Here is a 71,163-nt window from a genome sequence, read left to right as displayed (position 1 = left end):
TCTGGGGCCGGGAGAGCTGGGCACTGTGGGCCCACAGCATCCACGCCCGGGGCCCAGGGACGGAGCCCCTGGCAGGACCCGGGAGAGCGCTGTGGAGAGAGGGGAAGGAGGCGAGGCTGTGAGAAGCATCAGAGGAAGAAAGGGAAGAGCTGCGCACGAGAAACAAAGATCGCCCCCGACGTGGCCAAAAGCCAGATCCACGCGTGATGACCTCAGAAGGAAGTCAGCGTTCTCGGACCTCAAGCCTGGACGGTCACGAGGCCAGGGCTGGGTCGGCGGCTCCAGAGTACACGTGTGTGCACACGTGTGTGTGTGCACACACGTGTGGTTGCCGGCAGCCCCACGAGAAGTCCCGGAGGGAGCGGGAGGAGGAGAGGACGCACCCCCAGGGGCAGGCCTGTTTCCTATCCTGCCCTGACTCACCGTGGAGACAGACTGTGTCTTTTCAGACAGACCTCGTCTGCCTCTTGTCAGAGCGCATGAAGGGTGGCGCGGTGTGCCTGACGCTCGCATCCCTCTGCTTCCCCACGCTCACTAGAGCCTCAGCGCATCGGGCTTCTATGAACAGACACACTGTGTGTCCTCTTTCGGCAGCTCTCAGGACATCTAAAAATAACACAGGCATAAACCTCCCAGACAGAGGGGACTGGGGGGCAAAGCCTCACCGGGCGGGCCGGGGTGACTTGAAGTTGGAGGAAAATGGTCCAGGGGGCTGACGGACTGGAGTTCGATGGTGGGTTGGGGACCCCAGGAGCTCGGAGCCTGCAGGAAGGTCTGGATTTGGGACCGTGGGCCTGGGTGGAGAGCGGGGCTGGGGGCCTTGCACCTGACACAGAGCGGGGGCTGCAAAGACCCCTCCCCACCCCCACCTCACACGCCCCCAGGAGCCAGAGGCTCACGGTGGCGGGGGCGGGGGGGGGGGGTTCCCCGAGATGGGCCGCGTCCCTGATGGGCCGCGTCCCTGGGGCGCCTGCTTGGCTGAGGATGTGAGGGTCCTGTGGGCGTTCCAGCCCCGCCCCCTCCAGGTCCCGGGTTTGCTGAGGCTGGAGCACTTTTTACGGAAAGACCGCCCTCGCCAGGACCCCTGACTCTGCGATGGTTTCCGGATGGGGCTTTTTCGGCCGGGACAGCACTCACACAGGCACAGCCGTCCAGTTGCTTCAGTGCACTCCCCGAGCTTCGAGTGTGCGAGAGGACTTCAAAGCTGCCTGCAGACGTTCGAAGTCTTGTTTGCTGATCTCTCATACGGCCTTTACCCCGGAAGCTCTCCAGAGGGCGAGCCGGGATCCAGAGGGCGAGCCGGGATCCAGAGGGCGAGCCGGGATCCAGAGGGCGAGCCGGGATCCAGAGCGCGCACGGACAGCAGGAGCGCCCGGCCTGGCAGGGAGCGGGAGCCGGCCCGGGACACTCCGCCCGACGGGCCTGCGACGGGGCCCTCCCTGTGGGCCGTCGGGGGGTGAAGTCTCACTCCACAGAGAGGGACTTTCTAGCTCCGACAGAAAGTCTGGGTGCAGGTGGGTGACGGGTGAGAGGAAACTATGAAAGCCAGGGAAAGCAAAACAGGAGCGAAAGTCCGTGCAAGAGGGGAAACCGCAGGCCGCGGCGCGCGGGAAGGTGCGCGCGCGCCAGGGCGCAGGTTCGGCCACGGGCGGAAGCGGGGACTCAGTGCACAGGTTCTAAGCCTAGAGAATTGGGGCGCAGCGGGGTAAGTGGCTTATCTGGGGAAAAGTGGAGCTAAACGCCGCCGGAAACACCTAGAAGAATCAAGGCTCATTCTCGGGCCGGGAGGGCGGGTGTCGGGGGCCAGTGGAGGCGGTGGGGTTGCTCTCTGTTCAGCCGGCAGCAGGACCTGACGCCTGCAATCCCGGCAGGTGCGGGTCTGACTTCACGTCGGTAGCAGATGGGCCCGGTGGGGCGGCGGGCGGCTGGGCGCTGGGCGCCAGATCTCCTCCGCCACCCAGGCACCCAGCAGCAGGCGGATCCTCAGCATGGCGGGCAGCCTGGCACCTTCTTTCTAATTGCATTGCCGTAGCAGCTACCAGGCTGGATTAATGACGGCTGCCTTCCACCGCCTAGACTCCCGGGCAGACGAGGAGCTTTGTCCATCATTTATCTGAGGATCCCCTGGTGTTTTGTCAGGAAGACGCAGCAGAAGAGTAAATTACATTGGTTGCCAGTAAGATCAGAGAGAGGGGAAGCACTCGATGGAGGGAGTCGGTGGTTTTCGGCGTAAAGGGAGCTGGATGAATGCAAAGCGGGGCTGTCTCTGCCGCCGCCGTGTCACCAGACCTCTGCCGAGGTGTCCAGGGCCCCCTGCACACTCCATGAGACGGACAGCTGCAGCCGCTGGCTCTCTGCACCGCACACCCGCGCCAGCCCCTGCGCGCTGAGTGGCGCGTTTCCCCAGCATCGTTGCTGATGGTGCCTGAGTGTCTTCTGGAAGATCTCACTGACCCAATGTTACTCACAAGATAAAACACGAGTCGGAATAATAGCGAGCTGTTTCTGTGGAGTCAAAGTTCAGTGCAACTAATGAATTGCTTGAGAAGTTCTTGTCTTTAAAGAAAGCAAGGCAGGAGATGTTGGGTGAACTTGGTCTGGGATGCAGGAAAGACATCAGGAATTACTGTCGGTAACCATGGAGAGGTCTCCACAGGCTGACTGCTGAGACAGTCGTCCCAGGGACACAAGCTGGATGCAGCCGGGCAGGCAGACCAGAGGCTGGGGTGCCAGGTGGGGCTGAGCTTCTGAAGGCTCTCCCTGCTCCTCTTGGGGGAGAAGCGATTGACTCACTGGCCCTTGCTCTCTTTATCTTTGTTCACTGATGCATTGATCAGATGTGAAAACTCCTCCTGAAAGATAACTATTTGGTTCTAGTGGAAAAACAAGTGTTCCTAAGAGGAAAATTCTCAGGAAGCTGCGCACTGCTTAATATGTGTGTATTTTTTTTTTTGTCTGCACTGGGTCTTCCTTGTGGTGTGTGCGCTTCTCTCGCTATGGTGTACGGGCTCTAGAGAGCGTAGGCTTAGCTGCCCAGTGGTGTGTGGGACCTTAGTTGGCTGACCAGGAGTCAAAGTCCCATCCCCTACATTGGGAGCACGGATTCTGAACCAGTGGACAACTGGGGAAGTCCCAACACACTATTCAAACAGTGGGACAGAGCACAGCCAAGCATGAGCATGCCCTCCCGAAAAAGAGTGCTTCCCCAGGTCGCTGTTCGGAAGACAAGAGTAGGAAAGTAAGACAGAGAAGAAGCCTGCAGAGTCAGAGGTGTGAGAGCCGCTGCAATGGGGTCAGTGTGAAGGCTTGAGTCCTTATCTGATAGTTCGGCAAAAACCCATCAATACGAACTTGAGTTAAGACTGAGGTCTACATGGAAGAATCTGAGGGGAATATTCCAAAGATCCTCTTTTGCAAAACAGTTTTATCTGGATTGTAATTCTGAACCATCACATTTGCTGTTCAGTCACAAGTCATGTCCATCTCCTTGTGACCCCATGGACTGCAGCACTCCAGGCTTCCCTGTCCTTCACTGTCTCCCGGAGTTTGCTGAGACTCATGTCCATCGAGTCAGTGATGCCATCCAACCATCTCATCCTCTGTCGTCCCTTTCTCTTGCCCGCAATCTTCCCCAGGATCAGGGTCTTTTCCAAACCATTACGTACTGTATCATTAACACTGATTTTTAAATTGCTTACTGTACCATACACTGGGCAGTGCTTTTAATGGTTGCTACTCATGTTGCAGAATAAGATTAGCCTCTGAGCCACAGACGAGAACCAGGGCCCCTGGACCCCCGGGAAGTCCCTACACACTCTGTGAAAGGTGGAGCATGACCAAGAATGTTCATGCCTTCCCCAGTTTATTCACCGTCATCCTCAGCCTCTCTCTCTACCTCTCTATCCACTCATCACCTCCTCTCTTCCTTTCTCTTTTATCTATGTACCTACTGTCTATCTGTCTATCTCCTTTTGAGGTGGCCTCAGGAACCAGACATCAAATTGCCAGTTTGCTGGGTCATAGAGTAAGCTAGGGAACTCCAGAAAAATGTCTACCTCTATTTCATCGACTATGCTAAAACCTTTGATTGTGTGGATCATAATAAACCGTGGAAAGCTCTCAAAGAGATGGGAATACCAGACCATCTTACCTGTCTCCTGGGGAACCTGTATGTGGGTCAAGAAGCAACAGTTAGAACCCTGTATGGAACAACCGATTGGTTCAAGATTGAGAAAGGAGTACGGCAGGGCTGCCTGCGGTCGCCCTGCTTACTCAATCTATGCGCTGAGCACATCATGAGAAATGCCGGGCTGGATGAGCTATAAGCTGGAATCAAGATAGGCAGGGAAAACACCAGCAACCTCAGATATGTGGATGACGCCACTCTAACGGCAGAAAGTGAAGGGAAACTGAAGCCTCTCGAGGGTGAAGGAGAAGAGTGAAGCAGCTGGCTTAAAACTAAATGTTGAGAAAATTGAGGTCATGCCCTCCGGCCCCATTACTTCATGGCAAACAGACGGAGAAAATGTGGGAGTAGTGATAGACTTCCTCTTCCTGGGCTCCAGAATCACTGCAGATGGTGACTGCTAGCCGTGAAATCAGAAGACGCTTGCTTCTTGGCCGGAAAGCGGTGACAGTACGTTGAGAAGAGACATCACTCTGCTGACAAAGGTCCACGTGTCAGACTGTGGTCTCCCCAGTGATTATGTGGAGAACTGGTGCCTTCCAATGCGGTGCTGGAGAGGACTCCCGAGAGCCCCTTGGGCAGCAAGGAGACCCAACCAGGCAATCTTAAGGGAAATCAACCCTGAATATTCATTGGAAGGACTGATGCTGATGCTGAAGCTCCAGTATTGTGGTCATCTGTTGTGAACAACTGACTTATTAGAGAGGTCCCTGACGCTGGGGAAGATTGGGGGCAGAAGGAGAAGAGGGAGTCCGAGGTTGAGAAGGCTGGATGGCATCACCGATGCAACGGGTGGGAACTCGGGCAAACTTCAGGAGTTGGTGAGGGACATGAAGGCCTGGCATGCTGCGGTCCATGAGATCGCAACCAGTCAGACGCGACTGGGCTACTGAACAACAGTCTTGAAGACCGAGTGATGGGCAAAGCAAACCTGTCTTTACCCTCAGGGAGCTAAATTCTAACAGAAATCAAAGACATTAAACACAACTATAGACATAAGGTTCTGTGTATGGTTGCAACTAATGGTAACATCTGTTAGAAGAGACTTCAGGCTCTCACATAAGGGCGAGTGCAGCAGGCAGGCACAGTACTGTCTGGGAAGAGAGGTTATCAGAAAAAAGGGCTTTCCGTTCTGCGTCTATTATGATTCGTCGGTTATGCGAGCCCACCTCTCCACCTTTGAGTAGCTAGAAAAGTTGAATATAAATACAAGCAACTAAAGTTGATTACAGGCTCAGGGAGTTCCTGAGACACCTACCAGTTAGACAAAACAGACGTGCAATTGTTAATAAGGTGTTCGTGTTGAACTGCTAGTGGAACGATTAATGTGCGTCAGCAGATTTGTGTTTTTTCGTTGGCTTACAACTCTTATGGCAGCTTGTTATTGCCTTAATTATAGGGCTTCCCTGGAGGCTCAGATGGTAAAGAATCAGCCCACAATGCGGGAGACCTGGGCTCGATCCTTGGGTTGGGAAAATCCCCTGGAGAAGGGAATGGCAGCCCACTCCAGTATCCTTGGCTGGAGTATCCCGTGGGCAGAGGAGCCTGGCGGGCTACAGTCCATGCGGTGGCAAAGAGTTGGATGTGATTGAGCGGCTAAGCACAGCACGGCACATATATAATGTGGGCTTCCCTGGCAGCTCAGCTGGCAAAGAGTCTGCCTGCAACGCAGGAGACCCCAGTTCAATTCCTGGGTTGGGAAGATCCCTTGGAGAAGGGGTAGGCTACCCATGCCAGTATTGCTGGGCTTCCCTGTGGCTCAGATAGTAAAGAATCCACCTGCAATACAGGAGACCTGAGTTTGATCCCTGGGTTGGGAAGATCCCCTGGAGGAGGACATAGCTCCATGGGACCCACTCCAACATTCCTACCCAAAGAACCCCCATGGACAGAGGAGCCTGGCAGACTACAATCCATGGGGTCACAAAGAGTCAGACACGGCTGAGTGACTAAGCTCAGTGCAGAGACACCTCTGGAGCGGTAAGGGTCCTTGACAACAGGGACAGAGAACTGAGTGGGGCTGGCTCCCAGCACCACGTTCCCCCCACGCAGATTCTGACATGGGACGGCACTCAGAATCGGGAAGGACGCGTAGAACTCCCAACACTCTCCTCGGCCGGAGATAAAAACTGAAGTTCAGGTCATGTTGCTCCAACGTCTGTTATCGGGCACAGATGTATTTACAGCTGCTGAATCCTCCTGGTGCAATGGCCCTTTTATCAAGCAAGAGTGAGCCTTGGGGTCTCTAATCAAGCTCTTGGAGAGAAATCCCTCCTGTCTGATGGCTCCAAGGCAGTATGGCTTTTGTGCGCTTTTCCCCCTAATCTTTTGCTTTCAGTCACTATGTTCAAGTATTTAAAGTTCATCTCTGATAGAGTGTTGTTGGTTCTCATTTTTTTTTGTTTACTTTTTGTTTTTGGCTGTGCTGGGTCTCTGTTGCTGCCCGGGGGCTTTCTCTAGTGGCTGAGAGTGGGGGCTACTCTCCCTCTGTGCTTCCTTTGTCCTGGCGTCACTTGCTGTGGGGCACAGGGCCCTCGGGGGCACAGGTTTCAGCAGCTGCAGCTCACAGGCTTGGCAGCTGGTGGCCCCCAGAGCAAGGCTTGATAGTGGCGGCGCACAGGCTTGGTTGCTCCGAGGCACGTGGAATCTTCCTGGCCCAGGGGTCGAACTGGTGTCTCCTGCATTGCAAGGCAAATTCTTAACCACTGGACCACCAGGGAGGCCCAGCTCTTGCTTTATTGTTCTGCCTGACAATCTTTGCCTTCACTGAAGTGTTTAAAGCTATGGTTTTCCCAGTAGTCATGTATGGATGTGAGAGTTGGACCGTAAAGAAAGCTGAGCACTGAAGAACTAATGCTTTTGAACTGTGGTGTTGGAGAAGACTCTGGAGAGTCCCTTGACCAGCAAGGAGATCCAACCAGTCCATTCTAAAGGAAATCAGTCCTGAATATTCGTTGGAAGGACTGATGCTAGAGCTGAAACTCCAATACTTTGGCCACCTCATGTGAAGAACTGACCCATTGGGAAAGACCCTGATGCTGGGAAAGATTGAAGGCAGGAGGAGAAGGGGATGACAGAGGATGAGATGATTGGATGGCATCACCGACTCAACGGATATGAGTTTGAGTAGGCTCTGGGAGTTGGTGAAGGACTGGGAGGCCTGGCGTGCTGCAGTCCATGGGGTCGCAAAGAGCCAGACACGCCTGAGTGACTGAGGTGAACGGCCGCGTTTAGTCCATTTACATTTGATGTGCTCATCCATGGCGGCTTTCGTCTGCTGCTTTGCTGCTTGCTGTTTATCTGTCTCACCCGTTTCATTCTTTCTGGCCCTCTTTTCCGACCTTCTTTAGTGTTAATCAAATACTTTCCAGTCTTGGTGATGGGATGAAAATACACCCTTCGGGCCTCTAAGTGCAGAGAGCCCTGCTGCAGTGCGAGTGTGTCAGTGTGCTTGTGAGACGGCCACGCTCCCACGGCCAGGCCCCAGTCGGGAGTGTGCAGCCCTGCCCTGCGAGGCGTGGGGCCTCCCTGGGGGTCACTTTTTCTTGAGGACCCCATTGGCTGTATCGCACGCTGTCAGCCCGTATCAGTCTCAGCCTCCTACGCTTCCTTCCTCCCTTCCCTCGCCTGTGGGAGGGAGTCTGCAGCGTGGTCTGACCCGAATTCCCGTGGGCATCTTCTCCTGGAAGGCTCTCAGATATACCGAATTCCCGTGGGCATCTTCTCCTGGAAGTCTCTCAGATATACCGAATTCCCGTGGGCATCTTCTCCTGGAAGGCTCTCAGACATCTAATCGCATCTTTGTGTTTGCTCCTTGGAGAGCACACTAGTATGTTTTATTTTAGTGCCTTTATTGACTTCCTAGCTGTGTCTCTGCGTTAGTGCTGAGACGCTGTCGTGGAGATTACAGCATGCATCTTAAACTTTACCCAGTGTGCTTAGAGTTGATACTCAGTTACTTCAGGGAAAATGTGGAATCCTTATAATCAAATGAAGAAGTGAAACCAAGGTGATACATGAAGGACAGATAAAAATTTAGCAAAGAGAAAGGAAGGGGAGAAAGAACTTGCCAGGAAGACGTTATATTGAATAATAATCAATTGCCTGGAGCAGGACGGGTGAGGAGAAGGGTGGCCTCAGAAGGGCTGGAGATGAGACAAGAGTTAGCCTGTGGGGAGCACTTACAAAGCGCCCCAAGCCCCACGCGATCCTCCGAATCTCCACAGAGACTGTGCCAGGAGCGGGCTCCCACTGCTTGCAGCTTACAGATAAACAGAGGCTGGCCCGCGTCACCCCGGTAGCACGGGGAGGCTGAGGGCTGGGGTTACAGCTGGCCTGGGTGAGGCAAAAGGCAGCTGACCAAGGTTTTGGCCTCGAGGGGGCAGGGGCTGATCCAGAAGCCATGAGGTAGGACACGGGGTCAAGGCCATTTCACTTTGCAGCCAAAGTCGTCAAGCGCCTTCCCAGCCTCGCTCGGCCCGGGTGAGGCTGACCTGTGGCCCCTGCCGCCTCCCGCTGTCCCCAGAGGTGTGGTCTCCACCACCAGGCTCCTGGACTGGGGGCCTCCCCTCGTCCACCCTCTGCCCCAACCCATACCTCGATGCCCCTGGCCTGCACTCTGTCCGTGGCCCAGCCCCGTCCCTGGGTTTGGTCTAAAGGCAGTGGGCGTGCCAGGCGCCTATCCTTGGCACCCTCGGGGAAGGAGGAACCTGAGTCCTGCGATGTGATGCTCCTGAGACAGAATGCTGAGGCCACACAGAGGGCTGAGGGTGGCCCGGGGGCTAGACCAGGCTGTCAGCACCTGCAGAGGGGGCTGGAGAGGCAGTAGGGTGGGCTGCTGTGTCAGGGCTGGAGCGAGCGGTCCGCCTGTTCAGCAGGAGTCTCAGGGGGAGCCACAGAGGAGGCCTGGCGGCTTCTGTGTGGGAGCCAGGGCATTCCCTCCAGGAGGGGAGGCGGGAGGGGGATGGGGAGGGAACAGAGGAGACATGGGAGGAGGGATGCAGGGGGGATGGAGGGGGAGGAGGGATGGGAGGAGGAAGGCAGAGACAGGGGAGGAAGGATGGGAGGAGGGATGGGAGGAGGAATATGGAGGCAGGGGAGGAGGGATGGGAGGAGGCAGGGGAGGAGGCATGGGAGGAGGGAGGTGGGGGAGGCAGAGGAGGAGGGATGGGAGGAGGGATGTGGGGGGATGGAGGGGGAGGAGGGATGGAAGGAGGAAGGTGGGGGGATGGAGGGGGAGGTGGGATGGGAGGAGGGATGTGGGGGGGGTGGAGGGGAGGAGGGATGGGAGGAGGAAGGTAGGGCATGGAGGGGGAGGAGGGATGGGAGGAGGGATGCGGGGGGGTGGAGGGGAGGAGGGATGGGAGGAGGGATGCAGGGGGGATGGAGGGGAGGAGGGATGGGAGGAGGAAGGTAGGGCATGGAGGGGGAGGAGGGATGGGAGGAGGGATGCGGGGGGGATGGAGGGGGAGGAGGGATGGAAGGAGGAAGGTGGGGGGATGGAGGGGGAGGAGGGATGGAAGGAGGAAGGTGGGGGGATGGAGGGGGAGGTGGGATGGGAGGAGGAAGGTGGGGGATGGAGGGGGAGGAGGGATGGGAGGGATTTGGGGGGATGGAGGGGGAGGAGGGATGGAAGGAGGGATGTGGGGGGGTGGAGGGGAGGAGGGATGGGAGGAGGAAGGTAGGGCATGGAGGGGGAGGAGGGATGGGAGGAGGGATGCAGGGGGGTGGAGGGGAGGAGGGATGGGAGGAGGGATGCGGGGGGGATGGAGGGGAGGAGGGATGGGAGGAGGAATGCCGGGGGGTGGAGGGGGAGAAGGGATGGGAGGAGGAAGGTAGGGCATGGAGGGGGAGGAGGGATGGGAGGAGGGAGGTGGGGAGGCAGGGGAGGAGGGATGGGAGGAGGGAGGTGTGGGGAGGGGGGGAGGGGAGGGGAGGGGAGGGGACGGCCACTCCAGGGGCCGGTCCTGACGCGTCTGCGCCCATGTGGGTCCTGGGGCCTTGGGGCCGGTGCTCCGTGCGCAGTGGGTGGTGTGTGGGGGACTCCCGGGTCAGCACCCCTGTCGCCCGTCAGCCGTGATCACCACCTCTCTCTCTTCGCTGGAAGTAAGGCTGCAGGTCTTGGCTGAATTCCAGCAGGCCATCCAGGAGGTGCTTAAATTAGAGCCCCGTCTGCCTCCTGGAGCTGTGGAGGAAAGAAATGCCGCGCCTATGGCCTTCCATTTCAGAATGCAGGGAGACGGCAATCCCCACTTTCCGCACAAATAGAAACACCCCTTACGTTGTTCATGAATTCAACAAGGTTCAATCCTGGGCTTTAAACGAGTGAGCCCCCAGCTTGCATTTGGTCCCCACGCCACGGCCTGCTCGTATCCCCTGTCATCCCTTCGCGGGGTGTCCAGCACCGTCCTCACACCCGGGAGCAGGGGCACACGCGTTTGCACACACACATGACCCTGTGTGCACACGCCTGCGCCTGGTTCTCTGCCGTGCTTCTTCCACGGTTTCCACCCACAGGGGCCTGCGGCGTCCACGGGAAGTGTCCCCAGTGTGTCCCTCCCGACCACGCGCAAGGCCACCCCAGCCCCGCCCTCCCTCTCCTGTGACTTCACCTGCAGAAACTTGGGGTGCTTCCCCGGAAGCTGCTCAGGACAGTTCAGTGAGGACGGCGCTGAGGCCTGCCTCCAGTGGCCCTCTCGCTTGGACCCCTTGAGATGGGCCCTCTGTGCAGACAGCCCGGGGACAGCCTGCAAACTGGAAACGGGCCACGGTCCACGTCCAGCTCGAGGCCGCTGGGTCAGTTTGCAGTGTCAGAGCCAGCGGGGGGCTCAGGACGGCAGAGCAAACACTTCCTTCCCCCATTCCGTAGTGTCCTATCCTCCGCCCCTTTGCAAAGAAGCAGAAGCAAGCAGAACGCTGGGTGGAGAGCCGGGTGGCTTCTGCAGAGACCGCCCCCACCGCCCTGCGCGCTCTGCTTGCCTGCCTTTCTTCTGGAAGCGGGTTGCTCCGTGATTCAGGAGGAGGGACAGTCAGCACATCCTAGGGCATATGATGTGCCAACACACAGACTGCAGGCTCTTCCATTTCAATTAGCTTCTTTGTTGCCAACAAAAGCCTAGCAAAGCCCCCTGCAAGCCGCGGGCCGGCCGGGGGCCCCCTCTCCCCGTCCCTCCTGCCTCGCTGCTCCCTCGGCTTACCCGCGCTTGTTCCCGCCGCAGTATCGCCTTACCTGGGATCAAGTCTCTGCCAGCGCACAGGCCAGGGCTGCCTCCCTCCTGACTCTCTGATCTCTGGGCTAATTGGCTCAGGTGTAAGCCAAGCCAGTGGGCTGCGGCTTTGAAGTGGTGATGCGGTGCCCGCAGACCCTCCCCATCTGTGCATCAAATGCTAGCCACAGCCCCAGCTTGCCACGGGGGCCGCTAAAAAAAAAAAAACCGGGAGCCATCAGGCTGCAGTACTGGGCTCTGGGCCGCGCGCTACCTGACCGTGAGTGCGTCGCTAGGTTTGCAGGCTGGGCCTGGCTGCGGTGGGACCTGGGCCTAACAAGAGGGGGGCCTGAGCCAGGGCGTGCCGGGGTGTGGGCGGGCTGCCAGCAGCTCCCCCTTTGCAGGTGAAGCCACCCCACGCTTTGATCAATGCTGCTGCCTCACGTTACAGGTGCAGGGCCAGCTCCCCGGCCCACGTGGTGCTCTGCTTGACCACTGTGTAGTCACTGAACGGTCAGCCCTGCGGCACAGAGACTGCTGGCTGCCCAGCCTGATGTCCCTTCTTGGCCCCTTCAAAGGGCGTGCAGAGCTCTGGCCTCAGCGGTGTGACCCAGAGGCCGCTTTAAAAAGGAGCTAAGGCAGGTGCAGCCGACTCTGATTTTGCCCAGATTCTCTGTTTTCAACACTCAAACTTACGCCATGAAAAGGGCACCAAGTGTGAGCTCCTTCCTGAGGAGTCTGGCCGCCAGACACTCCCCAGAATCCTGCTCGCCTTTGAGAACCGCATGAGGACCCGTCTGCTCGGCCACCCCCTCAAGCTCTGCTCTGTGTCCAGGACTCACAGAGCTCCCGTGCTCAGCTTGAGGCTAAACCCGCATCTCCTTCCAAACCCTCTTTCTGATGAGATATTTTGATAAACCAGACCTTCAGGTAACCATGATGGATGTAGGGAGCAGGCTTCAGTCTGGTTTAAAGGATACACCTGGGACTTCATGAACTTCTGCATGGGAGCTGCCTGTGGCCAGGCCCTGGACTGCCTGCATGCTCAGGACCGCTGCTTGCGGCCCTCAAAACCACCTATGAGGTATAATTTGTTCTGCAGACAGCATCCTCCCACTTGATTATTCCCAAGAAAGAAATGCTATGATTTGTGCTGGGAAAATCTTTTAAAAATGCTCACCACAAGATAAAATTGGCGTGTCATATAGCTCAAGCATAATTTTATAATCTTCAATCTGCAGCACTTATTAAGTTACATAATGTGGGACATATGTACAAAGGAATATTACTCAGCCATGAAAAGGATGAACGCTGTGCCATTTGCAGAGCCATGGATGGACCTAGAGACCGTCATACAGAGAGCAGTAAGTCAGAAGCAGGAAAACAAACTTCGCACGTTAATGCAAAGGTGTGGGACCTAGGAAAACGGTGCAGAGGAGCCCACTTGCAGAGGAGCCCACTTGCAAAGCGGAAACAGAGATGGAGATGTAGCGAGCAGAGGCATGGACACCGAGAAGGGAAGGGGCGGGGGTGAGTTCCGAGCCTGACACGTACCCACTGGGCTGCGTGTGAAATAGATGACTGAAGAGGACCCGCTGTGCAGCACCGGGATCTCTACTCGGCGCTCTGAACAGGACGGAAACCCAGAAAAGAGGGGCTCTGTGTGTGTGTAGCTGCCTCACTTCGTCGTACAGCAGAGCCTGACGTGACGCTGTAAAGCAGCCGTCATCCAATAAAGATACTTTTAAAAGCTGTGAGGCTGTGATCTAGAGAAGATAGAAGACTACCCACTTGAATATTAAGAGAGCTCGTTTTGTCTCCTTCGTTTAGTGACATCCGTGAAGATTTTATGAAGGTTTTTAAGACGATTGAGACCGATGCATCTCCCCCTCGACTCGCATAAATTCCTCTCACTTGGTCATTTGAATACAGAACTCATTAAAATTCCCCAAGCCACATCCTGGGCCTACAAACTTTCCAGAGGCGCTTTGAAGAGTCACACCTCACGCACTCTTGACATTTCCAAGGAAACCATGGACCATGGTCTCTGCAGAATGGTTTAACTCCCTGCCCTTGGTTTTTAATTATTACTGAGGGAGAAAGCCTGGGGAGCGAGGAATTAGCGTACCGTCCAGACTGTCTCCCGAAGCTCGGCTAATTAGTGAGCAGCAACTAAATGACCGCCTCGCTCTGTGAGGGCAGTTTGGAGGATGCTTGCAGACAGAAAGAAAAACAAAGCAGCAACTCAAGTTCGTTATCTACTGCCCGAATCTATCAGGTGGTGCAGGATTTAAGCAAAGATGTGGCTTTACACAGGCCTATTGCAGGAAGGAAACGCGCTTCATGTGAAAAGCACACGCAGAAAGGTTGAGGCGCTGAGGCTTTCACACAGCTGCCGAAGTCTGGCAGAGGTGTGCTATTCTGGGCTCTCCGCGTATTTCATGTCTGTCATCTCTGGAGACCTGAGCCGCGTGTCAGGAGCGCGGGGAAATGGCAGCTGAGTCCCGGGGAGCGGTTTGGCCACCTGTCCTGATCTGCGTGATCGTTCCACAAATCCATCAGGACGGGCGTGGAGCGGGGCTCCCTCCAGGTTCAGTGAGGTTTGGCGGAGGATGCTGGAGTGTCGGGGAACGGCCACGGTCCTCCGGCTCACGGGCGGAGGGGCGGCTGAGTCAGGCTGGCCCGCGAGATGGCCCGGCCTCCCTTGCCGGGCCGCCCATCCGCTGTCCATGAGGGAGACAGACAGGGAGGGATGAGACACCCCCAGCTGCTCTGGTCCGCTTTGCATATGGGGAAACCGAGGCAGGGCTCGCCATCAGATAGCTGAATTCTGTGTTTATTGCAAAGCCTTCAGTCAGCTTGTTGCCGCACAGTGAGCGCCGTTCAAGGACACGGCTCCAGGGAAACGCCCGCTCCTGGGAACAGAGCATCCGGCTCCTGGAGCAGGCAGCAGGCGCCGCAGGAGTTGCGGCAGCCTGTGTCGTCATCGGCTGGTGTGCGTGTTTAAGTGGGAGCGTTGCCTTGAGATGCTCTAACGGAGTGGAAAGCAAGCGTGGTTTTATTCATCACCTTCCACAGAGGAGGAGGCCACCAAGAGTTTCTTAAACACACAAAGGAAGGACGGTTCAGAGACACCTGCACACAAAGCCCCCGACACAGGCGCTGGGTGGGGAGGAGCACAGCACTCACTCAGGTGCCAGGTGACCTTCCTGGGCTTCTGTGCAGCAGACGGGCTGCTGGTTCGGTGTCCACGGGGGTCTGTCTGTCCGCCGACCACGGGGATGTCATTAACACATGCGCAGCCCTCACCTGGTCCAGCTACTCCTGAGGACACCGTTATAATGAGCCTCCCTGTGTGAGTTTGCAAGGGCTATTCTTTGGGAAGCTTCGAGCTCATTACCAGCATTATCCTGCAAATTCTCCAACCACCCAAAGAAGAATTTTCTTATATTTATTCCTTTTTTCCCCAGTCCCAGCCCCAGAGAAGAGCTTTGCGGAAGAGAGGTCATCTTTGCAACGAGTGGATAATTATACTCCCAGTTAATTTAATACAAATGACCCGCATGAGTGATCTATGCCCAAAACATGGTTTTTCTAGGTATTATATTTTGATCTGAATTTTCAAGAATTGTTCACACTCCCCATTGAATATTTAAAATTTGTAGACAGCACCTCAGTAATTCCTTTCCGAATGGTACTGCTTTGCTGCTTGTAAGCAGTGTAAATGCCGGTATTCCCTGCATTGAGTTAGTTCTGGAGCACTTTACTGAGGACACTCGTCCCGGCTGCCTCGTCTCCTTTGTCTTTCGTCTCTGTCCCCTCATCTTCCTTTCCTCCGGCACCATCTTCCCCAGCTCTGCACGGTCGCGCTCATGTCCCTTCCATCGAGCTGGTCTTTCAGTCCGAATTGTCCTCACACTCTGTGTCAGCCACAGAGACAGCAAGAGGCCTGCTCGGCAAGGACCACGGTCAGCAGAGAGGAAGGAGGCTACGACTGCAGGTCCAGGTCCACGGTCTGTGTGATCTCACAGCCACAGCTGACAGGTAAGAGCCCCTTATGTGTCAGGAAACTTTCTAAGCTCCTCACGGAGACTCACTGAACCCCACGCCGTGTGATTAGGCAGGTGCTCTTACCATCCACACCTTCTGGAGGAAAAGGAGCAGAGTGGCTAGCCCCCCCAGGGAGAATACCTCAAAGCTGATGCACAGGTGTGAAGCCCTAAGTAAGCCAAGGATGACTTGAGGATCTTTGCCGACTCCAGGAATCAGCAGACTTGGTTTTACTGTCTCCATTTTCCTGAACGACCAAGGTTTGGTTTGAGCAAGGAGAGAAGTACATCAGGACTCCAGGTCTGCTGTTGAAGGCTGCACTGTCTGCAGAAGTCTGGGGACTTCAGGGCTCACCTTTGACTACACGTCACAAGACCCGAGCTACTGCAGCTCCAACAGGTGAAGGCTTACCTGTCTCTTGCAGCACACTTCTAGAGGCCCTCAGCCCAGGGCCAGTGAGCAGTCGAAAAGAGTCCATGCGAGACCTGAACACTATCTTTCTCCGTGTGCTCCCAGGAGCTTGCCAGTGAGTCTGTTTTCTTTTGTCAAGGATATAGAGGCATCCCAAGAATTTCCTATTAGGTAGAATCCTTACGTCTCATTGGACATCAACCATCTTTGCCTGTAGTCCTTTAGCTAGATGTGGAAAAATGCCTAGAATAAAATTGTTTAAGTAGGGAAGATGAGGAAATAAGATAGACAAAGAGTGGTCTCTGCCACAGGGAGGGCATTGAGGAAATAATAAAATTTGCTTGTTTGCAAATTGAGTCTTATCACTAGGAGGGAAAATAATGTAAATTAAAACCATGTATCCACATTTTGTCCTTTCTAAAGGCAAATTTGGATTATCTGTAATGCATAAGAAATGTCAACCAATAAACTAAATTAAAGAGAGCCTAGGCTGCTATCAACCTAGATCAGGGATAGAAGCAGAAGAAAATCTCTCTAGAAGAAATATCATCACCCAAGCCCCTCAGAGTCCTCTACCTTGAGATTTCCCAATATAAGTTTACGATTTAAAAATGTAGGAAAGCCACACACAAAATCAGCATGAACACAAAAATAGGCAGGGGAAAAGAGCAAAAGATGTCAGAGGTTTGAATATTCATGAACATAATACAAGATAGGTATGTCTAAGACACGACTGAGCGACTGAACTGAACTGAACAGAAAATTGTTAAAAGGAAGAACAAGAGCCTGTAGAAAACATCATGCTTGACATGGTGCCAGAAAGAACTACTAGAATGGAAAATGCTACCGATGAAAATACAGCAGAACCAAGCAAGCCCTCAGTGAATGCTCACAGAACTAGAGGCAACCGAAGGGTGACTGGGTAATCGGAAGACAGCTCTGAAGAAATCGCCCCGAGTGTAGCCGAGGCCGAAAGTGGCAGAGACCAAACAGAAATGGCTTCAGAAACATGGGGGCTGTTAAACAGCCCTAATCAGTCTACTCAGATTTCCAGGAGGGGAGAGGACAGGAAATAGGAGAAAACCGAACGTGGGAAAAGAGGCAGTGCATTTTCCAGATTTGGTAGAATACCTACTCACAGGTTTAGGCTCACAAAAACTTCCAAACCAGAAAAACATACAAGCAAGAGAATTCTAACCCTAGTCATGTTCTAATAACATTGCTGAGTTCCGTTCAGTTCAGACGCTCAGTCGTGTCCAACTCTTTGCGACCCCATGAATTGCAGCACGCCAGACATCCCTGTCCATCACCAACTCCTGGAGTTCACCCAAACTCATGTCCATCTAGTCAGTGATGCCATCCAGCCATCTCATCATCTGTTGTCCCCTTCTCCTCCTGCCCTCAATCCCTCCCAGCATCAGAGTCTTTTCCAATGAGTCAACTCTTCGCATGAGGTGGCCAAAGTACTGGAGTTTCAGCCTCAGCATCAGTCCTTCCAATGAACACCCAGGACTGGTCTCCTTTAGGATGGACTAGTTGGATCTCCTTGCAGTCCAAGGGTCAAAAGTCTTCTCTAACACCACAGTTCAAAGGCATCAATTCTTCAGCGCTCAGCCTTCTTCACAGACCAACTCTCACATCCATACATGACCACAGGGAAAACCATAGCCTTGACTAGACAGACCTTAGTTGGCAAAGTATGTCTCTACTTTTGAATATGCTATCTAGGTTGGTCATAACTTTCCTTCCAAGGAGTAAGCGTCTTTTAAATTCATGGCTGCAAATATCATCTGCAGTGATTCTGGAGCCCCCTAAAATAAAGTCTGACACTGTTTCCACTATTTCCCCATCTATTTCCCATGAAGTGATGGGACCAGATGCCATGATCTTCGTTTTCTGAATGTTGAGCTTTAGCCTGCTTTTTCACTCTCCTCTTTCACTTTCATCAAGAAGCTTTTTAGTTCCTCTTCACTTTCTGCCATAAGGGTGATGTCATCTGCAAATCTGAGGTTATTGATATTTCTCCCGGCAATCTTGATTCCAGCTTGTGCTTCTTCCAGCCCAGTATTTCTCATGATGTACTCTGCATATAAGTTAAATAAGCAGTGTGACAATATGCAGCCTTGACATACTCCTTTTCCTATTTGGAACCAGTCTGTTGTTCCATGTCCAGTTCTAACAGTTGCTTCCTGACCTGCATATAGGTTTCTCAAGAGGCAGGTCAGGTGGTCTGGTATTCCCATTTCTTTCAGAATTTTCCACAGTTGATTGTGATCCACACAGTCAAAGGCTTTGGCATAGTCAGTAAAGCAGAAGTAGATATTTTTCTGGAACTCCTGTCTTGCTTTTTCCATAATCCAGCAGATGTTGGCAATTTGATCTCTGGTTCCTCTGCCTTTTCTAAATCCAGCTTGAACATCTGGAAGTTCATGGTTCACGTATTGCTGAAGCCTGGCTTGGAGAATTTTGAGCATTACTTTACTAGCATGTGAGATGAGTGCAATTGTGTGGTAGTTTGAGCATTCTTTGGCATTGCCTTTCTTAGGGGTTGGAATGAAAACTGACCTTTTCCAGTCCTGTGGCCACTGCTGAGTTTTCCAAATTTGTTGGCATATTGAGTGCAGCACTTTCACAGCATCATCTTTCAGGATTTGAAATAGCTCAACTGGAATTCCATCACCTCCACTAGCTTTGTTCGTAGTGATGCTTTCTAAGGCCCACTTGACTTCACATTCCAGGATGTCTGGCTCTAGATGAGTGATCACACCATCGTGATTATCTGGGTGGTGAAGATCTTTTTTGTACAGTTCTTCTGTGTATTCTTGCCACCTCTTCTTAATATCTTCTCCTTCTGTTAGATCCATACCATCTCTGTCCTTTTTTGAGCCCATCTTTGCATGAAATGTTCTCTAATTTTCTTGAAGAGACCTCTAGTCTTTCCCATTCTGTTGTTTTCCTCTATTTCTTTGCATTGATCGCTGAAGAAGGCTTTCTTATCTCTCCTTGCTATTCTTTGGAACTCTCCATTCAGATGCTTATATCTTTCCTTTTCTCCTTTGCTTTTCACTTCTCTTCTTTTCACAGCTATTTGTAAGGCCTCCCCAGACAGCCATTTTGCTTTTTTGCATTTCTTTTCCATGGGGATGGTCTTGATCCCTGTCTCCTGTACAATGTCACTAACCTCATTCCGTAGTTCATGAGGCACTCTATCTATCAGATCTAGGCCCTTAAATCTGTTTTTCACTTCTACTGTATAATCATTAGGGATTTGATTTAGATCATACCTGAATGGTCTAGTGGTTTTCCCTACTATCTTCAATTTAAGTCTGAATTTGGTAATAAGGAGTTCATGATCTGAGCCACAGTCAGCTCCCGGTCTTGTTTTTGCTGACTGTATAGAGTGTCTCCATCTTTGGCTGCAAAGAATACAATCAATCTGATTTCAGTTTTGACCATCTGGTGACTTGTAGACAAACGTGAGATTTCTAAAGCTAGCCAAGGGACAGAGATGGTTTGCTTAACATGTTGCCAATCCAGAGCTTTGTATTCATGAAGGAAGGCCACATTCAGGAGTAAAGTCATTGTAAAATACATGACTTTGAGTGAAATATCAGAAATGTAAGATTTGCTGCCCAAGTATTAGTAAGGTGAGATCATTATAACAATAGAAAGCATGGGCTGATCTCACTACTGTATTGAACACACAAAAGCCAAACAAAATCAATCAACTGAATCCAACAAACAATTTAATTTAAAAAGGAATAGGAGTACATTTTGAACAAGCTGAGCTCCCCCAGCAATGCAGGATGATTAGCGTTATGAAAAGCATTAAGCAAATTTTCCATATTAATTAATTTAATGAGAAGAGAGATTATATCTGTGATAATAAGTGTGTGAAAAACATTTGATACAATTTACCACCAACTCATGATTTCTTATTTAAAAAAAAATACCATAAAACTCTTTTGAATTAGGAGCAGGAGAAAACCCTCTTAACCTGAAAGAATGTCTACCAGGAAGCCTACAGCAAATATCATGGTGAATCTTTAGGACCATCTCCTTAAATTAGAAACAAGGCAAAAACATTTACCAGTAGCTTTTTATTTCTATATTCTACGGGAAATCCTAGCCACTGAAATAACACAGGAAAAGTATTAAACTGTGATAGGAGAGGCTACAATGTTCTTTTTCATAAATTTTTCTAATCAGAAAACCCAGAGTAATGTACAAACTGTTAGTTCAATAATAGAAATTAATATATTTTCTACATATAAACTTAATATACAAAAATTTATTTTAATACATCAGAAAAAAATAAAGATGTAATTTAAAAAATACACTAGACACAATAGTGTATAAAAGATAATGTAGGTAATTTTTAGAGAAAATGACACAGATTTATTATAGATAAATTTACCTATTATAGAGAGTCTAAAGGGAGGACTTAAAGATCTATTTTTCCCCCAAGTTGTTCTATACATTTAATGCATTGACAGTGAAAGTTCTTGTTGTCCCAAGGAGCTTGAGGCTGGACCAAAAATTGCTATAGGAGGAAACTGAGACTGCCCTATTAACTCCCAAAACTTATTGTAAAATCACTGTGTTGTGATCTGTGTTCTCCAAACAGACATGCTTATGCCGCCTGACCCCCAGTACCTGTGATGTAGGGTCTTCACAGAGCTAATTACTGAAATGGGACCACACTGGGATAGTGGGGGCTCTAAACCCAGGTGACTGCTGACTTTGTAAGAAGGGAAGAGACACAGGGACACACCCACACACACTCACACACACACACACACACACCCATTCATACACATACACACATACACACCCACATACACCCATTCATACACATACACACACACACCCACACATACCCACCCCCACACACACCCACACACACACCCCACACCCACACACACACCCCACACCCACACACCCACACACACACCCACACACACCCATTCACACATACACACCCCCCACACCCACACACACCCATTCACAAACATACACACACACACACCACACACACCCATACACAGCCACACACACCCATTCACACTCATACATACACACACTCCCACACTCACACCCATCCACACCCACACACAGCCACACACACACACACATACACATCCCCACACTGACACACACCCACACACACCCACACATACCTACACACACCTACACATACACTCCCAAACACACACACACTCACCCCCCACACCCACTCACACCCACACACACCCACTCACACACACCCACACATGCACCCCCACACCCCCACACACCCACTCACATCCACACCCACTACACCCCCACACACCCACACCCACACACACACACACACACACCCACACTCCCCAAACACCCACTCACACCCACACCACTCACACCCACCCACACCCCACACCCACACACACACACACACACATCCCACACACACAGAGGGGGGCCTCAGGGAAAATGAAGGCAGAGGCTGGCGGGAGGCTCCCCCAGCCAAGGGACACCCGGGGCCTCCAGTCCCCACCAGAAGCTGGAAGAGACAGGAAAACGCCCTCAGGGGCCGCATGGCCCTGCCAGCCCCTCGAGCTGGACCTGCGTGACGTTCAAGGAACTAGATATGACACAGATGGTTTTGCAGTTGGTTTGAAAAATAATCTTACGGAGTTATAATTAGGAAATATTTTCAAAGCAAGAGACAAAAGAATGAGCTGGGAAGAACAGGATGGAGACAAGGCAATTGAACGCATGTGAAGGACGAAGACGGGGCTGAACTGAGACAAGCCTGCCCGACTCAAGACTGTCTCCAGTGCCAGGTGAGCATTGACGTTCAGGGAGAAGCCAGGCTTCCAGCCTCTGCTCCTGCCGCGTTTTCTCTCCTTCAGAAGCACCTTCTGGCTCCTGCTTAGACACCCACACACATCACTGCTCTGGTGAATAGGAAAGAGAAGGCCACTCAGATCCGTTAGTATTTCAGGCCTGCATCCCTGCAACTGCAAACCCCAGTGCGACCCTCACCCAGCGTTTTGCATCCGTGCCTTCGGTGCTCGGGGTGCGTGTAGCCCGTGTGCTTTGTGCTGAATCTGCACGAGGGCAGCTCGTGCGATGGCTGGCTCTGTGCGTCACCCGGGTGTGATCGAATGTTATTCTGGGTGTGGCGGTGAAGGAGTTTCCCATGAGATCAGCCTTTGAATCAGCGGACCGAGGAACAGGTGGGCCTCCCAGTGTGGGTGGGAGCCCCAGCGAGTCTGCTGAAGGCCTGGGTAGGAGGAAGGGGCCGCGTCAGGGGAGCGTGCTGTCTCCCGCCCGTCTTTGAGCTGGGCCGCCACTCGTCTCCTCCCTCTGGACTCGGACGAGGACTTTCACTGTTGACCCTCCCAGTTCTCAGACCTTCAGACTCAGGCTGGGGCTGCACCAGTGGCTGCCCCGGGTCGCCCTCTCACCTCCGCAGTCGTGTGAGTCGATTCCCCATCTCTATCTAGCAGGCTAGCTAGTTAGCTATTGTCTATCATCTATTCTCTCTCCATCATCTATCTATCTATCTATCTATCTATCTATCACTTCATGGTAAACAGATGTAGGAAACAGTGACAGGTTTTATTTTTCTGGGCTCCAAAATCACTGCAGATGGTGACTGCAGCCACAAAATTAAGAGACACTTGCTCCTTGGAAGAAAAGCTATGACCAACCTAGACAACATATTAAAAAGCAGAGACATTACTTTACCAAGAAAGGTCCATATAGTCAAAGCTATGGTTTTTCCAGTAGTCATGTATGGATGTGAGAGTTGGACCATAAAGAAAGCTGAGCAGCAAAGAATTGATGCCTTTGAACTGTGGTGTTGGAGAAGACTCTTGAGAGTCCCTTGGACTGCAAGGAGATCCAACCAGTCCATCCTAAAGGAGATCAACCCTGAATATTCATTAGAAGGACTGATGCTGAAGCTGGAACTCTAATACTTTGGCCACCTGATGTGAAGAGCTGACTCACTGGGAAAGACCCTGATGCTGGGCAAGATTGAAGGCAGGAGGAGAAGGGGACGACAGAGGATGAGATGGTTGGATGGCATCACTGAGTCAACGGACATGAGTTTGAGCAAGCTCCAGGACGTGGTGGAGGACAGGGAAGCCTGGCGTGCTGCAGGTCGTAGGGTCGCAGAGTGGAACATGACTGAGCGACTGAACAATTTATCTATCTATCAACCTATCATCTATAATCAATCAAACAGTGGGTCGGTCAGTCTCTGCATCTATCCATCCTATTCGTTCCGTTCTCTGGAGAGCTCTAGGGAACTCTGATGCCGCCACCGCTCTTCATTCAGGAAGACGACTAGAACGCGGGCCTCGACTGGAGATTCAAGCTCTGTCATAGGGCTGGACGACCCTGGGGGAAATGACTGTCCCTTCTGGGTCCATATCAAGTAAACACACGCATGCACGCCCACACACCCCTCTGTCTGCCCTTTTATCATCGGCGATGCAGTCATGGCATCCAGTGTGGCAATCCCTTTACAGACTTTGCGTCGTCTCCCAGCTCTGGAGCTTGACGTAAACAGGAGAAGACAAAGGCGCAGACCCTAAGCCCCTGTGGCCTGGACGCTTTCCCGTGAGCTCCCTCTGGAACCCTCCGCACAGGTGACCCTCAGAGCATCTGCATGACTCCTCAGACCTCAGCCGGATGACTTTCTGCACGAGGCTAAGTGCCAGGCTAAGACGGGAGCGCTGCCTCTAACTCAGGGTGCAGCAGCAACTTTTGAGAAGCTAAAAATATTTATTCAAATGTTCAAAATGACTTTCGGGTTAATTTTCGCTTCGAAGAACAGCAGGCAGAGCCCCCTGCCAGGCACACAGCGCGCTGTGCTGTCCCCCACTGCTAGGACAGCTGCCAGTCACTTTCTTCCCATTATTTTCAGACTGCGGGGCAGTTTGGGAACTGAAATCAGCGCACACATGCAGAGCAACGTGGGGAGGCGAGAGAAGCGGGGCTGAGGTTCCTAGGTTCCAGGCCCACCGGTCGTCAGGTCTCTGCTGCCGAGCTGGCTGGTGCCCCTCAGACAGGAGACGCTGGCCTTCCTCCAGCACCTCGGCTCAACAGCCTAAGTTCGCAGAGAGTGATGTCCCGCCTTCCCAGAGCAGCCAGGCCCGTGGGCAGGACTTGCACGGGGGGCCCTGTGTGGCGGCCGAGGTTGAGCTGGGAATCCTTGTGGCCTAAGGCGACACATTGGACGGAAGGTGACCCGGCATCCTCCTCGGTCAGGAAGGTCAGGATGGCAGTGAGCTGCAGCTCTGGACGAACCTCTGCCTTGGTGTGAGGCCGGCCTTCTGTTCTAAGCTGTCTGAGAGCCTCACTCTGGACACTCCCGGAGCCCAGGGCCCGACTCCTGTAACCTGGCTGAGCTGACCTGAGCCCCCGCCCTCTCCCACATGACCCTCCCTGTTCCTCTTCCCCCAGCTCCACCCTCTGACCAGTGGCTACGTGGACGGTAGCCGGGGTGGGGGGAGGAGGGGGGGGTGGGAGGGGGTGGGGAGGGGTGGGGTGGGATGGGAGGGGGTGGGGTGGGGTGGGAGGGTGTAGGGTGGGAGGGGGTGGGGTGGGAGGGTGTAGGGTGGGATGGGGGTGGAGACACAGCTTCTCCTGCAGATCCTCAGACCACCTCCTGGAGGCTCAGGGACCTTATGCTGCCTGGACACTGAAGACACTCCCAAAGAAACTCAACATTCTGAAAACTAAGATCATGGCATCCGGTCCCATCACTCCATGGGAAATAGATGGGGAAACAATGGAAACAGCAAGAGACTTTATTTTCTTGGGCTCCAAAATCACTGCAGATGGTGACTGCAGCCATGAAATTAAAAGATGCTTGCTCCTTGGAAGAAAAGTTATGACCAACCTAGAAAGCATATTGAAAAGCAGAGACATTACTTTGCCGACAAAGGTCCATCTAGTCAAGGCTATGGTTTTTCCAGTGGTCATGTATGGATGTGAGAGTTGGACTATAAAGAAAGCTGAGCACTAAAGAATTGATGCTTTTGAACTGTGGTGTTGGAGAAGACTCTTGAGAGTCCCTTGGACTGCAAGGAAATCCAACCAGTCCATTCTGAAGGAAATCAACCCTGAATATTCTTTGGAAGGATTGATGCTGAAGCTGAAGCTCCAATACTTTGGCCACCTCATGCGAAGAGCTGACTCATTAGAAAAGACCCTGATGCTGGGCAAGATTGAAGGCAGGAGGAGAAGGGGATGACAGAGGATGAGATGGTTGGATGGCATCATTGACTTGATGGGCATGAGTTTGAGCAAGCTCTGGGAGTTGGTGATGGACAGGGAAGCCTGGCTTGCTGCAGTCCATGGGGTCGCAAAGAGTCAGATAGGACTGAGAGACTGAACTGTGCTGAGCTGAAGAAGCCCAGCCCGCCTGCTGAAGATCCGCGCTGAATTATACTGTTCTCATGAACCTGCATCCAAGCTCTGTGATTGTGTATTCAAAGCAAATGCATTATTTAAACAATAATACACTGTCTGTTAGTTCCTGGCTGGGCTAATGGTTGGCTAAAGCAATTACAGGCCCCAGGGAGGGGCTTGCTGGAGAAGCACTGCGATGCACAAGCTGCTGAAACGCGCCTCTTCTTTACGGCGGGAATTAGAGGCTTTTATACCTTGTGCTGGGCTTCCCTGGTGGCTCAGATGGCAGAGAACCTGCCTTCAGATCAGGAGACATGGGTTTGATCCCTGGGTGGGGAAGGTCCCCTGGAGAAGGGGAGAGCTACTCACGCCAATATTCTTGCCTGGAGAAGTCCACGGTCAGAGGAGCCTGGTGGGCTACAGTGTGTGGGGTCGCAAGGAGTCGGACACGACTGAAGCAATTTGCCACGCACACCCACAAGCCGGTTGGCTTTGCACATGCCTGATTCTCACAGTCGCAACACTATGCGGCGCTCCCATCGCGTCTCAGTTTAAAATCCCAGGAACAATGCCCACATCCATCAGTGCCGTCTGCATCCTAGACTATTTGCTGAGTGTTGTTTACATCTCATCTCCTCAAAGATTCAATAAAGAAGTTTCGTTATTCTTGCTCACACTGAGGAGACTGTTATCTGTTCACATTGTATGAAAGCAGCAACTGGCCCTGGGCCTTGAACCTGAGTCTGGCCATCCAGGCTGTGATAGAATGTGGAACTGCGTCCCAGGTTTCCTGAAGCTCCTCGGCTTGTAGGAGCTGCACTGATGGGTGGGTGTCCCCAGGGTCGGCGCTCCTCCTGGTCTGATCAGGAGAGCTCCAGCTGGCGCTTGCAGTCCTGGAATCACTGTTGAAATTGATCTGTTGGTAAATTATAAGGTCCCAGGGGCTGCTGTCAGTGAGCTGAGCCTCAGTTTTCACCCCGAGTGCTGGTCTCTGCTCACCAGGGCAGTCAGGGCAGAGCCAGGGAGAGGCCCAGGGCCTGCCGGACAATGCACGTTCCAGGGGCACCTCCTTTGAGTCTCAGGCAGAGAAGTTGATGTGCGATGGAGCTGAAGTCCACCCCAGTGCTCCCAGGCCTGTGAGAGTCTAGCCTCAACACCGCGTCCTTAACAACTTTGTGGCGGACCCGCTCCCTGGAGTGTGGGCTCAAACCTAGACTGGCTTCTGGCTAGCCAAGTGTGACAAGCATGGGGGGAGTCACCCCCACAATCGGGTCACAAAGCTCTGTCTTAGCAGACTGGGGCAACAGGGCTCCCTGTGGCAGAGAGCGGGGCAGAAACACAGTGGTCCCCTGGGGCCAAGAGAGAGGGTCCCAGCTGAGCGCTGGCAAGACGACAGAGACTTCAGTGCTGTGCGTGCAGAGCCGGGTCTGCTAACAGTGCGACCGAGCCGGGGAGCACGTCCTTCTCCAGTTGAGTCTCCGATGAGGCTGCATCCTCCGCCAGCATCTGAGATGCTGCCTGGTGGTCCTGGATCAGAGCGTTGGGCTAGCCCATGCCTGCACATAGGACCTACAGAAGTGAGGAGATGGTGAGTGGGTGTTGTTTTGAGCCACTTGCCACCTCGGTCAGAGCCAGTCACGCTCAGCTCAGTGTCTGCCCCGCCCCGTTCACCCCGCCTCCTCCAGCATCAGCCTCTTCTCCGGAGACCTCCGGCTGCAGGTGCTGATCCAGACCTCCTGCCTGGGTTGGGCCGAGGGCTTTATCCATGCAACAGTCAGATCAATTGCTTCAAATGGTGGAACTGCTCAGGCCCTTCCCATATCAAGGCCACCTTCATCCTCAGGGTCAAGTTTAAACACAATGGTGTAGTTTAGAAGCCAGTGTACCTCCAGATGTAAACCCAGATGACCTCCACCCCCTTCAAGCCACCCTGACAACTTTAGTCAACCTGGCTTTCTCTGTGACCTCTCACTAACCCCACCCACCTGACATCCATCTGTTGCTTCGTAATTCTCTGGTAAGAGAGTGAAAGAGCCAGCTTAAGACTAAATATTTAAAAAAAAAAAAAACACAAAAATCAAAAAGCTAAGATCACGGCATCCGGCCCCATTACTGCATGAAAAATGGAAAATGTGGACATAGAGACTGACTTCCTTTTCTGACTCCAAAATTGCTGCAGACGGTGACTGCAGCCCTGAAATGGGAAGACGAGTGCTTCTTGGCGGGAAAGTGATGACACACCTAGGCAGCGTGCTGAAAAGCAGAGACACTGCTCTGCTGCTGAAGGTCTGCACAGTCAGGGCTGTGGTCTTCCCAGGGGCACATTCAGTTGTGAAAGCTGGACCGTAAAGAAGGCAGAAGGCCGCAGAATTGATGCCTTCAAACTGTGGTGCTGGAGAAGACGCCTGAAATTCCCTTGGACAGCAAGGAGATCTAACCAGTCAATCTTAAGGGAGATCAACCCTGAATACTCATTGGAAAGACTGATGCTGAAGCTGAAGCTCCAGTATTTTGGTCATTTGAAGGGAATAGACAAATCACTGGAGAAGTTCCTGATGCTGGGAAAGACTGAGGGCAGAAGAAGGGGGCATCAGAGGAGGAGATGGCTGAATGGCATCACAGACGCAATGGACATGAACGTGGGCAAACTGTGGGAGATGGTGAAAGACAGGGAGGCCTGGGGTGCTGCAGTCCATGGGGTTGCAACGAGTCGTGCACGTCTGGGGATGATATGGTTGGAGGGCATCACAGACGCAATGGACATGAACATGGGCAAACTGTGGGAGATGGTGAAAGACGGAGGCCTGGGGTGCTGCAGTCCACGGGGTTGCAACGAGTCGGGCATGACTGGGCGACTAAACAACAAGTCTCTGGCCTTACACGGCCGCAGGTTCTCCCAGGAGCTGAGCGTCTCTGAACTCCCCTGCTGACCTGTGGACCCCTGGGCTGAGCTCCTTCTCTACGCGAGCAGCCTCTTCACTGCACTGAATTAGCCGGGGTTCATCAGGGGAGCAGAACCCACAGGGTGTTACAGAGCAGGCCGGGCTTATCGGAGCCGGAACAGGCTCTCCTGTCATGAGGCAGGTGTGCACACACTCACACACACACACCCACGTGTCCAAGTGCACACGACCCGTTCCTCCCCATCAGACCCTCTGGCCATGCCTGGCAGCCCTGGTAACAGATGGTCTCGACCCGCTGCAGCTCTGCACACTTTCACAGGCTTCACACTCAGCGTTCAGCTTCTCCCCCTCCAGGCAGGGCTGCCAGACCGCGGGGCTGTTAATGAGCTGGCAGCTCAGAATGTCATTAGGGGCCCTGAGGATGGTGGCTCTGGGTAGCTCAGGTGCCCAGATCACCCCCCTGCCCTGTGCGGCACGGGGGTTGGTAGCTCCTCTTTCACTGATTTCCCCCAAAGTGATACCAAGAGTCAACGCTTAATGATAATGAATTGAATTGTTCCTATCCAAAGTGGATGGACTGGCAGCATTCTGGAAACCGAGAGATCCTGGATGCTGGCTAAGAAAACAAAATAATCTGATTATACAAGGAAAATGAGATAAACATTCATTAAAATTACAGTAACAGGCTGTGATGGACGAGCTGGCAGAGGAGCGTGGTGGGGCCCAGGGCCCCCCTGCCAGGCCGAGGGTCCTGAGTGCCCCCCGTCTTGAGGAATGCCCTCGCCGCTCAGCTCAGGGGGAAGGTGTTTGGTTTCCCTAAAGGTTCTTTTAGGAAGGCTAACTTTTTAAAGGTACTTTTACTTTTCCATGATCAGCTCTCAAAAATGTTCCCATGGAGCTAAGACCTTCCAGATGGAAAACTTTTTTTTTTATCGTTGTCTTTGGAATCCATAATTCTGGACATTTTGAGGGCGGCCAAGGCCGGCCCCCTCAGCATCCGCCCTCAGCATCCTCAGTCCTGAGTATTTTCGGGAGGGAAACCGCTTTTACGCCGACGTCCACACATCCCCAGACCCTCATTTACGGTGACCCACAGAAAGGCCCTAGAGTGGGAGGGAGACCCTCTGGGGTCTTCGGGTTCTTGGTTCTGTGACGACTGGGCTGGCCTTCTTCAGCTTCACTGAACTCAGCAGACGGATGGCAAGTGGCGTGAGGCGTCTGGGGAAGCGGCACCTGTCTAGGCTGGTAGTAGCCACCGTCAGCTAAAGCCTCAGGTGTGTCCATCACTCTTACCCAGCTCCGGACAGAGGCCACAACCTCTGCAAGCCAGCTTTCCGGGGGTCAGCAGCCCAGGCCTCTCAGCACCGTGTCTACGGCTCACAGATGTCAGGACGAGGGTGCTCATCGCAGAACCTGCCTGCAGGGTGCTGGTGGGCGCCCAAGAAGCAAGTGTGGGACGCGCCCCTCCTGCTCGTCAGCTGAGCCCTCTGGCAGGGAGGCTGGGCGCTGTCTCTAAGGAGGCTGTACAGGGCCACTGAGGGGCAACCGGCGTCCACCTGCCCCCCGCCGGGGGCTCCCAGTGTCCAGGGCCCTCAGTGCTTCCTGGACCCCCACTGCGTGACTCATGCAGGCCAGGGATGAGGAGAAAGCCGGGACGGTGCTGGGCCAGGCCGAGAGCACCCCCTCTGGCCCACTGGGGAGTCCCACGAGCTTGGGAGAGGCCGTCGACAGCTCCCACTCGGGGCCTCAGTCTTCTTATCTGTGCAAAGGGCCTAACTGCAGGATCTCCTGGGGTCCCTGGGAGGGTGACACAGACCGAGGGTCCAGTGACATGCAGAGCCTGAGAAGGAAGCACCAACATCATCTGTGCGTGAGATGCTCAGCCCAGTGAGTGACCGCAGGCGCTGTGACGTGCAGTGTGAGTGCTGGAGACGTGGAGGAGGCGCCTTAAATAGTCCACAGCAGAGCTGCCATTTGGGAGAATTCCACGGACTGTATAGGCCACGGGGTCGCAAAGAGTCGGACGCGACCGAGCGACTTTCACACACGCACGGTCCAGCGATCTCACTCCTGGGCATATATCCACACGAAACCACGACTCAAGAAGATGCGTGCACCAGTGTGTTCATAGCGCCACTATTTACAATAGCCAAGACTCACAATCGCCAAGACCTGGACGTGAGTTTGCGTAGGCTCTGGGAGTTGGTGACGGACAGGGGAGCCTGGCGTGCTGCTGTCCGTGGGGTTGCAAAGAGTTGGACTCGACCGAGCGACTGGACGTAAGACTTGGAAACTAACTGTCCAGTGATGGAGGAATCAATACGGAAGACGGGGCGCACATGGAATGGAATGCCACTCAGCCACGCGAAGGGTGAAAACGCAACTGGCAGCCACACAGATGGAGAGAGATTACCGTACCACGTGAGACGAGTCGGGCAGAGAAAGCCGAACACCTGCGACATTCATCCGTGGAGTCTAGGAAATGACGCAAATGAGCATATTCACGAAGCAGAAACCAACTCACAGAAAGCAAAGCTGTAGCTACCGATAAAGGAAGGGGGTGGACGAAGCACTTGGGACTGATAGATACACTCTACTGTGTATAAACTAGGTGAGCAATAAGGACCTGCTGTATGCAGGGAACCGCACCCAGTGTCTGCTAATAACCTACAGTGGAAAAGAATGTCACTCACTGGAAAAGACCCTGATGCTGGGAGGGACTGGGGGCAGGAGGAGAAGGGGACGACAGAGGACGAGGTGGCTGGATGGCATCCCCGACTCGATGGACGTGAGTTTGGGCAAACTCTGGGAGATGGTGAAGGACAGGGGAGCCTGGCGTGCTGCAGTCCCTGGGGTCATGGAGTCACAAGGAGTCACACAACACTTAGCCACTGAGCAGCAGCATAGGCGTCTGCGCATAGCTGAACCGTTTTGCTGCTCCTGAAACTGACACAGGCCTGTCGATCAGCTGTTTCCGCAGGAACCGAGAATCGAGGCTGGGACGTGCAGGTGCCTCTCTGCTGCTTGGGAGGAGCCAGACGCGTCCTGAGCCCCCAGGGCCCTGGGGCCACAGTGACTTGCGGAGGCACCCAGGGCCCCTTCTGTCCTGGTGAATCGCCTCCCCCACCCCAACACCATTGGCTTCATGCCTCCGGGCAGCGTCCCTTCCCTTCCTGGCTTTCCTCCTGGAGGTGGAGTTGGGAGAGAGTACCTCACCTGACCCCGGGACAGCGCACCTGAGGTCTGCTCCACTCCTGACAGGGACTTGGGGGGTCTCCATGGGCTCTGATCATGTCAGCCTGCGTGGATGCCCCGCCCCTGCCATAGGCTGCTGGGTTGCTATGGAGGCTGTCACCTGGGAGACCATCACCCAGCAAGGGTGACCTGCAGTGTTCTGCCTGCCTGCCATGGTCCATCCCGCCCTCCTGGGTGCTCCCAAAGGATGCATCTGGCCCCCGGTGATGATGTGATCTCCATCCAGACAGGGCCACCTGTGAGGGTGCCAGGACAGGGCTGGGACGGACTGTCCGGAGAACAGCTCACGCAGCCACCCCACAGGGGACGCTCTTGTACGGATGTCACCCACTCGGTCCCAGACTGAACCTCCAGCCCGCCTTTGTCCCAGATATACCCTCCCCGACCTGCATCTGGAGTCCTGGAGCCCTGGGGCCCCTCCCGTAGTGTATCTGTCCTCCACGTGGACGACAGGAACCCGCGGCCAGGTAGGGACAAGCAGAGCCCGTGAGCAGCTGGTCCTAGGTGGTCCTGGCCCTGAGTATTTGCAGGCAGGAGTTTCTGCTTCCTATCCCCAGACCCTCACATCTTCTGCCTTCTCCTGGAAGAGGCGGCCACGTCCAGCCTCCTCGGTCTTAGGGGATTTGGAGACAGGTTGGAGCTGGCACAGCGGCAGGCAGCCTGCCCAGTGACCGCTCTATCAGGAGCCTGAAAAGACGAAAGAGTGTTTTAAAATGTGTAAACAAGTACAAACACAACCTAGACTTTTCATGAGGTTCTAACGAAGACCACACTGCTTACCCCACGTGCCATTTTTGCCGCAAACTACACGGGAAACTGGAGCTCTGGCTGTAGCGATCATATAGCTAAGCCAAGAATATTCACGCATAATTTGCTTCCATTAGGTTCAGTCTTACACGGCGATTCATGAGTCAACCGCTGAGCTCCATCTTTCACGGCCTGCCTGCCCTACCAAGGTCAGACGATGCCATGCTGGCTCCGAGCACGCAGGGGCAGCCACCTGACCCTGCAGGCCGCCGGAGGCCCTTTCTTCTCAGCGAAGAGCCGGCTGTGCCCGCGGTCAGCAGGGGGACGCGCTTTGCACCTGGGAGGAGCTGTAACAAATTCCCCGGTGGAAGACGCTGTGAGACACGCTCATTCTTCTGCATAAAAATGGCAGATCCTGAGAAGGAAAACAGGACAGACGCTGGCAGGCTGGAAACTGCGTCAGCGAGTGGGCTGGATGGCATGCTTGAGGGGCCAGAGGTGCCGCCCCGAGCTGGGAGCCGCAGGCGTGGCAGGTCTCTATCTGTGGGGGCTTCCTGTCCACTGCCCTGTCCAGGTCCTCTGAGGGGCTCCCTGCACACTCAGGGAGGCTGAGCCCCTGAGGGACCTTCAGATGAGGTTTTATCATCACTGTTGTTCACACAAGGAAATGCCACCTGTGGGAACAAAGGTTGACGGCTCTGAAATTTCACCGTTTCCACCAAGCACATGGGATAAAGCAACACTTCTCCAAGAATCCCCTTCTGAAAAACTAGCCTATACTCCCTGCAGTGAAGCATCTGCCTCCAGGCTAATTCACTGAGGAGGATGCATTCGCGTCTATACCCACGTCCTGAGCATGCAGCCGGCAGGGGCTCGGGCACGGCCCAGGGCGCCGGCCCACATCGCTGGTTTTCAGTCGCTCAGTTGTGACCGACTCTTTGCGACCCCGTGGACTGCAGCACGCCAGGCTTCCCTGTCCTTCACCAACTCCCGGAGCTTTCTCAAACTCATGTCCATTGAGTCATGGTGATGCCATCCAACCCTCTCATCCTCTGTCGTCCCCTTCTCCTGCCTTCAATCTTCCCCAGCATCAGGGTGTTTTCCAATTCGTCAGCTTTTCACATCAGGTGGCCAAAGTATTGGAACTTCAGCTTCAGCACCAGTCCTTCCAGGGAATATTCAGAGTTGATTTCCTTTAGGATTGACAGGTTTAATCTTCTTGCTGTCCAAGGGACTCTCAAGTTTCTTCTCCAACACCACAGTTCGAAAGCATCCGTTCTTCAGTACTCAGCCTTCTTTGTGGTCCAACTCTCACATCTGTACATGACTACTGGAAAAACCACAGCTTTATCTATATGGACCTTTAACTATATGGGCTAACAATATGTCAACGTCCACAAAGTAATGTCTTTGCTTTTTAATACAGTATCTAGGTTTGCTGTAGCTTTCCTTCCAAGGAGCAAGTGTCTTTAATGTTATAGCTACAGTCACCAACCACAGTGATTTTGGAGCCCAGGAAAAGATACTCTGACACTGCTTCCACTTTTTAACCTTCTATTTGCCTTGAAGTGAGGCTCTAAATGACCCAAGAGGCACCCGCCTTTCCCTCATAAGTGGCCTGCCCAGCTCCTCTCTCATGGTGAGACTCCAGGGCTGCGTTTGAAGCACTTTTCAGTTGATGGGGACCAAGGCTACACCTCCACGTCACAGAAGCTCCGGGGCATGGAGCGGGGCTTCCCGGGAGAGTGGCCTCGGCTCAGCCCAGACGCAGCGGTGGACATCGTGGTCTGGCCGTGGCTGTGGAAAGGGACCCCGGGAATGCCGTGAGGGACCTACTGGGCTACAGGGTGGTCTTGGGCACCAGCTCAGCTCCGGAGCACAAGGGCCCCAAGTCGTGCTCTTCTTGGCCTTCTGCGGAGGCTTTTCGTCACACGTCGGTAGGATACGTGGGGTGGGGACCAGGAGCCCCTTCTGTCTGCACCTCCTCACTCAGCTCTGCCCTGACTAAAGCCGGAGGGCGGCGACTGCAGCCTCCCAGCTTGTTGGAAGAAGGGCAGCCGCTGGAGGGGGCAGCAGGGGTCCCCAGGGGCTCTGGGAAGGTAGGATTAGAGCCTCTCTAGGGCTGCTGTCCCGTCCACCCTCCACGCAGCCCGCCCCGGGGCCCAGCCCCTGGGATGGAAGGACAGATGCCTCGAGTTGATTGTCCTTCCCTGGATGGTGGGACTTCCGGTTAAAGCCTACTAGCCACAGGCTTGCCACAAAGTGCAGCGCCAAGATTTCACCAGGCAAACAGCCGGAGACCCGAGCTGCTGCTTCAGAGCCGCTTTCTCAGCTGGGGACATCACCCTCTCCGTGTACCACGGGTGCAGCGACAGGCCCCCACGCGGGAGGCCCCGCTCCCCCAGGCCTCCCCTGAGCGGTGAACGGGCCCGCGGAGGGGCCAGGGCAGAGACCCCTGCTCCTCCTGCTTGGCCTGTGGGAAGGGGAGACGTGAGCCCCACAGGTCCCTGCAGAGGGCGGCCCTCCCCATCATCGTGTGTGAGTGGCGTGCCCTGCAGTCCCCCACCCTACAGAGTGAGGGGAGCTGGACCCCCGAGCTGGGAGAGGGTTCTGGGGTCCAGACCGTGCTCTGTCCACAGCCCAGGATATTCCACCCACACCAGGCTCCTGGCTGTTAACACATGACTGGACGTGCTTTCGTATTTAAAAAAATAAAAACAGAAACCTCATTATCGCGCAGACAATCTCTCCCACCTGTCAGCCTCCCGCACGGTCATCTCACAGAGCAGGCTCCCCAGCAGGCGCTGGGGCACCCCCCGCCCTTAATTCTGGGACTGAAGCCCAGGAAGGCGCCTGGTGGGCTGCAGAGTCATGGGCCATACTCAGGTGGAGGGCGCACCTCTCATAGCTGGCAGCAATTCTTCGCCCCATGACCTGCCTGACCTGAGGTCAAGGTGAATGTCGTTGCGCTGAAGTCAGGATCCAGGACTGCAGACGGCGACTCTGCAGGCATCCTGTCGGGGCCTTGAGGTTGGGGGAACCGTCCGGAAAGTCGAGGGACTTCTCTCAGCCTTGTGTTCTCAAGATCCACAGAGGAGAGGAGCCCCGCCCCTGTTTCCATGGGGATCGTTTCGGAAACCTGACCGCCCCGCCGCCCCTGGACCTCATGCCTGGTGTTCAGGGACAGGGCCAGGACTGGACGCGTCGCGGCCACAGACCCCCGGGGCGAGGGGCAGGCAGGACCGGGGTGGACGGACCGCACTCGGGCCCCGACAGAGGTCCCGGCTGTGGTGAGCGCGTCTGCGGCTCCCGGCGGGCGGGCGTCTGGGCCGAGGTTCCCCGGGCGCGCAGGGGCCGGACGTCGCCCACGGCTGGGGAGCCGGGTGTCTCAGTCCCGTCTGAGGGTCGCCTGCGGCCCACCTGCCGCTCTCCCAGGTGTTGCCGAGGATGGAACATCTGGCCGCGGGGCGCATGCGGGTCCGCGGCATCCGTTTTCCCGCGGCTGCTGACGCCGTGATGGGAGGACGTCTGCTGGAGCGGGTGGGGGGCGCTGTGGGAGTGGAGAGGGCAGCCCGGATGACCACGAAGAGCTCCGAACCGAGGGCTGCTAGGCGCCCGGGGGTGCCCAACAGCTGCTTCCAAGGACGCCGCCCTGCCTGCCTGTCTGCTATCTTTCTTCCAAACGCCTTCTTCCGAGTCTGTCACCCCTCTGCTGCCGCAGCCGGGTCTTCACGCCTCAGATCCTGCCCAGGTGCCCAGAGGGCACAGCCAGGCGGGCAGGGGTCAGCTGCCCGCCCCCAGCACCCCCCACCCGGTCAGGCCCCTCCCTGGTGGCTCAGAGGGTGTCCCCATCACCTGCCAGCCCGGTCACTGTGACGCAGCAGGGGCCCCAAGGTTCAGCCCACATCCCAAACAGCGGGGTCCCCGAGCCTGGTGGGTCCTCCGTTCCTGTCTGTCCGTCCGTCCCCAGTCTGTCCGTTGCCCACAGCACCCTGTGGTCATGCTCGTGCCCACCCCGCCCAGTCATGGAGCTGCTGTGGCTGTTTTCTCTGCCGTTCGGCCCGAGGCCCATCTGGCTAACGGGTCACTGTCCCCATCTCAGGCCGGACGCCCAGCACTTACAGTTCCCTGGCTGATTCATGCTGATGCTCGGCAGAAGCCGACACGGTGCTGTAAAGCGATTATCCTTCAACTGACAATAAGTCAGTTAGAAAGTTAACCTTGTAGGTGGGTATTCCCTTCAGGGAGATTTTTTTCAAGAAACAAGGTTTTTTGTCTGCTCTGCTGGACGGGACATGCCGTCAGCCCTGAGTTGCTTCTCCTGTCCTGGGCTCTTGGCATCATGCGTTTCCAGGGCTCTTAGCTCAGAAGTCTGAGCAGCAGTTTGGTTTTAATCAGAATCAGCCACAGAGCCTCCCAGTGTGTCCCTCTCTGCTGGGAAGAGGGCACAGGGTCAGGCCCTTGGAAACAGGACAGAGCGACTGGCTCCTCACTTTCTCTAATGAGGGCCCCCAAGCTGAGGCTCAGGGGCCCCGAGTCAGCCGGGCTCCTGGCCCAGTGCAAGCATCCCGGGTGGGTTTGTCAGGGATGAGCTCTGTGGACTTAGCTCCCTTCTGGGCAAGGACAGCCGCTTGACCGTGAGCAGATCTGGGATTTCTCCCCTTCAGAATGTGAAATGACTTTAATGGCACAGAGAGCACTGAGTCGTCTTTGGAAAGGGAAGATAGCCCAAATCAAAGGGTGCAATAAACACCCCCCTGATCTGAGGTCACCCCGCAAGCCGAACCCCAGGGGTACTGCTGACGGCCACCACGTGGGCTTTGAGTTCTCAGTATTTTCTTAAAACCACTAAGGTGGCAGGAAGAGGGGACCAAGAACTGGGAAACCTCGCCCCCCCACCAGTCGAAAAGAACACCTAGGACAGTGCCTGGCCGGGTCCTCACCCCTGGCTTCCCCACCCCCACACTGGGGTAACAAAGCTCCTTTCTGCAACATCTGGGGAGCGCCAAGACTTCGGAGATATTTCTTTCAGGCTCCAGGAACTCCCAACAAAACCTAGCCCCTGGGGATGATGGGTGGGTGGGTTCTGACCACCTGGGTGCCTGCTTGGGGGAGCAAGGCTCACAGTGAGGTGGATGTTGAGACAGGAAGAAGGCAGAAAGGGGTCCAGCCCCGCCTCCTCCACCCCCAGGCTCAGCCGCTGAAGTGGACGTCCCGAGTCCGGCACCATCTGTAACATGTGGGAGGTTGTCCGTATCTACGATTATTTGTTTTATCCTGACAGCATGCATGGGGTTTCTGGGTCAAAGGTGGATGATGCACGCTCTTCCGCGATGTCTGTGCGCCCCGAGCCCCAGGGAGGGGCAGAGCAGGCGGAAGTTCTGCAGGGGAGGAGCCTCAGCCAGGGGCCTCAGGGCCTCTGTCGGGCTGTGCAGGGGACATCGAGGGTTAGGTGTGTGCTTTCTCACTGATACGCGCTGCTTCTAAAAGGCAAGGAAAAGAAAGAACGGGGGGAGGGACAGAGGGAAGGAGGGAAAGAGAGAGAAGAAAGAAAAAGAAAGAAAATGTAGTCCAGAATGACTCAGCTAAGGCAGACAAGAGTTAAAGAAACAATGACCCCCGTTCTTTCCTCTCAGCCAGTCCCAGCTCTCAGTGCCCGGCCGCGGGGCGCCCTGGTGCAGCCCTCTGTGTTCAGGAGCTTCCCTGGTGGCTCAGCTGGTAGAGAATCCGCCTGCAATGCAGGAGACCCCGGTTCGATTCCTGGGTCGGGAAATCTGCTGGAGAAGGGACAGGCTGCCCACCCGCAGTCTTCTTGGGCTTCCCCGGTAGCTCAGCTGGTAAAGAATCCGCCTACAATGCGGGAGACCTGGGTTCCATCCCTGGGTTGGCAAGATCCCCTGAAGGAGGGAAAGGCTGCCCACTCCAGCATTCTGGCCTGGAGAGTCCCATGGACTGTACAGTCCACGGGGTCACACAGAGTCGGACACACTGAGGGACTCTCGCTTTCTGTGCTCACACTCTCCTGGCGGGCGGGGTGGGGAGGGGTCTTGTGCCCCCTTCTTTCCTGCAGAAGCTCTGGCAGGGAGCAGCACTGGCCAGAAAGCCACCCCGCCCGCCCACCCTGACCCCACACGGACAGGGGCAGCCCGGGGTGGCGCCGGGCCCAGCAGCCGTGGTTCCGGCAGAAACAGACCAGCGCTCAGCCCACCCCGTCAGCAGCCTGCGGCCGGCCCGGGGCCTGGCTCCACACAGCACCACCCCAGACGAGCTGCGATCTTCTGTCTTGGATTGTTTCTACCTTCCAGGGGGTAGTCAGGATCCAGTCTCCCCAGAGACGCAGCGCAGCTGGCCGAGAGCTCCTAGAATGTGGGGGTAAGTGCCCTTGGTAATAAGATTCATGACGGTGGTATAAATTGCCAACAGGCTGAGAGGATACTTGAAATCGGATTGAACCTCCGAGCGGGTAAACGTGGACGCCCGGCTTTTGGGATCTTTCCTCAGCACTATTTCACTCGTGGCTCAGAAGCCAGGCGGAGTCCCGGATCGTGGACTGGTCCAGTGAGACCCGAGCGGGAGACCCAACGTTCCCCACCCAGAGCACGTCTCTCCACCGACGGCTGTTTCTCCAAAGCAGGGAGCCAGAGTGAGCTTGACCCCAAGCTCCCTTCTGCACACAGCCCGATCCATCCGTCACGCAGAGCGTGGCTTAGTGCACAGACGCGCCAGGGATGCAGGAAGGCACCATGCGGAGAATGGGCCTATGCTCCCCCAAAGCTGCCTCTCAGACAGCGGGTCCTGAGGGCCCCCCGCCCGCATCCAGCTAGGATCCCCTAAAACCCCTCCCCCGGCCGGACACAGGCCCGCACGCGGTCCTGCAGGTACACACACATCCCGGGTCCACGCTGTGACGTGCGCGTGGACGCCCCACCCCCCCAGGTGCCCTCGTTTCTCTCTAGCCCTCCCAGACCCTCGGGTGGGGCTGTGCCGCGTACTTCTGCGTGCTTATCCAAGCTTTACATGTGAACGCTCACTTGAATCCACTCTCCATTTCCCACCCCTGTGGAGATGCCCCAGAGGACTGAAGGCCTCAGACGCCCCCTTCTCTGGTGAACGTCTGTAGCTGGGCAATGATTTGACATCAAGGAGATCTTAGGAATCCCCCAAACACCGATTGTTACAAGGCTCCCACATGCCAAGTCCGTGCCCAGCTCTGAGAGGCGCATCTAGGTGGTTCCTGCGCTGACAGCGCCGGCCGCTCGACTGGCAAGCTTAGGTGGTACAGGGGACGCTGACACGGCAGGTGGATCCAGGGCGGAGGTTTTTCCCGGAGACCCTGAGGGTCTAGAATGAAACTGTGCAAGTCTATCCAAGGCTTGGCCTCTAAATGTTTGTGGCCGACTTTTCACTCGAGCCCTGTATTGGAAGCTTATGCTCACCAATCAAGATTCGTTTTACACAGATCTCAGTTCAACATCAGGGGCATGTGGGTAATTAGAAATGTCTATTCAAAACGTAATTAACGTACAGATCCCTTGTTGAGATCTAACACTTTTATTGGGACAGTATTTGTATCAACAGGTGTTGACAGGACACCTTGGAGAGGCGTTGGGAGAACTCTGTGGTCCCATGATCTAATTGGTAAGTCATACAGTTGAGAGGTGGATAATGATAAGATCTGCTAAATTTACGTTTAATTGGCAGCTAGCTTTTTGTCCTGTCTTACCTTAAGATGCTAACTCGGTTGTGCTGTATCTGGGTTGCCCTTGTTACCAGGTGACCGCCAGCCCAGTTGTTTCACAGTGGTGGTGTGACGACTTCCGAGGCCCTGGTATTAGTTTAGTGTTTATAGAGCTACCACTCAGAAGCAGGGCTTCCCAGGCGGCTCAGTGGTGAAGAACCCGCCTGCCGATGCGGGAGATACCGGAGATGTGGGCTCAGTCCCTGGGTCGGGAAGATGCCCTGGAGGAGGGAATGGCACCCGCTCCAGCATTCCTGCCTGGAGAGCGCCATGGACCAGGGAGCCTGGTGGGCCACAGTCCATGGGACGACAAAGAGTCAGACGTTACTGGGAGACTGAGCACACTCTGGCATGGAGTACTAACGGGCAAGACGTCCCATTGCACCAAGCTCCTCCAGACCAGGGGTCGCAGCTGACTTTACTTTGATCCCCGGAAATGCTAATTCCTGACACACAGGTGAGAAAAGAATGTATTCAACGGTGGGCAAAATTAAACATACGTTAAGACTTGATAGGAGTTATTGAATTATTGACTTTGCAAACGAATTCTTTATGAGCCCATAATGAACACAATTATGTATTCTAAATGAATATAACAAAGCAGCAGTATTCTTTCTAATTAACTGTTAGGGTCTGTAAGGAATTGAACTGTTCAGAATGGTGTGAAAATATTTTGAGTGTCGGTGATATGTCTACGAACAGCAACACACACATATATGTATACGCATATACACGCTCACTCTCGAGTAATCAGGAACTATTCCAGGATATTGGCTCACATTCAGCTTGTAGAAGACTTACTTTTCAGCAGCTTCTGTACTTTTTTCCCCTTGTTTCTGAAAGTGGTCAAAGCGTGGGGACAGGCTGGAGGGCGGTGATGAGCGTTGGCCCCTCACGTTCGTGCTGGTGCTTGGGGAGTCAGTTGCAGAGAAGTTTCTCAGCCAGGGGCGGGCGGGGCGCTGGGAAGCCCCACGGCCCATTTTCCTGGCTGCTTTTGATTTACAGACTGCCGAATCACAGCTTCAAAACTGGTCTGGGGAACTGGAGAAGCCGCTTGAGTTTTTGCCCAGCGCCCTCCTAAGCTGAACGGCTCTCTTAGGGTTCAGATCAGTTCGCTGGTGTCCTTTCTGGCAGTCTGGATCTCCGGGGCTGGCTCGAGTGTCTCGGCTGAGTCCTGAGTCAACGCGGCTCTGGTGGTGCACCAGGAGACGCTGCCCGGCTCTGCTCTGTGGCAGGACCTCAGCACACAGGAGCTGGGGCAGGTGGGAAACCGTGCCAGGGGCTGGTTCCCACCCAGTGGGGACTCAGTCTCAGACACAATGTGACGGTCAGTGGCAGCGGAGGGCTGCAGACTTGTGGGGGAGACCCCGTGAGACCAGGGTCCAAGCGCCTGCAAGACTCCAGATCCAGCAGGGTGCGGATTGCTTAGGATGGGGGCATCACTTCTTGATTTCATCTCCAGTGAGAGCAGATATTTGCAGACAGGGGACCTGGGCGCTGGTGAAGGAGGCCAGCCTGAGACCCTCAGCCTCCAGCTGTGGCTCAGCATCTTAGGCGCCAGGAGCGGGACACAGGGCCTGTCCTGCACCCATCCTGGCCGACACGTGCCTCTAGCCCAGGCTGCTCTCCTGGCGGCTTGCGGCTCGGAGGCTGAACCACGCGGTCCCGGTAGCGTGGCGCTCCGTTGCCCGGGTCACCCTGGAGAAACTTCATCACGGGCAGGACATGTCAAAATGAGTCACTGAAGGATGCAAACAGCCCCGGCGATGGAGCGGAGCAGGCGTCGGGCCATCTGTTCCGAGCGCCGGCCGGCGCTGGCACCATGGGCGCTGACTCACTCTCCTCGCCAGATGAGGACCAGGGCTGGGCGTCAGCTGACGGCCCCTGAGCAGCCAGGCAGGATGTGAGCAGCCCGCCCCTCCTGCCCGGGAGCCCGGGGCTCTGGCTCGGTGGGTGGGCAGGGGCAGCAGCTGGCACAGCTCGGGACCCGCTTCCCCCAACACACCCTCCCTCTGTTTTTCCTCTGCTGCAGCTGTGACGTGCAGAACATGCAGTCATCACCAGCAGAAGCGCCGGAGTGGGGAGACACAGCGTGTGCGTGTGTGTGTGTGTGTGTGTGTGTGTGTGTGTGTGTGAGGATCGCCCCGCTCCCTGCTGCGTGACGCCCACACCTGGCCCTGGGGTCACCTTGGCTAAACCTTCAGTCCCGCCCGCTCCCTCACCCGCTGCGACCCTGGAGTTGCCCGGCCTAAACCAGGCGTGTGAGTGTTTTTGAAGGACAGCAACAATCCTGACTTCTCTTCACCTGAGCTGCTGGTGGAGAAAAGCTCCCTTTCAGTGGACCTGACCCAGGAGCGCGTCCAGAGCTTCTCATTTCGCTTCCACACGCTGTGCAGAGTCACCCCCGAAATCTGGAGCTGGAAGCCCGCATCCTTCTCACCCACACCCACCCATGGAATCAGAGGACAAGCCCCAAGGAGTCACACCAACCTCAGGGACTAGTTGCTGTGATCCTTTCAGTAAATTAGGAAAGTGGGCCGGGGGCTCCTTGGAGAGCGTGCCTCTGTGTGGGATAATTTGAAATTTAGCTCCCGGGCATTGCCATAAACCAGCTTTGATTCTGGAATCCATCCCACTTGTGGGGGATATGAGTTGGGAGGACCCACACCAGAAATGGCAGGAGGCCATTGGGTTTCTCCGGAGTTAAACTCTTGGAGTCTTGGTGGTCTTGAGGGAGAGATCTCAGGACTGTGAGCATCCTTCCTGGATCCAGGATCCAGGCCCCTTGGACCACTTGTCTCCCGGGGACTGTGGCCTCCCCAACCCCGCCTCTGCTGGCCTCACTCTAGGAACATGACCCTTCCCTTCCTTCTGGGAAACTTTCAGACAAAAGTGGGGTCCCTCCTTCCCGCTCCCTGTCCTGCCGTCTGGAATCTGCCATCACCTCGGCCTGGCAGGTGCCTGGCAGGGGCCAGATCCTTCTCCGCCTCACCTGCCCTGGCCTGGGCCGTCACCCACCTGTACAGCCCCCTGGCAGCCTCCCGCCTGGTCCCCCATGTCTGCCCAGCAGACATTCCCAATCTGGCAGGAAAACTCAGGCTCTTAAAGCAGGAAGTGAACAAACGATGCTAGTTTGACCTCTGATGACCCACTGTCCGTCTGCTTGGAATGCCCCCTGGCTGCAGCCCCCTAGGAGTGGGAGCCCAGGTCCTCACAGGCACCTTCAAGCCACCCTGCCCCTGCGGGGGTCCTTCCCCACCGGGGGCCAGCCCATTCTTCCCAGGGGAGCCGCCCAGCTCCTGACCTGGATGGGGCCTCCCGCCTCAGGGCCTTTGCACCTGCGGTTCCCTCCATGGGAGAGCTCTGTCCCAGGGGTCTTCCACACTCCCTCTTCACCCACTGCAGAGCTGTGCTCAGGTAGCCTGGACTGAGCCTCCCTGGGCGCCTCTCCTCTGTCTGTACCTCCCTCGTCCTGGCCTCCTGCTCTGCGTGTCTCCAAGAGGCAGCCTCTCCACTGGCTGCCTCTCCCATCAGACGTGAATCCTGCAAGGACAGAGTCTCGTGATTCACTGCTGGACCCAGTTCCTAGGTTGTTGTTCAGTTGCTCCGTCGTGTCTGACTCTTTAAGACCTCATGAACTACAGCACGCCAGGCTTCCCTGTCCTTCACTGTCTGCCAGTTTGCTCAGACTCCTGTCCACTGAGTCAATGATGCCATCCAATCATCTCAGCCTCTATCATCCCCTTCTCCGCCTTCAATTTTTCCCTGCATCAAGGTCTTTTCCAGTGAGTCAGCTCTTCCCATCAGGTGGCCAAAGGATTGGAGTTTCAGCTTTAGCATCAGTCCTTCCAATGAATATTCTGAGTTGATTTCCTTTGGGATGGACTGGTTGGATCTCCTTGCAGTCCAAAGGACTCTCAAGAGTCTTCTAGGAGGGATGGACAAGTGAGACCCTGCTGAGATTCCAGAACCGACACCTGGCTGAGACTGGAGGCCGGCCAGCAGTCAGCTCTCCCCGCAGAGATGATGTCCCTCCGCCTGTCACCACAGAGCCAGCACGTGGCCTTGGGGACCACGTCTCACAGAGACCGTCTTCCCGTGAGGTGCGTCTATCAGGACTGGCTCTTCTCTCCAGGTCTCCAGAGGTGAGCTGATTAGCTGGCCTCATCGAGTGGAAAGTTCAGCTGCAAACAAGAGAAGGCAGTGTTAGCAGTCATGCTCAGCTGTTCTCGAGCACCTGTCTCGTGGAAGATTTCTTACAACAGAGCTTTGCTAGATAACGGTCTAGTAGGAGAGGACTTAATTGTGTAATTTAATTGCATTATGTAGAATTCTCACCACTCACTACAGGGACACTCACATGATTTTCCACTTGTGGATTTTATCTGCCTTTGATTTATTTATAATTACTCCTGCATTTTCACTGTATACTGTACACTTTTTTTAAAAAATAATTTTTCAAATATGGTTGGCTCTAATCTTCCTAAGCACCTTGTCAAGTTTTAGAGCAGATATAAGACCTCGGGACACAGCTGAAGTGTTGAAATGCCGGGAGAGGACACAGACACCTGCCCTGGGCCGCTGTCAGGTCAGGGCTGACCTTGGCCTCCCGGGAGCAACCCTGAGCAGGGACAGCGGGCCGAGTGGCGATGTTGGATCGGGACCAGGGCTGCTGGCACACACAGTCCTGGAGACGGGGTGAGGGGTGACTCAGGGTTGGGACAGTGATGGCTGGTCTCCTTTGAGCTGCTGTTTTAGCAAAAGCTGATGGGAAAGTGTGACAGGTGGAGGTGCAGTCCCAGGAGACCCCAGGAGACCCCAGGAGCCCTGACGTGTAGGCCAGCGGGTTGTCCCTGAGTCCCCGGGGTCACAGGTGCAGGGGTTGCCCTACCAATTAGCTCCTGATGGCACGGACCCACAGTGGAACCACCCTGAGACACTCCTTTATCAAGTAGGCGGGCCTGGGTCCCTGCCCTCAGGGAGACCACGGGTGCCTGAGAGACACCCGAGCTGGGTGCCTCTCAGGGGGCTGAGCCCACCCGTCTCCACTGCAGGAGGGGGCACCTGAGGGGAGGGCCGCTTCCACCCAAATCCTGATGGAGGCGGGAGGGGTGCTGGGGCGGGGCAGGACATGGGCTGGGGAGATCTCTGCCGCAGGGAGGTGACCCCACCACCCAGGTGAGTGCAGAAAGACTGTGGGAGGGCCTCACATGCAGTCAGCCAGGCAGCAGGGAAGCCCTGGGGTGGGCACACGGGCGGGCGCATGGGCAGGCAGTCACACGGGCGGGCACACGGGTGGGCACCTACTGTAACAGGTGGGGGACACCAGTGTGTTATGAGCAGAGCGACTCACAGCAGGAGGCGAAAGGCTGCTGTGGCCCGCACCCCGCCAGCCCCCTCCGCAGACTGGAGGCTCAGAAGGCCTGCTGCCCCGGCAGGCACTGGGAGTCTTGGACAGCGTGTTTCAGTTTGGAGTTTTCCAGAAATTATTCTTGAAAAGCCTAATGTTTGCTTTATCAAAAGAATGTGTGTTTATGTAGGAAGTCAAGCAGTCCCCAGAGTGTATGTAAGAAGACCACACCCCCCAGCCCTCTGGTGCAGGCTCCACCCTGCTCCCAGGAGCCTCCAGAGACTCACCCTGGGCGGGCAGTGGCTCCCACGCGGAGCAGGCTGCGAGGAGACCATGGGGAGGTGAGTGTGAACGGTGGGGGCACCGGGGCTGACTTAGTTCTAAGGAGTCCAGACGACTCCCATCTGAGCAAGCGCTGGTCCTGTGAGCCACCCTGTCCTTCTGCGATGAATTATTCTCTGGACCTTGCTTTTTAGAATTTTGTATTATTTATTTTGGACTTTTTCTAATGAGTCCTGTGGCCTTTAACCACCCCCTCCCCCGCCCCCCACAGATCCCCGCCCTTTTCCTGTTTCTGCAGTGGAATTCTGGCAGTTTGGTAAATCCATGTTCAGGACTCAGCAATTTCAATCTCTGTCTCTCATGCACACACACACACACACACGCACACGCGCACACACACGTGCTCAAACACAGAGGACAGAGGGTCATGGAACTTTTGCCTCTGGGTGAAGGGTGAGAATTGTCTTGGATTTTCACTTGCTTAGTTGTTTCGAGCTTTTCGCCATTTCAGTACTAGCTCTAAACTTCCCAACAGGGCCAACACATTTCATAAATTGTGAGCCTGCTCCCCGCATCCTTCTTTGGTTTCCGAGACCTTTCCACTCACCCCTCCTCCTAGCTGGTTGCTCCCAGGTTGGTGAACACTGCGGCCCAGAATCTCTCTGACGTTCTGGGGTATCTCTCTGCCCACCTCCTGGGTTCTAGCTCCAGTCTCTTCGAGCTGACACTGTCCCTTTTCTGATTCTTTTGTTTTTCAGTTGCTAAGTTGTGTCTGACTGTTTGTGGACCCTGCGGACTGCAGGAGGCCAGGCCTCCCAGTCCTTCACCATCTCCCGGAGCTTTGTTCAAACTCACGTCGGTTGAGCCAGTGATGCAACCCAACCATTTTATCCTCTGCCGCCCCCTTCTCCTTTGACTATGTGGACCTTTGTCAGCAAAGTGATGTCACTGCTTTTAATACACTAAGTGTACCATAGCTTTCCTTCCAAGGAGCAAGCTTCTTTTAATTCCATGACTGCAGTCACCATCTGCAATGATTTTGAAGCTCAAGAAAATAAAACCTATCACTGTTTCCATTTTCCCCCATCTTATTTGCCATGAAGTGATGGGACCAGATGGGACCTTAGTGATGGGACCTTAGTTTTTTGAGGGCTGAGTTTTAAGCCAGCTTTTTCACTCTCCTCTTTCACCTTCATCAAGAGGCTCTTTAGTTCCTCTTCACCTTCTGCCGTTAGAGTGGTATCATCTGCGTATCTGAGGTTGTTGATGTCTCTCCAGCCAATCTCGATCCCAGCTTGGGGCAGACAGGGTTCTGCAGTTCTAGCAAGTCCTCGGGTGATGTCACTATTCTGCACCAGGGACCGCACTCTGGGCAGCCAAGGTCTGGATAGCAAGGGAGTGCCTGGACCCCCATCACGACTTTCCCAACGTTCATGGGTATTGGTGTGGCCTTGCCCAGAGCTGAGCCTGCAGCTGAAGAGGAGCTGGAGTGTTGGGAGGCAAGAAGCAGCAGAGTCCGTTCCCTGGGCATCCCGAGAGGCCCACGGGCAGAACCCAGGCACCCTAGAAACCGCCCGCTACCCCTGCTGGGGCAGCTTTAGTGCTGTGGGATCACTGTCAGGATTATCTGAGTGTTATTATGTTTCGCATCCGCAAACTGGAGTTATTTCTATTTGCCAGGCTCAGCACACAGGGTTAGGCCGTGGAATGGCTCAATACGCAAGCACTCTGAAACCAGGAGCCTATGCAAAGAGAGAAATGAAGGGGCCCCTGAGTTATATGTTCATGTTTCAGGAAGCAGACTGCGATCCAGCGGAATTGCTCGGATAACAGGGCATAGAGTTGCGCGCGGCTGACAAAACGCAGCCCGTGTACGTGTCCAATTCCCTATTTCACGTGTAGAGAGGCAAGGACAGATGGGGGAGCAGAGGATGAGCTGTTGGATAATTATGTTAAATACGACAAATGGGCCCCGGCTCCATCTCCAGCTCTCGGAAGGGGTCCTGCTGACACATAATTGTGCCTCAGAGCTGCACACGGGAAGGCTCCATTCCATCAACACGCTGCAGGATCTGAAAGGTAACCCTTCTCACTCCAACTGCTTTTCTAAATACAGCATCCTCAGGGGCGACTGTCTTCCAGAGGCAAAATACTGAAGGAGAAGAAGAAATGGTGAGCACTGCCCCTCCCCCATCTGGCCCCCACGTCTGCTTCCTTCACTGCTGCTGGGACATCAATAGCCCTCTCTCTCCACACCCTCCTTTCCTCCCTTTGCATACAATGTCTATAGCATCACTGTGAAAGTTGGACCGTAGAGAAGGCTGAGCACCGAAGAACTGATCCTTTCAAGTTGTGGTGCTGGAGAAGACTCCTGAGAGTCCCTTGGACAGCAAGGGGATCAAGCCAGTCCATCCGAAAGGAAAATAAACCTGGATATTCACTGGAAGGACTGATGCTGAAGCTGAAGCTCCAATACTTTGACCACCTCCGATGATGCGATGAGCAACTCATTGGAAAAGACCCTGATGCTGTGCAAGATTGAGAGCAGGAGGAGAAGGGGGAAATAGAGGATGAGATGGTTTGATGGCATCACCGACTCAATGAACATGAGTTTGAGCAAACTTCAGGAGATGGTGAAGGACAGGGAAGCCTGGCGTTCTGCAGTCCATGGGGTTGCAAAGCGTTGGACATGACTTAGCAAATGAAAAATAACAGAGCATCCATTGATGTGCTAACCAAGAAATTAGGATGCTCTCTAGCACAAAGTGAGTTTCCTGCAGGGGTAGGTAAGCCCTGGGGCCAGGGACCCCTCACCTGAGGAGAGGTAGGTGCAGATTGACCTCTGTGTCCACCCACCCCAAACTTTCTTCACAAAGGTCTGCCTGGGGCTATGGTTGTGCCTGTCAATCAGCTTTAGCCATTGGCCGACCCAAGAGCAAGCTGGCTTAAGCCAGTGAAGATGCTCAGTTTGATTCAGCTCCCAGGAGACAGCCTTTGGCTTGAAAATGCAATTATTCTTAAGACTGATTCTTTGGTAAACATACATCCCTGAGGCCATGTGCCTCCGTCTGAGCCCAGGAATGGACCTTGCATGTCTTCCTCCCCCTCCTGCTGCGAGAACCACCTGAGATGAAGGCACATGATCTTCATGCACATATTTACAGAAGATATTGATTTTCTATAGTTGCTGCAACAAAGGACCACACAATCCTGGCTTAGCAATGCAAATGTCTGAGCCTGCGGTTCTGGGGAAATCCAGCGCAGGTCTCTGCAGGACTGCCCTCCTCCTGGAGGCTGTAGGGAGAACCTGTCCTCCTGCCCTGGCCTGCTTTTTGGAGCCGCCCACGTGGCTTGGCTTTGGCTCCTTAGTGCATCTTCAGGGCCACCCCTTTCTTCCTTAGTCTCTCTCCTCTGAATCGTTTCCTCCCCCTCCCCCTTCCACTCACAAGGATCCCTGAGATTACACCGGGCCCAGGGCAGTCTGAGCCCACTGGCTGAGCCAGGGTCATCCCTCCATCTCAAGGTCAGCCATTAACCTCTCTGAGTGAATCCTCTGCCTTGGTCCCCTTCTCCAGGTAGCCTGGACACCCACGGGCTCTAGGCGGGAGGTCCAGGACATCTTGGGATGGAGGAGACATCATCCTACCTCCCAAACGAAGCTTCCTGGTGATCACGGAAACTAGAGATGGTCCAAATCCCCACTGACTCTCATGTATGTAATTTTCTAGAACTTTTACTGTCCTGCCTTTTATATGTAGGCTCTTGATCCATCTGGAGTAGATTGTTTTTATCGAGATATAGTTGATGAGAATGTGGTACCAATCTCTGCTGTACGGCAAAGTGGCTCAGCTATATCCTACATTCATTCTTTTTTTCAATAGTCTTTTCCATTATGGGTTATTCCAAGAGACTGGCTATAATTTGGAATAGATTTTTGTATATAAGATTGGGATCAATGTTTGTTAATTAATCCATTAGTTTGTATTTGTTGTTGTTCAGCCGCTAAGTAGTTGGGTCCGACTCTTTTGTGACCCTGTGACCTGTCGCCCTCCAGATAGATTGCCCTGTCCGTAGGATTTCCCAGGCAAGCCTGCTGAAGTGGGCTTCCATGTCCATATTTAGCCATATGAATATCTAATTTACACGAATCTGTTTACAAAGGGCCACTATGTAACACTATACTTGAGCAGCATATTTCATAACAAATAAGTTTATTTCTCATATAGTTCTGCCTCTATTTGTTTTAAATATCTTGGAGGTTTAAATATATACTAATATAGAATTTCCACAGCTTTTAATCATCCATAAAACTAAAATAATTAAGTATAAATCTAAATCTGGCAAAATGTGTTCATCACCTCCTCGTATAAACCTACAAAACTGATTGAAGAAACCAAGCAATTCTGAATACAAAGAATTCCATGCTCATGGGTGGAACGACTCAGTATTGTTAACCTGTTGATTCTTCCCCAGGTGACTTACAGATTCAACAGAATCTCAACTGAAATCCCAGGAGCATGTCTGGCAGCTGATGCTGGAGTTGCTTTGAGAAGCCAAGACCGGGAATGGCTGGCACATGGTGAGGAAGAGCAGCGAGGCTGGAGCACTTCCGCAGCCCGACCTCAAGACTCGCTGAGAAGCTGCAGTGACCCAGTCCTGGTGTGACGGCCACACAGAGGCAGAGACCAGAGGGGCAGAGTGGGGAGCCCAGGCAGAAATCCGCACAAATGCACCAGCTTGCTCCTGGAGAAGGAGTGAGACAGTCACCTGAAAAATGCACCCGCTGGGCATTCACCCGCAAATCAAAACGAGCCGAGACACCTTGCGTCTTTCACAGACATTAATCCGAAGCTCACCGTGGACCTAAACGTGAAATGCAATAGTACACCTGTGGTGGATTCATGTCAATGTATGTCAAAACCAATACAGTATTGTAAAGTAAAATAAAGTAAAAATAAAAATAAAAAAAAAATAAAAAAGCTCTAGAAGAAAGCATAGCTGATGAACTAGAGGACCTTGGGTTTGCTGGTGCCAGATATGACGTGGAAAGCAATGCTGAATAGTCATTGGAAGCAATGATGCAGAAGCTCCAATACTTTGGCCACCTGGTGCAAAGAGCTGACTCATTTGAAAGACCCTGATGCTGGGAGAGGCTGAAGGCAAGAGGAGAGGTGGGCAACAGAGGGTGAGATGGTTGGATGGCATCACCAACTCGGTGGACATGAGCTTGAGCAAGCTCCGGGAGATGGTGAAGGACAGGGGACCCAGGCATGCTGCAGTCCTTGGGTTCCAGAGGGTTGGACACGACTTAGCTACTGAGCAACAACATGACGTGGTATCCAGTGGGATCTGGGACAAACAGGCACAAAATCAGGAAGTCTCTGTAAAGTACGGAGTTCGATCAATAGTGTTCTGAGGTTGGTTCACCAGTTGTTACGGATGTACCTTACCGAACTGTGTGTGGATGGTCCATGAGAGCAGGGTCACGGTAGATGGAAACGCCTCGGTTTTTCTGTAATTCTACAACCGTCCTTAAAATAAGGTGGTTGTTGTTTTTAATAAGCAAAGTACTGACCTGAAGATTTTACATATAGTGCACATCTTTGTTACTTCTCACGAAAAAAAAAATGTTGACAACATAGGGTCCACAAGAAATCTTTGTTATTCAAAATCAATATAGAATTTTAACACATGTATAGCATATTCATGCAGGCCTCCCAGATGGCGCTAGTAGTAAACAATTAGCCTGCCATTGCAAGAGACACAAGAGGTGGGAGTTCCATCTCTGGGGCTGGGAAGAGGCCCTGGAGTAGGAAGTGGCAACCCATTCCAGTATTCTCTCCTGGGAGATTCCATGGACAGAGGAGCCTGGCGTGCTGCAGTCCATGGGGTTGCAAAGAGTCGGACACGTCTGAGCGACTAAGCATGATGTACACATGCCCACTTTATTGGACATATATATGTTTATTGGCAAAAAACTCTGCATTCAGCCAGCGCCTCTGAGTCAGTGCTCACTTCCGGCTGACCCCGGGAGCCAGGGACGCTGTCCTGCGCAGAGATTCCACGACTCCTGTAATTTTGTCCCCTCTCGCTCTTCGATCAGATATGTCAGGCCCTGATGGCAAATTTGAACACGTGTTTCTCCTGTAGATTTTGACAGAGTGCTGTTATTTCCTGTGTAGGAACAGTCCAATTTCCTGCCCACCATTTCAGGTTTGCTGCCGGGATGCAGGATAGCATCTCCTGGCCACTCTGAGTGTGGTTTGAACTCTGAAGATGTCTGATGGAGGAAGTGATTGAATCCATTCTTTCCACCCCAAACTTAATGTCGAAATGATTACTCATCTCTTGACTCATAATGCCTATATTGCATGCTGGGGCTGGAAATACAGAAATCTAATTAAAACCTCCCACTGCTTTTAACGCTCTAAGTGCCATGCCAGGTTGGTTTTACAAAGCACAAATGCTCTGAGTCTTTGTTCATGAACCAACATCGCGTGTTTGATGGCTTGGTTTTCTGAAAGGAGCCTAGGAGTGTGCCTGTCAGTTTCTAACTGGAAAGAAAGCCTTTAAGAACCCGGTGCTGCCTGCAGTGGTCCCACTTGGTCTCTGCAGACTCCACCCTCGTGTGTGCAGGCAGACGCCGAGGTCAGCGACTCTTCACTGCAGCCCGTCAGAACCTCATAAGCTGCTGTGTCCCCCCAGGAGAGGTCATTTTCCTTAAAACGTCAGGTGAAGCCCTGAAACATGCTTTACACAGCATTTGCAATGCCTTGTCAGTGACTTACAATGAAGACTGCTCAGCCCTGCCCCGAGGAGACCTCGGCCTCTCAGGAGATAAAGGCACCCTCTTGCGTCACCCCTGCGGGCAAGAACCAGGCCCCATAGCTTTTCGGTTTTTGAATGTGGACTTCTGCTTGTATTAGCACGAAGAAAATTCTTTTGTGTGGTTCCCGTTCCCAAGAGAATAAATATCATGGACACTTATCAGTATCAGAGAGTTCACAACACGCTCTCAAAATCTGACTTTTGAGTTATTAATCTGAATTTCACTATCATCCTGCCAAAAAGACACTGTTCCTGTTTTCAAGTAATGATATAGGGAACCCACAAACTAAAAACATGGTTCAGAATGAGGGGTGTTCACACAAATTTGGTAAAAATTAGTGTCTTAGTTGGGATTTTCCTGGTGGCTCAGGTAGTAGAGAATTCATCTGCAATTCTTAGGGTCAGTCCCTAGGTTCAGGAGACCTGGGTTCAATCCTTGGGCTGGGCAGCTCCCCTAGAGCAGGAAATGGCAACACACTTCAGTATTCTTGCCTGGACAATTTCATGGACAGAGGAGTTGGTGGGATACAGTCCACGGGGTCACCAAGAGTTGGAATCAGTGACAAAGCACACACCCACTATGTCTTAGTAATGATGGTGGGAAGTATTGTTTTAAGCATTTATGTGGTGACAAACCCAAAAGGACATTTCCAATTACCAGCATCTCTTCACACCCTCAGGATGGCTCTGGAGGACAGAGCCCAGGACACGGGGCAGGGCGGGACATAGGGAGGCTTTATGAGACGGGACTGGTTCATGGAGCAGGGCCCGGACGGAGTCCAGGGGCAGCCTTCAGCCGCCTCTGCAAGCGGAGTGTGTGTCATTTTGGTGACAAACAGCCTTGTGTTTTTAACTTTGAAGCTGAAACTTTTAATTTTAAAATGTCTGCAGGAAATAGAGATATTGGGAAGCGGACTCGAGTTCTTTGTGTGACTCGTACAAGCAACCGTCGCAGGAGCTGTGGGCCATGCCTCTGCGCGCCCCTGCAGTGTCGCCTCTGAACCAGCTCACCGAGACTCCAGGGGGCCTGCAGAGCCTGTCTGAGCCCCTGCGGCTCGCGTGGCGTCCTCGGCACCGCAGCGCGTGCTGGCGGCGCCTCTGCTTCCAGGCTGGGCGTGGCGTCCTTGTAGGTGGAGCTGGGCTCACTGGGGCCAGCGCAGAGAGAGAAACCCAGACGGCAGCTCCGGGCAGGAGGTCTCCATCTCAGTCCCTGCTCTGAGCCCGAGCTCTTGAGTCCCCACCACTGAGGGTCCAAAGGCTGCCAGCCTGCCCGTGGTCCAGCCTTGGGCCCTCTGCCAATGGGTCAAACCTCTGGCCACTCAGCACACCGTTCATCCCACCCCCCTCACGCTGTTTGCCAGCCTTTCCCCTACTCCTGCCCTGGGACTCTGCTCAGGGTCCTTCCGACCGACTGCAGGGGGCTGACCACCCCCAGCCCTCAGAAGGGCCTGGTGGAAGGAGCTCTTCACAGCACAGAAAGCTCTGAACCTGCCCTGTTCCCTGGAGGCTGACAGCACATTTGCAAATGAAACTGCAAAATACTAAGAAGAGGGCAGGGCACCCACGCGGAGGCTTCCATCTCAGCACCAGGCTGTCGTTGGGTCGACTGTCCAGCTGCACTGCTGCTAGCAGTGCTCTCAGCCTGGCAAGTCTTTCCCTCTCTTTTAGCTTACACTCTTTTCAGGTCACTACTTGCCTCTAGACTTTATTTTCTTGGGCTCCAAAATCGCTGCGGACGGTGACTGCAGCCACGAAACTAAAAGTTACGTGCTCCTTGGAAGAAAAGCTATGACAAACCAAGACAGCGTATTAAAAAACAGAGACATCATTTTGCCAACAAAGGTTTGTCTAGTCAAAGTTATGGTTTTTCCAGTAGTCATGTATGGATGTGAGAGTTTGGACCACAAAGAAGGCTGAACACGGAAGGATTGATGCTTTCTAACTGTGGTGCTGGAGAAACCTCTTGAGAGTCCCTTGGACAGCAAGATCAAGCCCGTCAAATCTAAAGGAAATCAACCTTGAATATTCTTTGGAAGGAATGATGCTGAAGCTAAAACTCCAATACTCTGGCCACCTGATGCAAAGAGCTGACACATTGGAAAAGACCTGATGCTGGGAAAGATTGAAGGCAGGAGGGGAAGGGGAAGACAGAGGATGAGATGGTTGGATGGCATCACCGACTTGATGGGCATGAGTTTGAGCAAGCTCTGGGAGTTGGTGATGGGCAGGGAGGCCTGGCATGCTGCGGTCCATGGGGTCTCAAAGAGTCAGACACGAATGAGCGACTGAACTGAGCTGAAATGAGACCTCTTGTGGACGGCCATTTACCCAGTGGGTGATGCATATCCCCAGGCCCGGTTGCCAACCTACCCACCTCTTTTAAAATCTACTAATGGGGTGAATTACATCAATTGCTTTTTGAATGTTGATTTACCCTTGCTTTCCTGAAATAAATCTCTTGTGGCTGTGTGTTGCTGTCCTTTTTACACATTGTTGGATTGTAGTTGCTGAGACGTTGTTGAGGATATCTGCGTCCACGTTCATGAGCTGTATTTGTCTGCAGTTCTCTTGTTTATCTGTTTGTTTCATTTTTAATCACAGCCATGCTGCTCGTGTATGACGACTTGGGAGGTGATCCCTCTTTTCAGTGTCCTTAGATTTTGTGTACTCTAATTTTTCTTCCTTAAATATCTGGCATAATGTGGGAGTGGAGTTTCATTTGTGAAAAGTTTCTTAACTAGAAAATCAATGTTTGACAGAATGTGATCATTAAAATCATGCTTCTTTCAAGTGAGCACTTACAGTGTGTCTTTCACGGAATTTACCTATTTTATTTATCTAAGTTATCTAAACTTAAAGCACATCATCATATTTCCTTATTATACTTTTTTAACTTTGGCAGGATCTGAAGCAATTTTGCCTCTTTCATTTCTGTACTGGTAATTTCAGTTCAGTTCAGTCACTCAGTCGTGTCCGACTCTTTGCAACACCATGAATCGCAGCACGCCAGGCCTCCCTGTCCATCACCAACTCCCAGAGTTCACTCAGACTCACGTCCATCGAGTCTGTGATGCCATCCAGCCATCTCATCCTCGGTCATCCCCTTCTCCTCCTGCCCCCAATCCCTCCCAGCATCAGAGGCTTTTCCAATGAGTCAACTCTTCGCATGAGGTGGCCAAAGTACTGGAGCTTCAGCTTTAGCATCATTCCTTCCAAAGAAATCCCAGGGCTGATCTCCTCTAGAATGGACTGGTTGCATCTCCTTGCAGTCCAAGGGACTCTCAAGAGTCTTCTCCAAAATCACAGTTCAAAAGCATCAATTCTTTGGCGCTCAGCCTTCTTCACAGTCCAACTCTCACATCCATACATGACCACAGGAAAAACCATAGCCTTCACTAGATGGACCTTAGTCGGCAAAATAATGTCTCTGCTTTTGAATATACTATATAGGTTGGTAATAACTTTCCCTCCAAGGAGTAAGCGTCTTTTAATTTCATGGCTGCAGTCACCACCTGCAGTGATTCTGGAGCCCCCCAAAATAAAGTCTGACACTGTTTCCACTATTTCCCCATCTATTTCCCATGAAGTGATGGGACCAGATGCCATGATCTTCGTTTTCTGAATGTTGAGCTTTAAGCCAACTTTTTCACTCTCCTCTTTCACTTTCATCAAGAGGCTTTTTAGCTGCTCTTCACTTTCTGCCATAAGGGTGGTGTCATCTGCATATCTGAGGTGACTGATATTTCTCCCGGCAATCTTGATTCCAGCTTGTGCTTCTTCCAGTCCGGCGTTTCTCATGATGTACTCTGCATAGAAGTTCAATAAGCAGGGTGACAGTATACAGCCTTGGTGTCTTCTTTTTCTCCCGGTCCACCTGGACAGAGGTCTATCAGCTGCATCGATCTTCTTGTGGCACCATCTCCTCTCTGTTACTTTTGTCTTTTCGGCTCCATTGCCGTCTGGTCTTCTTGTTACTTTCTTCCTGCTGCTCACATTGATTTTTAACTTAGTTTGCTCTTTCTACATTCTTATGAAAGTAGCTTAGGTCATGTATCTGAAATATTTTGTTCTTTCTAAAGAAGCATTTTAAGGCTATAAAATTCCTTTCTAAGTGGGTGGTTAGCTGCATCACACATGCTTTTTTTAATTTCTTATGATTGAATAGATTTTTTCAGTCTCGTTATTTTGTTTGACCCGTGATTTATTTAAAAACCCGTTTACCAAATATTTAGGGATTTTCCTAACAATTTCATGTTCTTTATTTTTATTTAGTTCTATGATGATCTGGCCAAGTGGTAAAGAGTCTGCTTGCCAATACAGGAACGCAGGAAACTTCGTGTTTGGTCCCTGGATTGGAAAGATCCTCTGGAGTGGAAAGACCCACTCCAGGCTTCTTGCCTGGAAAACCCCATGAACGGAGGAGCCTGGAGGGCTACAGTCCCTGGGGACACGGTGAGTTGGACACGACCGAGCGAGCGCACGTGTGTGATCGGGGCCGTGCTGTGCGCGATTCTAGTTGGCCCACGTTTGCTAAAGCCTGCTGTCCTTTCTGTCTCTGCTACCGCCTCGGCATCCGAGAAAGCTTGTGGTGAAGCAGGAGGAAGGGGGCAAAGAAAAAGGGAAGCAGGTCCTGGAGTTTCCTCTGGCCTGTACCCAGCTTGCAGAAGATGGGAGTCGTGGGTGCGGCCGGTCTTGAGCAGTTTCTCTGGGAGAGAATCAAAGTGGAAGAAAAGCTGGGAATCTTGGTGGAGGGGCTGTTACAACTGAGAGCAGCAAAAGCAAGATTACTGCAGCTTTTTTTCCAAAAGGTATTTGAAATATCTCACCAAAAAATATCTGAAGAATAATTTATGTGGTTATGAGTAGTTGCTAGCAGCAAAGAAAATTATAAATAGAGTTACTTCCAGGTTAACCAATTTGAAGAGGAGGAAAATGAAGAGTCAAACTCAATTGTCTGGAATACTTGTATAACCTCTTAAATAAACCAAAGGGACAACAGCAGCAACAAAAAGGTAACTATGGCTCAACATACAATTTCGGTGAACACTGTATGTGCGTATGCACACGTGCTGAGTCAGTTCCGTCGTGTCTGACTCTTTGTGACCCTGTGAAGTGTAGCCCGCCAGGCTCCTCTGTCCACGGGACTCTCCAGGCCAGAACACTGGAGTGGGCCGCCGTGCCCTCCTCCAGGGGGTCTTCCCGACCCAGGGCTGCAGCCTGCATGCTAGGTCTCCTGCACTGGCAGGCGGGTTCTTTCCACGGGGGCCACGGGGAAGCCCCGAGCACTATATGTTGTCGTTTGGCCTTGGTCACGTTTGGCTCTGTGACCCCATGGACTGCAGCCCATCAGGTTTCTCTGTCCTTCAGCATCTCCTGGAGCTTGCTTGCTCAAACTTGCGTCCCTCGAGCTGGTGGTGCTATCCAGCCATCTTGTCCTCTGCCATCCCCTTTTCCTCCTGCCTTCAATCATCCCAGCATCAGGGAAAAGCTAAGTATAGACCATATATAAGATATGGAACAGGTGCTATATATTATTTGTCAACATACTGGTTCCTATTCTACGTACGCTTGAAAAGAATACATACCCTGCTGTTGCTGGGTGAAGTGTTCTATTGATGTGAAGGTCAGTTGGGTCAAGTTTGGTAATAATGTTGTCCAGCTCGTTTGTGTCTTCCCTGATTTGTGTCTCTTATTTTAAGTCTATCTCTGTCTACTTGTTGACAGAGGAGTGTGGAGGTCTCCAGCAGTGGGTTTGTCTATTTATTCTTGCAGTTTTATTAGCTTTTACTTTATGACCTTCAAATCTTTGTTGTTAGGTGTAGTCACACTTGGAATTAATTTTTATCATTATATAGTATCTTTTTATCCTTGGTAATATTTCTTGTTCCAAGTCTATATTGCCGGATATTAACATAGCTACTCCAGATTTCTTTTGTTTAACATTTAAATAAAATCTTTAAAAACTGTTTTTGCTTTACACCTATATGTGTTTTTATTATCAAAGTAGATTTCTTGAAATAGCATATAGTTGTCTTTTTAAAGTAAATGCAACTTAATAATCCCTGCCTTTTAGACCATTTACATTTAATGTAGTTTTTGAAATACCTGCACGTACAATTGCCGCTTTATTATTTTTTGTTTGTTTATTTCTTCTTTTGTGTTCTTTTTTCCCCTTTTTTGCTTCTTTTTCTGGATTATTTGAGTGTTGATAAATAGACAAAGAGAAAGACGTATAGCTATATAGATAAATTAACATATACTTATATATCTTAGTAGTATTATTCATAGAGTAATATAACATAATAATGAATATTATTATTCTATTTGAGTGGACTAGATTTGTGCCATATTCTTTACATCATTCTTTCAGTGACAGAGTTTTCCAAGTACTGCTTTTATAGAATTTATTACACTGTAGTACTTAATTAATTTGTCTGGCCTGCTAGTCTCATTGAGAACTGAAGCTGTTGCTTTCTTTTGCTTTTCTATTTATCACTTAGCACATAAAGAACTTTCTTAAAATGGTCCTTGAATAAATTAATGAACTTAAGATATTCAGTAAAACATATAATATTAACCAATTGTTTCATTTTATCAGTAGCAATTTCTTTTTTCCAATTACCTAAATAAGTAGCCCACAAGTCAATTTTCTTTATTTCCTTACAAGAAACGTCCTGTTTTCTCTTTCCTTAAACCGACTGTTGAGTTGTTCTCCGTCTCTGGCGCTGCTCCGACCAACCTACCAAGCGTGCAGCCCCTGAGTTACAAAGTCTCCCAGCCTTGCCCCCTAGTATCTGCCCTTTCTGAACTCAGGACCTCAAATAAGTCTCAGAGCTGCCTCCCATAGAGTGGACCTCCAGTAAACATTGTTTAATGAACGAAAGTAGAGCTAGTCTTTTTCCCCATCAGACTGGATTTTTGCTTTAATGCAATTTTTTTTCTGTTTTTGAGTCCATGAGGGGAAAAAGAAGTCAGGACCCACAGGCAAAGCACAGGGGGACATTTCATCAGGCAGCATAGATAGAGAAAGGGAATGATACTGCGTTTGTCTAATGGCAGGAGTGCCTGGCGATCGTAGAAGCTAGCCCAAGGGCGCCAGGGGCGCGTCAGCTGTCTTTAAACACTCAACGCATCTGCTGTTGTTGCTTCAGTTGGCTTTTAGGTCTGATGCCGTTGAACTAGAAAGCTCTGAACCAGTGAGCGTTTCAGGAAATCTGTTTGCATTACACTCAGACTCTCGGCAGGATGGTAGTGCTGCTTGCGCAGGCTTGGCCTCCCTTTCAGTGCCGAGTCTCCTGTCCACAGTGTTAAGGAGCAGAAGCGCTCACGTCCCCCACATTCTCTGTCGTCATAAGCCCTGCGGCAGCAGTATGTGTTCTGACTTCCAGCGCAGCGGGGAGAACGGGGGTGTTGTTGATACTTACCTCCTCCACTTGAACGACGAGGTCCACGTCACCCGGTAGCGCCGGGACAACAAGCCCCTGTCCAGGTGTCGTCGCGAAGCCTGGGGGGCGAGCACCAGCACCTTCACCCCTCTGCTGTGTCGCCACAGCATCAGCGTTTCCGTGCTAAGCAGAGACACTTCCTGACATTTGGGTCAGTGTAGTCATCGTTGAGTGGTGCTTTTTCTTAAGCTGTGATCTTTTTCATCCCGAAGGTAGTGCCAATTGTGCGTGGTCCGTGAAGCCGGAGAAGGACGGTGTTTACCCGAATATATTAACAGAGCCAGGACAGGCTCCTGGGACACACAAGGCCTGCTCCAGACAGGCCGGTGCACGAGCCCCAAAGCCCCCAGGTCACTTCCACCTTCACCTCATCTCTTCTTACCTGACTTGAGTCATCCTTCAGAGCTCAGGCCAAGCTCAGCCTCCACCAAGGAGTGTTCCTCAACCTTGATAACAATTTACAGCCTGAAATATATGAAAGGCTAACAGAAGACTGACATTCAAGTAACATCAGAGGTAACACCTTTGCGCGCAGTATCTATCCTCAGAACAGAACGATGCCTGTCTCCCCTTATTTAAGGTGAGGCAGCAGACACTCGGAGCAGCTGAAGGTCCAGTGAGAGCTCGGCCAAGGGTGAGCGCAGCCCTGCGGAGCTAGGGCTCCTTTGAGATTCCAAACCCTGGGGTTTGTGACATGTGACATGTGACAGGCCTGAGTTCCATTTGCAGGCATGTTTGCTGATATACTGAGCTAAGGGCAATGTGCTTTAATAGCAAAGAGTGTGGCTCGTATTTATTCCCATTGCTCTGCGTCTTTTGGTGCCTATTCAAGGGGGCTTCCCCACTGGCTCTGGGGTAAATCATTCCCCTGCAATCCAGAAGACGCGGGTTCAAGCCCTGGATCTCTTGGGGGAAGAAATGGCAACCCACTCCAGTATTCTCGCCTGGAAAATCCCACGGGCAGAGAGCCTGGTGGGCCACAGTCCATAGGGTGGCCAAGAGTCAGACACGAACGAGTGTGCACACGTATCTTCAAGACTGAAACCCAGCAAGTGCCTCTTCCCTTCTTAGCAGGCGTGGGTTTGTGTTTGCACTGATAACCCAGGTATCCATCCAGTCGGAGCGACCCTGGAGGGCTGGGAAGCTGACTGCAGGAGGTTTTGACGGATGCCACCCGCACCAGGAAACGATCCCTGCTTCTCTCTGCTGAAAGGACGTCTGCCAGATGGTCAAGTCTCAGCTGCTTATGGGGTGGGGAGGAGACTGAGGCGGCAGTGAGGGGGCCCTTTAAGGTCGTGCAGCTGGCTGGCTGCAGGGGAACACAGGTTCCGACTCCAGGGTCACTGCTCCCTGGTGCTGCCTCCCAGTGCTCCTCTCCCCACGGGATGGGAGCGTGTTTCCACCCATCTGCCAACGAAGCGGAGCACCTCCAGCCGTGCCCCCAGGCATCGAGCGCAGCAGAGCGTCTCGTGACCAGACAGTGTGGCTCATACATCCACGTCAACCATTTCTTAGGATTAGCTGACAGTCTGTGTTTTCAAGAGACATAGAACTAAGGTTTCTCAGAATACGTCATTACCATTATGAGAAGACATTTGCCATTTACATGTTAAAAGTTGTTTATCCAGGTTGTATTAGTTTCAGGAGTGCAGCAAAGTGGTTCAGTTATACACACACACACATCCTCCTTTTTCAAATTCTTTTCCCAATAAAGTAAGGCTGTTGCGTAATATTGAGCTGAGTTCCCTGTGCTATACAGCAGGCCCTGGTTGGTTATCCATTTTAAATATAGAACTGTGTACCTGTTAATATCACATAACGATTAGCACAACCCTGCTAATCAATTATGCTGCTGCTAAGTCGCTTCAGTCGTGTCCGACTCTGTGCGACCCCATGTATGGCAGCCCACCCAGCTCCCCCGTCGCTGGGATTCTCCAGGCAAGAACACTGGAGTGGGTTGCCATTTCCTTCTCCAGTGGATGAAAGTCAAAAGTGAAAGGGAAGTCGCTCAGTCATGTCTGACTCTTCGCGACCCCATGGACTGCAGCCCACCGGGCTCCTCCATCCATGGGACATTCCAGGCAAGAGTACTGGAGTGGGGTGCCATTGCCTTCTCTGCTAATCAATATACTTCAATATAAAACAAAAAGTTTAAAAAATTATTTGTCCAAATTTGGGAAGTCTACTTGCTGTCTAAAGCCCACTTTGGGCCAGAAAATGGGGGCTTTGGCAGATTAGCACGTAATCACACTTGCCACATGTATTGACCTCATTTAAAAGATGAGGAAATGAAAACTCAGCGGCATTAGCTATCTGCCTAACGTCCGGACTCTGGAACCCCCTGCCTGGGGCTGTCCTGGTCGAGCCGTTCAACCATCAGCGCTTCATGTACCTGGGCTGGGGCGGCTGCGGCTGTTTTGCAGTCGATAAACAAGGCCTGCCTCCCACCCCTCAGGAGCTGAACTCGGACACGGTTACACAGCGTCCTGCTGAGATGGAACCAGGGTGCAATGCCCCCATGGCACCTTGTTCCCTGAGCTTTGTTAAATCTTTTAATTAAAGCATGTTAACAAACCCAAAGAAAAATAAATGGCCCTGCTTGCAAGGAAATTAAATGGAGGAACTAAACCCATTTATAATTATTGTATTTCAAGTAGGCTATAACAGGGCTGGGTGAACAGAAAGATAAAAAGAAACAATACTGACATGTGCATTTCATAAATATTTGCAAAGTCCTGTTAGAAAGAGAGCAATACAAACAACACTTTAAAATAGTCCGGTCCCCTCAGCGCCCTTTATGCTAATCACTGTATGAAATAATTTATCTGCCGTGTTCTCACCAAAATTCATCCTAACATGCTAACAAAGCTTTTTTCTACTCTTCAACCAATGCGTGAAATTCCCTTGAAGAAAGAGGCTACATCAATGCATGATAACGTTTTAATTTACTATTTTAAAGTGAAAATACAATTAAACTTTTGAAAGAGCTGGAATTAAATTTAAACCCTGTCTACTTCATGCTCAAATAGCCAGTTTTCATTGGAACAAGAAAAATATAAATTGCCAGCTTGTATTTAATGCAGATTTCCCCTACCATTTGAAAAATAATTGTATGCATACCTAATTTTCTGTTCTGACACACACATACAAAAAAACGAAAAGCGTGGAAAGAATTGACTTTTTTTTAGTCGCAGGTAAGCCGCGGCTCAACCCAGCATGGTGGTGGGGGAGGCAGAGGTGATGTAGCTTCGTCTCCCTCCTTAGCGCCTGCATCATGGAATATCCCCCCACCCAAAGACCCCATCCTCCAGGCTGGGGGCTGTTGCCAGGACTCAGGACTCAGTCCTAAATGAGCCGTGTAGCTAGGCACTCCTCCTCCACACCCTGGTTTTGGTGTCTCCAAATTTGCAATAATCAAAAGTCATCACCTCCTAGTTTACAAGGTGAAGTGGGATCCTGTCTTTGTAGAGCTGAGTCCCAGGGCACAAGGTGAGCTGGGGGCATTATGACTGCCATCATTATTGACCAGGATCTTGGCTTTATTTGCTTTGTTCATAGAAAATAGACAGGAAGCTGGTCTTGTTAATGTACACCCATGTCGTCAGGGGAAGAGAAAGCCATTTGAAAACAACCATCAGCTCACGAGGAGCCGAGCACAGACAAGCAGGATGAGCACTAGGTGGGCTCTTCGTAACAGAGGGATGGAACACTTGTATATTTGTTGCATCAAATAACAAAACAAGCTATGACAAACACAGATAGTGTATTAAAAAGCAGGGACATCACTTTGCCAACAAAGGTCCCTCTAGTCAAGGCTACAGTTTTTCCAGTAGTCCCGTATGGATGTGAGAGTTGGGCTGTAAAGAAGGCTGGCCGTCAAAGAAATGATGCTTTCAAACTGTGGTGCTGGAGAAGACTCTTGAGAGCCCCTTGGATTGCAAGGAGATCCAACCAGTCCATCCTAAAGGAAATCAGTCCTGAATATTCATTGGAAGGACTGATGCTGAAGCTGAAACTCCAATACTTTGGCCACCTGGAGTGAAGAAACGACTCATTGGAAAAGACGCTGATGCTGGGAAAGATTGAGGGCAGGAGGAGAAGGGGCCGACAGAGGATGAGAGGGCTGGATGGCATGACTGAGTCAGTGGACAGGAACTTAGGCCAACTGCGGGAGTCAGTGAGGGACAGAAAGGCCTGCTGCGCTGCAGTCCATGGGGTTGCAAAGAGCGGAGTGCGCCTTGGCATCTGGACAACAACAGTGACAAAATACACACGGGCACCGCATTGCCGGGCTTTAGAATCCCCTTTGACTACTGTGTTGTGTGAAATTTGTGCATCCGTTGGAAGTCACGCACGTGCTTGGTCAGGGATGCCGAGGAGTGCGTGTTGCTCTGATGTGATGAGTACCAGGCTTCATCCTGCAGGGAGTGTGAGGAGGGTGATGAGCTCAAATGCTCAGAGTCTCCAGCAGGCGTGGCAGAGGGGTGAGAACGCTAGTGGTCAGCCAAGGAGCCAGTGCTTTGAAGCGCAGCCTCAGCACGGGCTCCGCCATGGTGCCAGGACCAGATCTCTGACCGCGTCCCTCAGCGCAAAATCAGGCAAGGCTCCCAGGGGGCCTGTCTGAGGGTCCTTTCTGTGCAGTGCCCCCTCCTGCCCCCGAGTAGCAGGGGGCCTGTGCTGCTATTTACTGCCCATCATTTTGACAGCAAGTGGCACGCCACTGTCTGGCTTTAAATTATGAATAAGTAAATAATTGGATTCTTCACTTAAAATTAGATGGCAATAAGATTGCTCTGTCACCCAGGGAACTGGGCCTCAAAGAGAGGAAAGAAATGAAAAACAGCAAAAGCAAAAGGGACTTCCATGTCCACAGTGGGCCCAGGGGTCCCATCTCACACACCTGCTCCTGCGGGGGGCCCTGGCTACCCCTCCCACCTAAGCTGACTCCGGGCGCTGGCACCCAGCCAGGGGGCTTGGGTGTGTGTGTGTGTGCCTGTGTATCTGCACATTTCAGGGCGTGGGTACGTGTGTGGGTGTGCATATGAGCACATGTGTGTGTGCACAGGTCTGTGTGGGGTGTTGTGGCTCTGTGTAGGTGTGGCTGTGTGCATGTAACAGGGTGTGTGTGTAAGTGGGCAGAGCGAGTTGCACATATGTATAGGTATGTGTCTATGCATGTTGCCCAGTGTGTGTGCATGTAATGTGTGTGTGCGTGTGGGTGGGGTGTTGTACACGTATGTATAGCTATGGGTGTGTGTATGTTGCCATTCACGTTCCCTGGTATGTGCATGTTGCCCAGCATGTGTGCATGTAACATGTGTACACGTGGGCAGGGTGTGTTACACGTATGTATAGGTGTGGCCGCATGTCTGTTGGCCTGGTGTGTCTATGTTGGCCTCGTGTGTGTGCGTGTGGGCAGGGTGTGTTACACGTATGTATAGGTGTGGCCGCATGTCTGTTGGCCTGGTGTGTGTATGCTGGCCTGGTGTGTGTGTGCGTGTGGGCAGGGTGTGTTACACGTATGTATAGGTGTGGCTGCATGTCTGTTGGCCTGGCGTGTGTATGCTGGCCTGGTGTGTGTGTGCGTGTGGGCAGGGTGTGTTACACACATGTATAGGTGTGGCTGCATGTCTGTTGGCCTGGGATGTGTATGGTGGCCTGGTGTGTGTGTGCGTGTGGGCAGGGTGTGTTACACGTATGTATAGGTGTGGCTGCATGTCTGTTGGCCTGGTGTGTCTATGTTGGCCTGGTGTGTGTGCGTGTGGGCAGGGTGTGTTACACGTATGTATAGGTGTGGCTGCATGTCTGTTGGCCTGGGATGTGTATGTTGGCCTGGTGTGTGTGTGTGTGGGCAGGGTGTGTTACACGTATGTATAGGTGTGGCCGCATGTCTGTTGGCCTGGTGTGTGTATGCTGGCCTGGTGTGTGTGTGCGTGTGGGCAGGGTGTGTTACACGTATGTATAGGTGTGGCTGCATATCTGTTGGCCTGGCATGTGTATGCTGGCCTGATGTGTGTGCGTGTGTGCAGGGTGTGTTACACGTATGTATAGGTGTGGCTGCATGTCTGTTGGCCTGGGATGTGTATGGTGGCCTGGTGTGTGTGTGTGTGGGCAGGGTGTGTTACACGTATGTATAGGTGTGGCCGCATGTCTGTTGGCCTGGCATGTGTATGCTGGCCTGGTGTGTGTGCGTGTGGGCAGGGTGTGTTACACATATGTATAGGTGTGGCTGCATGTCTGTTGGCCTGGGATGTGTATGTTGGCCTGGTGTGTGTGCGTGTGGGCAGGGTGTGTTACACGTATGTATAGGTGTGGCTGCATGTCTGTTGGCCTGGCGTGTGTATGCTGGCCTGGTGTGTGTGTGCGTGTGGGCAGGGTGTGTTACACGTATGTATAGGTGTGGCTGCATGTCTGTTGGCCTGGGATGTGTATGGTGGCCTGGTGTGTGTGCGTGTGGGCAGGGTGTGTTACACGTATGTATAGGTGTGGCCGCATGTCTGTTGGCCTGGCATGTGTATGCTGGCCTGGTGTGTGTGCGTGTGGGCAGGGTGTGTTACACATATGTATAGGTGTGGCCGCATGTCTGTTGGCCTGGGATGTGTATGTTGGCCTGGTGTGTGTGCGTGTGGGCAGGGTGTGTTACACGTATGTATAGGTGTGGCTGCATGTCTGTTGGCCTGGGATGTGTATGCTGGCCTGGTGTGTGTGCGTGTGGGCAGGGTGTGTTACACGTATGTATAGGTGTGGCCGCATGTCTGTTGGCCTGGCATGTGTATGCTGGCCTGGTGTGTGTGCGTGTGGGCAGGGTGTGTTACACGTATGTATAGGTGTGGCTGCATGTCTGTTGGCCTGGGATGTGTATGTTGGCCTGGTGTGTGTGCGTGTGGGCAGGCTGTGTTACACATATGTATAGGTGTGGCCGCATGTCTGCTGGCCTGGGATGTGTATGTTGGCCTGGTGTGTGTGTGTGTGGGCAGGGTGTGTTATATGTATGTATAGGCGTGGGTGAATTTCTGTTGGCCTGGCGTGTGTATGCTGGCCTGGTGTGTGTGCGTGTGGGCAGGGTGTGTTACACACATGTATAGGTGTGGCCGCATGTCTGTTGGGCTGGTATGCCCGTGTTGCACGGTGTGCGTCCCTGTGGGCAGGCGGTCCCTGTGGGCAAGGTGTTGACGCTGCCTTTCTGCTGGGGGCCCTCCCCTGCGCAGGTGGGGCTGTGGCCTTCAGCGGTGCCCTGGCTCAGGAGCTGTCCTCTAGGGACGCACGCAAGTGGGGGCCGTCCAGGGAGCAGGCAGCCATGAGCAGGCAGGGGAGGGGGCCCAGACAGGCAGGGCTGGCTCCCCAGCAGGCCCCTCCCCTGCCTCCGTCGCGGCCTCCGCTCGCTCCCCAATCGCTTTAGCCTGGAGCGGCTGACATTTCGCCCAGCCAGACGATCGAGGAATAACACTTGTGCTACAGTTTAACGCGGCCTCTGCCTCTGCAGCTCTTTTCAGATTAGCTTCTAAAAAAGAGAGGGGGAGGGCGTGGGGGTCCGCGCAGCAAGCACGAGGGCGGGAGCCTGTTACTGCCGCCCAGGGTCACCTCGGCTTTTGCAGGGGTGGCGACTATTAAGAGGACAGAATTAGGAGCTGGGAGAGGCGCCAGGTGGCCGGAGGTTAATGGATTGACTATTACCTGTGGGAGGCGCGGGCGCAGCGGTGGGATGGGGCTGGCTCTGCCTTTCCTGGGAAACCAGGGGGTCACCGAGTCCAGCATGGAGGGCGAGCGGGTCTGCTGATCCGAGAGGAGCTACATTTCATCTCTAAACCCTGTGTCGAGGAGACTTAGAAGGATTGTGTGAGGGAGAGAAAGCAGGTTCCATTCTCCTTGCCAATGACTGGTCTGGATCCTGATGGCTGGTTTATGTGTAGGAGGACAACTGGGGCGGTCAGTGACCCTCGTGGCATAATTAATAGTGGTGGGTGATCAGGGGGCAAATTTAAAACATTAATCCATAGATTGGAAAAGATTCTGAATGACAAAGAGGAGGAAGTGGGTTTTAGTAGGAGAAATTGAATGGAGCTCTAAAAGCACCAGAGACAGGCCACCCCCATGAGGACAATTTCCCTTAAAAATCCCATTAGCTGCATAACTAAGAATGATATTTACCCACAGGAGTATCCGAGCCTCTTGTCCAGGGTGGGTCTGATCTGACAGTTAAGCAGCATGGCTGAGAGTCCAGCATCCGTGCAGACCAGACCAGCAGGAAACTTTTACCATCTCTCACCTAGAAGAGGGCTGACTTCCCAGGACCCCCGATGTCTAAGAAGCACACCTGTGGTTGTGGGGTGGCCGTGTCTAAACCCGAATCGCAAATCCTTAATCATCGCTATGGGAGGGGGGAGCTCCCCAAGTGGCTCAGTCGTAAGGAAGCTGCGAGCCGAAGCAGGAGACCTGGGAGATGCCTGTTCAGTCCCTGGGTCGGGAAGATCCCCTGGAGGAGGGCACGGCAACCCCCTCCAGTGTTCTTGCCCGGACAGTCCCATGGACAGGAGAGCCTGGTGGGCTACAGTCCATGGGGTCGTAGAGAGTCAGACACAACGGAAGCGACTTCGCACGCACACATGCGTGGAACAGGGAAAAACACCAGCCATGCAATCCATGCGTGTGTGCGCGCAAGCAAGCCCCTCCCATCATGCCCAGCTCTTTGCGACCCCATAGACTGTAGCCCACCAGGCTCCTCTGTCCATGGGATTCTCCAGGCAAGAGCACTGGAACAGGTTGCCAGGCCCTCCTCAACACAAGCCGTCACTTCAGTTCAGTTCAGTCGCTCAGTCGTGTCCGACTCTTTGCGACCCCATGAACTGCAGCACGCCAGGCCTCCCTGTCCATCACCAACTCCCGGAGTTCACCCAGACTCACGTCCATCGAGTCCGTGATGCCATCCAGCCATCTCATCCTTGGTCGTCCCCTTCTCCTCCTGCCCCCAATCCCTCCCAGCATCAGAGTCTTTTCCAATGAGTCAACTCTTCGCATGAGGTGGCCAAAGTACTGGAGCTTCAGCTTTAGCATCATTCCTTCCAAGAAATCCCAGGGCTGATATCCTTCAGGATGGACTGGTTGGATCTCCTTGCAGTCCAAGGGACTCTCAACAGTCTTCTCCATACTGAAACAAAATTACAGTTTTGGAAATTTCACGAAAAGTATTTTCGTACAGAGGACGTTGAGTTGCAGTGCTCACCCTGGAACGTTTTTCCTGCTGCAAGCATAAATTTGCAGACCTGAAAATTCCCAGCAGAGTCAAATAACCACAGATCAGATTAGCTGAGCTTTTTACCCAGAACCAAGCTCCACTCTTCAGGGAAATAAATCTCTAGGAAATGGAAGCCGTATCTGGGTGAGGACGCCTGCGTGGTTGTGTCAGGGACAGTGTCGACCCCAAGAAAGGTATTTCTAAATGCTCTGAAGAGTGTGCCTGCACTTTTCCAGTTGTTTTTGTCTCTGTTGATTTCAGCTGCTTCGCCTTCAACTCCTGCCATCTGCTAGGAGGATATGCGGGCCATCAGGGTGAAATAATGACAATTGGTAGCTCTCATTGGGGACTTGGGGTGAGCCTGTTGTTGCTGAGTGCTTAACACATATAAATTCATTTAAAAAGCATATCAATCTTCCTAACTGATTAGCATACAAAGATTTGAACTAAATGCAAAGAGAGAAAACCCTCCTTCTTAACTAGGCTGGTGACAGAGAAGAGCTGGGATGGAGACCACAGTCTGTGCCTCTTAAGAGTTAAACCGATTTCCAGGCATCCCTTCTTTAAGATTGTGTCAATTCCTCGGAAAGTCACACTGGCGAGGCTTAAAAATTGTATCACAGCTCAAGTGCCACGGACGGCAAAGCACACTCTACTCCTAAGCCTTTCTGACGTTGCTGACTCTTTGGTTATGGTGGCTGTGTGCCACAAAGGTGGATTTGGCTAGCGGTTCTCCAACACGGTTATGTGTGACCGAAGGCGGTGGGGAGCCTCTGGGGCCGCCTGATCCCCAGAAGCTCAAAGGAAGTCTCCGAGGACGGGCCGGCACTTGGCCGGCTGTAAACCTTCCCAATATCTCTGAAAGGGTGACCTGCTGACACTGGGCAGGCGCTGCTCCTCATTTAATTAAGAGAGAAAGGGTTTCGGTGGAGAGTGGGCTCTGGGCTCCTTTGTAATTTTCGCTGACCAATCCAATTATGTGGATAATTGCAAACGTGTTTCAGAAAGAAGGGGGAATCAGTCCGAGAATAAATCAAGATTCAGTCAAGGGGGCTGCTGTTCAGAAGAAAAAAATCAAATGTGCGCAGGAGGAGAATTAGAAGCAACAGCCACGTCGTCTCAACGGGAGCAGCATAGGAAGAACGGTGTCCGTCGTGAGTTCCTGCTGCCGGGTCGGGCGCGGGCTTCCCAGCGCAGCCGCTTGGCGGAAGGGTGTGGGCGCCTTTCTGTAAACTGGCTCGACGTCCTCTTGAGTCCATACCACACAGGGACGACGGCCATCGCAGACAGAGGTGGATTTGAAAAGACTTTGTTTGGTTTTCAGTTCAACAATCCGCATGGCCTGTATCTTTCTGCAGACATTTATTTCAAGGTACTTAAAAACTGACTTTTATGAGATAATTTAGGCGGTGATTATTTTTGTTGAGAAATGTGTCCTTTTATCCCTCTCATTCATCCTGGGCTGAGGTATTTCTGTTTGTCAGAATGCCACCGTTTCTGATAAATGACTGCAGACAGACTGCTACACTTTATTAAAAAGTAATAACAATTTTTGTACGCACCCTTCACATTGTAGGGGGGGGGCCATGAATCAAAGGACACTGCTGTCTGGGCCTGATAAATGCGCCGTTTACCAGCTGAGGAGTTATTTAGGACTGGCTATTAATTTAAATCACATTTATCTTCCCCGGATGGGGGAGGCGGCTGTGATAGAGCGTCCAGTGGCCCATGGTGCGGCTAAGTGCGCATTATTTATTACCTGTGCCTCTAGCCGGCTGTGCAATATGTTAAAAAAAAAAAAAAACCAGTGCCAATTACCGCGGTTAATCTCGTCAGGGCAATAACAAATTCCTTCCCAACACAAGGCAATTTTTATGCTTGCACTTTTTCTCCTCCAGACAGACTTGCTTCTAATTCTCCATCATTAAACCCAAAGCTCTCGCTCCTCTGAGTGCTTATGGGAAATTCCTATGTCTCTCGGTTTCACCTTTGTTTGGAGAACAGTGCATTTTTATGCATTATTCGAAGGCAAGTGTGTTCTTTTGACGCCTTAATGAGTATTTGTGGATAACACGGAGAGGCGGTGTGTACTGCAAGTCAGACTGGCCATATTTTACCAT

General features: G+C 52.8%; 1 long non-coding RNA gene across 1 annotated transcript; it reads left to right on the top strand.

Annotated features, from left to right (window-relative positions):
- The first annotated feature begins 44,815 nt into the window (after positions 1-44,815).
- Positions 44,816-51,687, top strand: LOC138421532 (uncharacterized). Its single transcript, XR_011249524.1, has 4 exons — positions 44,816-45,084; positions 45,447-45,597; positions 49,114-49,250; positions 50,012-51,687. It is a non-coding gene; the product is annotated as an uncharacterized lncRNA (long non-coding RNA).
- The last annotated feature ends 19,476 nt before the right edge of the window (positions 51,688-71,163 follow it).

This window comes from Ovis canadensis, chromosome 16 (assembly GCF_042477335.2).
Source record: "Ovis canadensis isolate MfBH-ARS-UI-01 breed Bighorn chromosome 16, ARS-UI_OviCan_v2, whole genome shotgun sequence".
Classification (NCBI taxonomy): Eukaryota; Metazoa; Chordata; class Mammalia; order Artiodactyla; family Bovidae; genus Ovis; species Ovis canadensis.
This window is presented reverse-complemented; position numbering and strand designations above follow the sequence as displayed.